The sequence below is a fragment of the Bubalus bubalis genome, chromosome 18, assembly GCF_019923935.1.
Source record: "Bubalus bubalis isolate 160015118507 breed Murrah chromosome 18, NDDB_SH_1, whole genome shotgun sequence".
Lineage (NCBI taxonomy): Eukaryota > Metazoa > Chordata > Mammalia > Artiodactyla > Bovidae > Bubalus > Bubalus bubalis.
Genome location: NC_059174.1, coordinates 64,802,537 through 64,856,000, shown reverse-complemented (window position 1 = coordinate 64,856,000; position 53,464 = coordinate 64,802,537). Strand labels below are relative to the sequence as shown.

The following is a 53,464-nucleotide window of genomic DNA, read 5'->3' as shown; positions in this document are numbered from 1 at the left end:
TTTTTAATTTGTTTTTATTTTTATTGGGCTCTAGGGAATGGGATGGGGAATACCTGTGTTAAGTTATGCCCCACTAGGGTCCATTCTAACTTTCCTGGGATAGCTTTCGGAGCTTTTTCTTTTTCTTGGAGCCGCTGCTCTTGCTGGCAGCAGCCTCTTCAGGTCCACTGCTGAGTGGCTCCTCCTTGGAAGACAATTTCCACTTTTTCTTGGGGACCCTCTTGTTTTCTGACTCATCAGGGTCAGTAACTGGTTCCTCTTTGGGAAAAGATTTCTTCCTCTTGGGAAGACTTCCAGTACCAGCTGTCTCTTCAAGATCACTACTAACTAGCTCTTCCTTGGAAAAAGATTTCTTTTTCTTGGGTTTGAAAAAAGAGACAGAAGGGTCTTCCATTCCGTTCTCCTGAAGAACCTCCTGGGGCTTTTGCTTTTTCTTCTTTTTGGGTATTTCACTTGTCTCCTCACACTCCTCCGGGGCACTGCTATTTTCTGAAGAAGCCAGGGCAATCGCAGCCAGCCTTTTCTTTTCCTTCTTCAAGCGTTTCTTCTCCTGTTTCTCGAGCTTCCTAGTAATCTCAGCAGCTGCTTCCTCTGCCTGAACCATTGCCTCCTTCATGACATCCAGATTCTTTCGGGGAATCTCTCCAGTCTCATAGAAGGACAGCCGCTCCTCAACTTGTTCTCGAAGCTTCTCCCCAAAAACACTGGTGGGCACCTCAGAGAAGCAATCGATTCATGAGGCAATACTGCATTTGTTTGCCAGGTATCGGGAGATGCGACCTATGTTCTTGGCAGCTGCTCGGCCAATGAAGGTAGAGTGGAAAATGAGTCCGTATTTTGGGGTGTTACCCCTTGTCTTTAAGGCTCTGGGAGAAGAATATTCAGCGGAGACTTTTAAGATCAGAAACTTCAATGGTGTTAGCTAAGGCAGTGCCTCCCTTCCCTTTCTCCGCAGTTTCCAGAGTGAGCCTCAGGCCAGGTTGGGTTTCTACCCCACCTCATGCCAACCCACCGCTCCCAGAGGCAGAGGGAAGGCATCCAATGTCGCTGACCTGGAAACTTGGTCCCTTTGCTGGGCCCAGGGAATCACTCAGACACCAGGACTGGCCCACAAACTTTTTTTAATGACATGTTTTATTGCTATATTTGCTGTGATTTTTTAGCATAGTCAGGGTGTTCCTGCTGGACCCCCGCCCCAACCCAGCCCCACCCCTGCAGCCCACGTGAGAGTAAGAGGGAAGCCTTTCTAGGACTCCCTTGGCTATCTCAGATTGGACATGACACAGATGTGGGCTAAGTGAAGCTGCTTCAGGGAAGAATTCAGTCATAGAAAGTGTGTCAGCCTTCAGTTCGAAGGCCCCCAAGCTTTTTTTTCAGTATTTATTTGACTGAACCAGGCCTTAGTTGCAGCACACAAGATCTTTCGTTGCAGCCTGTGAACTCTTAGCTGCAGTATGTGGGATCTAGTTCCCTGACCAGGACTTGAACCTGGGCCTCCTGCACTGGGGGCATGGAGTCTTTAGCCACTTGGCTACCAGAGAAGACCCCTCAAACATTTTTTAAGTTAAAGTCTTACCTTGTACAGATAGTAAACATACCTATTACATAATATAATGAGCCACATATGTTTTATTATGGATTTGCCTTTGAATTTTAAGAATGTTTTAAATCCATTTTAGGTGAAACAAATTTTTAGTTTTTAAAACTGTAACACAAGATCAATTCGTATATATCTAGCTTTCATTTCTGCCCTTCCAGCTTCTACTTCCTATGCATTGCTATGTCATTCAACTTAATATGGGCTTGGGGTTTGTTCTTCCGTGGATTTTTAAAGCAGTTTAATACACATATATGTGAGTGTTCATATTCATTTGGAAGCCTAAGAAAGTTGCAGCATACTATGCCTTCTCTTCCCCATCTCTTCTTTTACTTAAAAACTATATTCTGGAAATAATTTCATATACACGTATAGAGAGGTTCCTCATTCAGTTTTAGAGATGTCAGTATTCTATTGTGTGAATGGTGCATTATTTATTTAAACGTCCTTTTTTAGTTGGATATTTGTTTACAACATGGGACTCTAATTAATAGGCTTTTAATCCATAAACGCATATGAGTGCCCATTTAAAGTCAGAAAAGTGTATTGCTGCTGCTGCTGCTGCTGCTAAGTCGCTTCAGTCGTGTCCTACTCTGTGCGACTCCATAGACGGCAGCCCACCAGGCTCCCCCGTCCCTGGGATTCTCCAGGCAAGAACACTGGAGTGGGTTGCCATTTCCTTCTCCAATGCATGAAAGTGAAAAGTGAAAGTGAAGTCACTCAGTCGTGTCCGACTCTTAGTGACCCCATGGACTGCAGCCCACCAGGCCCCTCCATCCATGGGATTTTCCAGGCAAGAGTACTGGAGTGGGGTGCCATAGTGTATTGCTAAGAGAAGAGAAAAATGTGTTAGGTTTAGGCTGGGCAGATGAAAGTAACACATTGTTGCTTGTTTTTCTACCATTTTGGGACTCAAACTCAGCGTCTCCTAGGTACTGATGTAATGGGCTCTTCCAATTTGAAAATGGGGATTACCTTCCTCACTCAGACTGGAGCTAGGATCCTGGGAAACTCTTCCTGGCTCTGTTTTTATAACTTGACTTTACTCAGCGGAAGCAAGCTGAGACTCACAGACCTGATTCTCCATCAGCTGTTCTTAGCCAACAACTTGGTCCTTTTCTCCAGAGGGATCTCACAAACCATGGCAGATTTGGGGTTAAAATATTTCTTGGATGTGGCTGGATGTAAACTTGTCATCTATGTACAGAGTGGCTAGAAGGGTGTAGCTTAGCACCACCTGCCTCCTCAACGTTTTCCAGGCCATTAAGCTGTGTTCCAGGACCTCAAGGTGGGTGAAGCATAAAGTGAGATCCCAGAAGATCCTTCATTTCTGCTGTGTCCTCTGCTGGCTCCTGTATATCTTGGTAAAGGTCTTTATTCTAAAGACAGTCATCAGACCAATAAACAGCAAAAACATGAGTGCAAAAAAAAAAGTTACAGATATTGTTTGTCACTCAGATCAGAAAGATTTATGGTCACACGACATGCCATCCTAGTTTTTTCCTTTGATGTTACATGTTTGGGTCTCTTTGTATGGACTGGTGGCTCCATGGTCATTGTCCTGATCAGGCACAAGCAGTGGGCTCAGCACATTCACAGCAGCAGACTTTCCCCCAGACCTTCCAACGAGGCCAGAGCCACACGCACCCTCCTGGTCCTGCTAAGCTTCTTTGTTTTCTTTTATTCTCTCTCTTGCATTTCAGCTCTTTCCATTACCCTTACTGTGTCACCAAGCCAGTGGCTGGTGAGCATTTCTGTGTTCCTGGCTTCATGCTTTCCAACATTCAGTCCCTTTTTCCTTATGACCAGTGATAACCAGATCTGTCAACTCTTCTCTGATTTCTGGGCCAAAATTTCATTTATTGCTAATCTGGTTAAACAGCTATAACTATGTTGATTTTTGCAGTTGGATACATAATTAGTTTTGAAAAAATTTAATGAATAAAGGTTATTGTCAGATGCTAAGAATCCTGCTAGGAATCTGGTGAATAAAACCAAATACATTTCTGCTTTCCTAGAATTTCTAGTATTACCAGAAACTGAAATCATATACTCAGTTATACTGAACTTACTTCATTTACTGATGCTTCTTTGTCATGAATGGAGACTCTTGGGAAAGTTTTGAGGAAGTACAAAGGAGCAAATTAGCAAATTTTGTGATAAAGACTGATATTATGTGCTTATTTTTCATATAGTTAACCTGAAAATTTATGAATTTTTTTTGTATCTTTACAAAATGAATTTTTTAAAGCATATTTGTATCCAGTAGTTTCAGATAGAGAAAAATCACCTGAAAAGACCCTTTAACTGCAAGTCACAGTAGCCCTCAGAGATCTCATGAAATCGGCCATGTCTGGTGTTGATACACAGTGAGGAGGACCATGTTGGAATGTGAAACAATAAATATGCATTATGACTGGTTCTGACACATACTATAAAACTAGTCATGAATTCTAATCTTTCTTGTAAAAATAATGACAGTACAATTTAGGTTTAATTAGATGGCCCACATTAGCAGCTCTGATTATTAGAAATCACTTTAGTAAAATATTTGGAAGATCCCCTGGAGAAGGAAAAGGCTACCCACTCCAGTATTCTGGCCTGAAGAATTCCATGGACTATAGCGGGTCTCAGAGTTGGACAAGACTGAGCGACTTTCATTTTCCCTTTAATTCAATTTAATATATCTATCATAAGAGTTACATTTTTACCATCTTTAATTTCAGTTGATATTTTGTCTTAATTGTTCTGAAAAAGTGAATCACTAATTTTTGAAAGATCAAATTTTGTTACTTAGAATCTTTTTTTTATGATTAGGTAATGCAAATTAATGGTAAAATGTTTAGCATAACACATTACATTTCTTCTTTTTTCTAGATTTTCTCTCTCTCTTTTTTTGTTTTTGATTTTGTTTTTTGGCAATGTGGCTTGTAGGATCTTATTTTCCAGACTAGGGATCAAACCCATGCCCCCAGCAGTGGAAGCACAGAGTCTTAACCACCAGATTGCCAGGGAACTCCCTCTTTTTTCTAGTATTAAAGCAAAAAACTATCTTCTTTGCAATTACCTGATTATTATCTGCTTGTTATTTAAGGCAAGTTTTTCTGAGGCTTTTCATATGTCTATGTAAAAACCAAAATGCCTGTGTCATTTTCGTGATAGATCAGATATCTCATATAAGTGTTTTGAAATTAGTTACATAACATCTTGAATTTTATTTCCTGGAAATACACAACCTATAATCTTTTGTACCAACACTGTGAGCTTAAGTCATCTCCTTATTACAGAGCTATCTTATAATTTTTTATTAAATCACAGTGGTCTTCAAAATTGAACATGTATCAGGAAAAAAAGCTTGTGAATGTCTATGAAACCCATATTCTGGGCCCCCAACTCTAGTGTTTCTGGCTGAGTACAGAAGAATTTACATTTCTAATAAGATTTACAGAGCATACTATGATACTAGTCCAAGGAATTATTTTGTGAACCATTAATCTAATTTTTATTAAAGTTCACATAACATCTATGAGTTTTTGTGCCCTAACTTATGCTTTATTACAACAGTGTTTTTTTCATTTTTATCAACCCAGTTCTTTCCAGATTTACCACAAGGAAAGGAGTCCATATCTTTTGAAATCTCTATCCTGCCACTTAAGCAAAGAGTACGCCTATGAAAACTCTCAGAATCAGCTTTCTCAGGAATCTGAAATCTAATTTAAAAACTTACAATCACCAGAGGAGTATTAAATGAACAAAGAAGTTGCCAAATGTTGGAAAATATTGCAGCCTGTTAACTTACCTGCCTACCATCCCCAACTCCCCTACCACCTCATGGGCTTGGTTGTGTATTAGTGGGCCTTATGGACCTTATTCTCAAAGACTTATAGTCTTGAGCTTTAGCATGTCTGATGGTGGCATGGGCGATCAGCTAAGGGACTTGTCTCTGTTCTGTCCACCTCACATTAGTTCCCAGAGCTGCAGTGGCTTTCTGAGGGACATCAGCCAAAAGTACTAAAGATAAATATCTCAGTTGTTTCTTTGAAAAGATAACAAAATTGATAAGCCTCTAACTAGAAAGATAATGGTATCTGGTCCCATCACTTCATGGCAAATAGGTGGGGAAACAATGGAAACATTCTGACTATTTTTCTGGGCTCCAAAATCACTACAGATGGTGACTGCAGCCATCAAATCAAAATATGCTTACTCCTTGGAAGGAAAGTTATGACCAACCTAGACAGCATATTAAAAAGCAGAGACATTACTTTGCCAACAAAGGTCCATCTAGTCAAAGCTTTGGTTTTTCCAGTGGTCATGTATGGATGTGAGTTGGACTATAAAGAAAGCTGAGTGCCAAAGAATTGATGCTTTTGAATTGTGGTGTTGGAGAAGACTCTTGAGAGTCACTTGAACAGCAAGGAGATCCAACCAGTCCATCCTAAAGGAAATCAGTCCTGAATACTCATTGGAAGGACTGATGCTGAAGCTGAAACTCCAATACTTTGGCCACCTGATGCAGAGAACTAACTTATTTGAAAAGACCCTGATTCTGGGAAAGATTGAAGCCAGGAGGAGAAGGGGACGACAGAGGATGAGATGGTTGGATGGTATCACTGACTCAGTTTGAGTAAGCTCTGGGAGTTGGTGATGGACAGGGAGGCCTGGCGTGCTGCAGTCCATGGTTTCGCAAAGAGTCAGACACAACTGAGTGACTGAACTGAGACTGATTAGGAAAAAAAGAGTGCAGGCTCAAATTACTAAAATCACAGATGAAAGAGGGTTGTTATTACTGATCTGGCAGAAATAATCAGGATCAGAAGGCAACACTATGAATAAGTACACTCCAACAAATTAGATAACACAGATTAAATGAACAGATTTCTAGAAACACATAAAATATCAAAGCCAACTCAAGAAGTAGAAAATCTGAATAAATCTGTAACAAAGACACTAAAATAGTAATACAAAAACTACTAACAAAGAAAATCCCAGGGTCAAATGGCTTCTCTGGTGAATTCTAACAAACATTTGAAGAGGAAATAACACTAATCTCTCTCAAATTGTTCAAATAAAAAGAAAAGAGATGGTATACCTGTGGCAGATTCATTTCGATGTTTGGCAAAACTAATACAATATTGTAAAGTTTAAAAATAAAATAAAATTAAAAAAAAAAAGAAAAGAGATGGATAGGACACTTCATAACTCATTCTACAAGGCCAGTAATACCTTATACCAAAAACAAAGACATCACAAGAAAAGAATACTTCAGAACAATATCCTTTATCAATAAAAATACAAAATGCTAATAAACCAAATCCATCAGTGTGGTTCAACTTACAGAAATCAATCAACATAACACATGTTGATAGAATGGAGGGGGAAAAGATCAAAGCAATTGATGCAGAAAAGTTTTGATGAATTCAACATCCTTTCATAATGATAAAAATACTCAACATGCTAGGATTACCTCAGAAAGTGCATTATGAAAACCTCATAGATAACCATACTCAATAATGAAAGACTAAAAGATTTTCCCCTTAACCAAGAATACTACAAGAAGAAACCTAAAACTTTCACCACTTCTATACCACATTGTACTGAAACATCTAACTGGAGCAATTACTTAAGCAAGAAAAAGAAATAAAAGGCAACCAAATTGTATAGGGAGAAGCAAAACTCTCTTTGCAGATGACATAACCTTACAGGTATACAATGTCAAAGAATATACACAATATTAGAACAATAAATGAATTAATGGAATTGTAGGATATAAGACCAATGCACAAATATGTTTCCAGACATCAGAAATCTGAAAAAGAAATTATAAAAACAATTCCACTTACAATAGCTTCAAAAAGAATAAAACACATAGCAATAAGCTTAACCAAAAAGGAGAATCGCAGGGATGGGCAAAATAGGTAAAGGGGACTAAGAGGAACATACTTCCAGTTTTAACATAAGTAAGTCACGGGGATGTAATACACAAAATATGGAATGGAGTCCATAATACTGCAACACCTTTGTATGTGACAGATGGTAACTAGCTGATGGTGATCATCTTGTAATATATATAAACACGGAATCCCTATGATTTATATCTGAACTAAACATCTCGCATGCTGCAACAAAGGTTGAAGATCCCTCATGCCACTATGAAGACTTGGCAGAGCCAAATGAATAAGTAAACATTAAAAAAAAAACCACTCACAGAATACCTCAACAGCTCTGTCACCTCACATAATCTTAGACAAGACCTTCTCTGTATCCACCTTTCTCAGGGAGCAGAGGTATAACATTGCTTTTAGTACTTTTTTGGTTCTGGTGGCAACTTACTCCTCATTTGCAAATTTTACTTTCAAATGAAAATCAGCTGGCACCCCCCATTAGCACCCTCAGCAACTCTTTCACTGTAAAAGTTTTAGCAACCTCTTCTCACATATCCTGGAACTTTCTGAACAACTCGTGATGACTAGAAGTTGCTCAAAGGCTTCTAATGCAAGGAACTGCCCCCTCTTGGTTCCATGCTCTACACCATTAAAAAAAAAAGAAGAAGAAGAAGAAGAAGAAACAACTAATGACTGGTTGATGACTAATGATTGATGCTTTTGAACTGTGGTGTTGGAGAAAACTCTTGAGAGTCCCTTCGACTGCAACGAGATCCAACCAGTCCATCCTAAGGGAAATCAGTCCTGAATATTCATTGGAAGGACTGATGCTGAAGCTGAAACTCCAATACTTTGGCCACCTGATGCAAAGAACGGACTCATTGGAAAAGACCCTGATGCTGAGAAAGATTGAAGGTGGGAGGAGAAGGGACAACAGAGGATGAGCTGGTTGGATGGCATCACCAACTCAATGGACATGGGTTTGAGCAAGCTCCAGTAGCTGGTGATGGACAGGGAAGTCTGGTGTGCTGCAGTCCATGGGGTCGCAAAGAGTCAGACATGCCTGAGTGACTGAACTGACCTGACTGAATGGTTACAGAAATTGTGATCTTGAAAATAGAGGCTCTCATAAACCCTGAGTTCATGACCCTCCATACCGCGGTACCCATTATGCTTTTAGTCAAGGAAATAGCACCCCACCTGCTCAGAATGGCTACCTAGGCCTCTATAAAACAGGGTGAAGACAAGCCTGGGACCCCTAGCAAACTATTACTACCCCTGCAGGAGGAGTGCTTTACCCTGTGCTCAGTCTCTTCCCGGAACTTTGGTGCTGGAGGAGGTCACCACGTTCTCTGGACCCAAGGCTACCTGGAGAGCCCCTTGGGATTTACCAAGTGATAGACAATTCCTAGACTGCGTCAGTGGCACGGCTGACCATCAGTGGACGCTCACTGTTCTCCACCCCTTAGCCAGGATGCCCCTGATAAAGGATGGAACAAAAAGGTCAATACAGCCGATCACACTTTAGGCAGTTATCTCAGCACTGGATGCCCTGGCGCATCTTCACGTTATCAGAAAAAAAATTGTCCCCTTCAAGGTAAAGGACTCTGGGAATCTCCTGACTCACACATATCCAAGCTTACATACATCAAAAAACCACTCATGAGGAATTCCCTGGCAGTTCTGCTGTGGGTGCAGGTTTGACCCCTGGTCAGGGAACAAAGATCCCACAAGCTGCACAGTGTGGCACAAACAAAAACCCACTCATGCCTCTACATATACTAAGCCTTGCCATAATACTCCTTTTATCTTTTGGAGTTACAGACATTATTGATAGTAACCAGGACACACATTTCACATCGCACAATAACACAATGCGGGCTCTTGGGAAAGACATCAATAAAACTTTCATGTTCCTATAGATCCCAAACAGCTGTTTTAATTGACAGACTTAGTGGTCTCCTCAAGCAACCACTTCTAGTCTAAAATTCTAGTCTAGCAAACACACCTCTGAGAGTCTCTACTTTGCTCCAAGCCCTTTGGGTGGCTTACACCTCACACCAATGTTAGCAATTTTTCCATTGTCTTTTCCTACATTTAAAGGGAGGTGTGTCTCACCTTCAAGTACATGAGGCCCTTTAATTATGTCTCTTATAAGTTTTGGTCCTGCCCCCATTCAACAAGGGCTGGAGGTAAGACAGTGGGTGCATCCAATCCTGAGACCCTTTATCCATAGATTATCGCATGGACTCACCAGCTACTCATTTGATAGGGGACCCATTTGAGCTAAACATCTACCACAAAAACAAAATTTTGATGCAGCAATTCCACTTCTGGGTATTTATCTGAAGGAAACAAAACATTTAACTCAAAAAGATATGCACCTCCATGCTCACTGTGGCATTATTTACAACAGTCAAGAAAGCAACCAAAAGGTCCATCTAGATGAGTATTAAAGAAAAGGAAGTGTATACAGTACAGATAAATGGAATATTAGTCATAAAAAGATGAAAATCTGGCCATTTTCAATGTGAACCTTGAGGGCATTATGCTAAGTGACATAAGCCAAAGAAAGAATATAACTTATAATACTGTATTGTATATATGAAAGTTATTAAGTAGATCTTAAAATTTTCATCACAAGAAAAAAATTGTAACTATGTACAGTGATAGAGGTTAACTAGTCACACTGTGACCACTGTACAATATATACAAATATAGAATCATGTACACCTGAAACAAAAATAATATTACATGAATTATGCCTCAGTGTAAAAGAACTCACATATCTTTAAATTTTATAAGTTGAATAGCATTGGTGATTGAAATCCACATGATGAAATTTTGTTTGCAAACAGATAACAGAAAAACCAAGCATGTTTCATTAATTTTATCCAAAGAAGGTGAGGGCTGGGGTGATTATTTCCTGAACTGGTTTGAAAGGACAGTGTGGATAAAAAGTTCTGTGCACAGTTGAGGCAAAAGCCAGCATGTTGGTAAATCACCCAACATGCATTAGTGAGCGGGTTTCCACCTGGAAAACTGCTGCTCAGTCACACTGACAACCCACTATTTGCCATGCAGAACAGGTCCAAATCTTGGAAAGGGGAAATTCTGTAGCGTAGATTGTGATGCTTCTCTGATTTCCTCCCTGCATCTGAAATTGCTGAAATGCAAGTCTGTGTGCCTGCCACACAGTGAGGCCAAATAATATCAAAACTTTGGACTATGGAACAGAGGAAAGTGTACTGCAGAGCCATGCAAGGAGATGGGTGGCTCATACCTTAAAACCCCAAAAGCTCTCCGCAAAGCCCTCTTCTAGGAAAGGTGAGGGAGGGGTGTGGTTAGTTGTTACGGACTTCTTGGCCTCAGCTCCTTTGTTTCTGAGGTTAGGTCATGGTCAGGAAACAATTTTCCTGTAAATCTCTACCAAACGAACGTTATTCTCTATTCTGACAAGAAAAGGCAAGGTCCCAAGGCACAAGTTTCACCCTCCGAGGTCCCAGTCCGGCTAAGAGGAGGCAGGTCGCAGCTGGTGGCTCCCTCATGACAAAGTACCCAGATCCTGCCCAGCTGTTACCACCGAGGGAGCCAGGCACCCAGGACTCAACCAGCCCTCAGGCTTCCCGAGACGCCCTTTGGGGGGGGGGGGGGGGTGCGGCAGGTCCCACAGGCTGCAACTCAGGCAGACAGCCATTGCTATCAGGTCTCAGAGGCGACCCGGGCCCCTCAGCTCTCCAGATGGCCCAAGCCCAGTTGAGCTGGAGGGCCCGGGGTAGAAGGCCAGCGCCCACTTCTTACCTTGCTCCACCAGAGGACCACCATTCCGCTGGCAGTTGGCTCAAAATGGCTCACTAATGGTGGCTCATCGACAGTTGGTTGCTTGTGGGCAAGACCCATGGAGGCATCAACTAACGGCTGAGCAGGACCACTAACAGTCTCCTAGGAACAGCTGCCTGGTATAGGGCGCGGCAATAATGCTGCAGAGCAACTGCCGCAGCTAAAGGGCTGCACTGGGCCGCCCTCTATTATACATTTAGGGAGAACTACTGGGCTGAGCATAACACCCGGTGTGAGGAGAAGCCTATTACCCATCCTCTTTCCTGGACTGTGTCGCACCAAAACTCGAGTCACGGACATCAGGGACAAAATGTAAATTGGCCAACACAGGGGCATTAAAGAAAACGAAACTTAACCTTACCTAACACAGCGGCAGGACTTTACAGTTCTCAGAAATCAGCGGAGAATGTCAGCCAATCTTCAAACACCCTGTTTCCCTTTCTCAGCAGCTAAGTTGCTTCAGTCGTGTCCACCTCTGTGTGACCCCATAGTCGGCAGCCCACCAGGCTCCCCCGTCCCTGGGATTCTCCAGGCAAGAACACTGGAGTGGGTTGCCCTTTCCTTCTCCAATGCATGAAAGTGAAAAGTGAAAGGGAAGTCGCTCAGTCGTGTCCGACTCTTAGCGACCCCATGGACTGCAGCCCACCAGGCTCCTCCGTCCATGGGATTTTCCAGGCAAGAGTGCTGGAGTGGGGTGCCATTGCCTTCTCCTACCCTGGTCCAAATATGAAAGATGACTAGGCAACCAATCAGCTGAAGTTTTAACTCCTGCATTTATCCTGCAAGAATCCCTTAGTCTGTACGCAACTCAGAACTCGTTACTCCGATATCTGTGTTTCCTGACTTGCAGACTGAAACTCAGCAATAAACTTATCTTTCTTCTTTGCTTTACTTACTGTGCAGTCTGGGTTTTTAACAATTATACCCAGGTGCTTTGCTACTGTGAACATTGCTGTACATGTCATCTTGTACACGAGCTTCTTGTTAGAAACATCTGAGGTGGGAATATATCTTTCAGAGTGGTTTTACTAATTATCACACCATCAGTAAGTAACGGCAAGACCCCTGAATATCCACGTCTTCTGCAACACTCGGTGCGACATCCTGTCCGACTTTAATTCGCAAACCTTGGAAAACGTTTATTGGAGTGAGCAAGCAAGACTAGGGGTTAATACAGACCTCTCCCCTCCCACCCCTGCATTGCCAATATGCTTGGAGTTTTCAGGAGAAATAAATTCTTGACAGATTTCCCTGACGCATTAAATGCCTGTCAGATCCTGCTGGACATCATATCCTGTAAAAATCCTAAATATGCAAAGGAAGCGTCAGGCCCCAACCCATCTCCGCATATCCGTGACTACATCCAGAATTCACGGATACAAAGGCTTTCCGGTGAACTTCCTTGTGCAAAAGTCCTTGTGCACGTATTTACAACGCACTTAGCGTGTTAAATTCCCAGGAATGAGAAAGAGAACAGGACAATATGACAACTACCGCCTGCACTCACCGCTGATACAGGAAACGACGCGCTCCGTGACAGCTTGTCTCGCGAGATGACAAGGTCTCGCGGAGGCTGTGAGCCCTCCCACCACGGAACGTAGCGAATCCCGGCCTGAGACGGGTGGGGTGGGGCCTGCGGCTCCCGGAATCCGTTTCTGCCTGGAAACTAAGTTTCCCGCTTGAATGGATTCTCCCTGCATCGCTGGGCCTTACATTAACTACATTCCCATCTCACATCTTCACTTGTAAGATTATATTATATATTGAGGGGACTTCTCTGGCGCTCCAGTGGTTAAGGTTAAATGCGACTCCACGCTCCCAATGCAGGGGGCCCGGTTGGATCCCTGGTTGGGGAAGATCCAATGTCGCATAGCGCGACATCCCCCACACCCTCTAAAAAGGGGGATCTTCATCTCTATTTCAAATTATGACAGGGTTTTTAATTTCCTAAAATTTTGTTTAGGATATTCTGTGTCCATGTTCATGTAGGTGTTGGTCTTCAGTTCTAATTTTGGTATCAAGTTAATCTCCTAAAACTAATTGAGAAGAGTTCCATCCTTTAAAAAAAAAAAAAATGATTTGAGTAGAATTGGAATTACTTCCTCCTTAAATGTCTAGAAGAATTCACTAGTGAAGTCATCTTGGCACAAAATCATAATGGGAAAATTTTAAACTACCAATTTAGTGTCTGTAATAGAGGCCACTTCAGAGTACTCATTTCTTCCTCAGTGAACCTGAGTTGTTGAGTATTTCAAGAAATTTTTTGGTCAGTTTCTAGTTTTTGTAGAGTTGTTGGAAAGAGTTGCTAATGTCGTATACTCCCCGGAGCCCTGCCTGGGCACTGTCTTCCCTGCTAGAACTCAGGCTGGAGGACGCAGCTCCTATAGCAGATTTGAGGTCAGGGCCCAGGGCACAAGGGGCCAGGAGGGGACGTGTCAAAGGGCATGAGAGGCTCTACCCTTCTTTCCTGTGTCCTGTGGACTCACTTTTCTGCGTTACCAACACTGGCCTAAGGTAGGCCACTGTTCATCCCCGGTCAGGGAATTAAGATCCTGGGTGCTGCACGGCAAGTCCGCCCCCCTACGCCCCGCCCCCGCAAAATTAACTAATTTTTGTTGTGATTTCTTTTTCAACCCAAACATAGTTTGTTTTGCCCAACTTTTTATTGGGCCAACCCTGAGAGAGAGGAAACCCACTGCTGTGAGATGACTGAAGTGGCGCGGCTGCTATATAAATCAAGGTTTTGTTTCATTTTAAATAAAAATGGAAATATCACATATAACCTGGACTTCCCTGGTAGTCCATTGGTTAAGACTTTGCACTTCCAGTGCAAGGGACATGGGTTCAATCCCTGGTCAAGGAACTAAGATTTCACACGGGGCAGCCAAAAATCACATTTAATTCTTTTTTGGCCACACCATGCAGCATGGGGAATCTTTATAATTCTTTGAATGTTTTTACTGCATCTAGTGCTACCCCATCTTTCATTCCTTATATTGGTAATTTTTTTTTCCTGATCAATCTACCTAGAGATCCATCGATTATATTGATCCAGTCAAAAGACAGCTTTGGAGTTCACTGATTTTCTATATTTTAATTATTTTATTAATTTCTGTTCTTTATTCTTTCCTCTTGCCTACTTTGGTTTTAATTATGTTTATTTCTAATAGTGTCTTAACTTGGATATTAAATGTTTTAGTTCTTCCCTTACTTTCAAAATACTTAAATCTATACCTTTTCTTCTAATCTCAGCAATAACAAATCTTGATATATTAGGTTTCACTCCACTTGGCTCAAAATATTATCTAATTTCTCAGGGTCTTCCCTGATGGTCCAGTAGTTAAGATCCTGCATTCCCAATGCAAGAGGGCATAGGTTCAATCCCTGGTCAGGGAACTAAAATCTTGCATGGTACATGGCATAGCCAAAAAAAAGAAAAAAATTGTTTTAACTTCCAAATATGTTAAACTAGGGATTTTTTCTAGCAGTGTTCTTTCATGAATTCTAGTTTAATTCTCCTGTGCTTAAAGTATATATCTTAATGGTTTTAATTTTATATTTATTGATATTTTTTATGGCCTAGAATATTGTTTATTTTTGTAAAAATTCTTTGTGGCCCTTAAAGTTCTCTAAATGTTAATAAGGCAAAAGGTGGTAACTAGATTAGTTCCCACAAACTGAGTGGCTTAAACACTATTTTATGCTCTCACAACTGTGGAAGCTAGAGGTCTGAAATTAAGATGTTAGTAAGGCCATGTTTCTTCTGATCTAGAGGATTCCTTGACCTTCCTATCTTCTGGTGGTTGCTGTCTGCTTTTTAAACAAATAGGGAAATGTCTCAGCTCTTCTCCCTTCCTTCTTTTCTTTCTTTCTTGTTATGCTCTCGCTTCTGGCCTTCCAAACACATGTATGCTAGATCATGTGGTATTTTCCTACAAGTCACTATTGCTGTTATTCTTTCACTATGTGATTTATTTTGCATAATTTCTATATCTTTAAATTCACTGATTTTTTTTCCTTCCATATTATCTCATCTGCTTTTCATATTACACAGCATTTTTCTATTTTCTGGCTGTGCCCTGCAGCATGCGAGATGTCAGTTCCACCAGGGACTGCAGTGAAAGCCTGGAATCCTAACCACTGAACACCAGGGAATCACCATAGTCTTTCCTCAGTTCTTTGCTCCTCCCCTTTCTCTGTACCCCTCATCTCTAGCTCCCTCCTCTCCTTACTATGCCACCTGAATCCTAGTCACATTGGCCTCATGTACCCTGAGCTGTGTCTCTAAATGGACAAATCACAGTGCTCTACTCCTGTTTCCCTTCTGGAAAGCCAAGTGTCCCAGGAGCTACTTCTGATTTTCCTAAGACTCACTGAACGGTTGGAAACAAAGACAAAGAAAATGGCCAGAAAACAGGAAACAAATAACAAGGGTCTTTGCCAGGGTGCAAAAAAAAGGAAAGCTAGAGAATGAAACTGTCACATCAGAGCTTTTTTTCTGATGAGAAAACTTCAGCATTTGCCCAAGTATGGGCCTCTTGTTCCTAGGGAATCATTCAAAATGCCCAGAAAAAAAAAAGTCTTCCCTAGAATTCACCCTGAATTAGGTATACATTGGTACTACACACACCTGTCTCTCACAAACACCCCCATATATCACCACCCGAGGATGTCCACAAATTCTAGGTTCAACTGGACTACCTTCTCTCACTCTAGACTTAATATAGCTACACTTATTTCAGTGTTTCCTCTATGACACAGGATGATGGGGTGACTTTGCAGCAGGGCCAGGATTTAAGGCACTGGAGACTTGGGCATAGGGGCCTGCAGAAGCAGGGAGATGCCAGCTGGGGCCCAAGGCAGAGTAGTGGGTGTGAGAAGTAATCTTGGCCACCAGGGGAGAGGGGTCAGAACCCTTGATTCTGCAGGAGAGTTGGGTGTAGGCAGAGGGTGTGGAGCCATTAGGTGAGATGGTGGAAGCAAAGCACTCAAGCCATGCTACTCCAAAATACTTTGCAGATTGTTCCAACAACAGCACCCTCCTCAAGTTAATGTCTGGACCTTCTAATAACTCTGAAATCCAGATAAAATCAGGCCCACAAAGCCCTGAATTTTCACCTATTAAGCTTTTGTCAGCAATGAGAAGTGTTCTTTGCCAACCTGCTGTTCCACTTGAGGCACCCGAAGTTGAAAGCCCCTACAAACACTGTTTACCTCCTCAGTTTGGCAGAGCCTAATAGTTTCCAAACCATTCCAATAAAAAGAACCTCCATGGTTAAAGGTGGTTTAAATAATAAGGTATTTATTATCACACAAACCAGAGCAACATGAGGCAAATAATTATCCAGGTTGGGTGACTTGGAGCTGGAAAAATGTTACAAGTATCACATGAGAGTGAAACCAACAATGTCCATGAAGAAAGTAAACCTTCTCTGTTACCAGAACACAGCTCAGATCCTCTTGGCTAAAGATGGGTCATGCCCACACCTTTGCCAGTCAGAGGGGAGCAAACAAGGACCCCCATTTAACTCAGGTTTCCATTTACTTATTTATGGCCACATGGCTTGTGGGATTTTATTTCCTCAACAAATGATTGAACCCGGGCCCTCAGAAGGAGATAGAGTTCTAACCATTGGACCACCAGGGAATTCTGGAACTCGGGTTTCTTACAATTCCCTCCAGGGACTAGAGAGAGACTACAAAGTTCTGCCTCCCCTGAGGATATTAGGGTAACTAAGCTGGTAGAGTTGAGATGTTTTCAGCCACAGGCATCGATACTAAAAAATTCAGCAAGGAACCCGAGCAGGTCTGAAAGTGCAACATAGCTTCTGAAAGCTTCCCCTGTACATGGGATTCATAAACTATCTCTCAACTGTCAGTGTCTAGATATACACAGTTCAACACATGATTTGACGTCTCCCTCTCTACAGGAAGTCACAGAGCTCTTCCCGTGAGTCCTGCTCTGTGAAAAGCACTCCTAAAGCCTTCCTGCAGCATGAACTTTCTGGTGCCTAATGAGGTGGGAGCTTAAGCTATATGATTTCCCACACTCACTGCATTCATATGGCCTCTCTCCAGTGTGAACTTTTTGGTGCCGAACAAGGTGGGAGGTTCTGATGAAATCTTTCCCACATTTGCTGCACACAAAAGGCCTTTCACCTGTGTGAACTCTCTGGTGTGCAATAAAGTCAGAGCTTCGACTAAAGAATTTCCCACATTCAGTGCACTCGAAAGGCCTTGCCTCAGTATGAATTCTCTGGTGTTTAATGAGGGTGTATTTGTGGCCAAAGGATTTTCCACAGTCACTGCAAACATAAGGATTTTCTCCAGTATGGATACTCTCATGCTGAACAAGTGTGGATTTGTGTCTGAAGACTTTCCCACAATCATTGCACTTGTAAGGCCTTGCTCCATTGTGAACTCTCTGGTGTACAATTAGGTTGGAGTGATGGCTAAAGTATTTGCCACACTCACCACACTTATAAGGCATCTCTCCGGTGTGAACTCTTTTGTGCTGAGTAAGGTTGTCTTTGCGGCTAAAGGCTTTTCCACATTCACTGCACTCGTAAGGCTTTTCTCCTGTATGGATTCTCTGGTGCTGGACAAGGGTGGCTTTGCGGCTGAAAGCTTTCCCACATTCACTGCACTCATAAGGCTTTTCTCCAGTGTGGATTCTCTGGTGCTGAACAAGCGTGTCCTTGCGGCTGAAAGCTTTCCCACATTCGATGCACTTGTAATGCATCTGTCCAATGTGCAAAGCCAGCCCACTCTCAGGACTCCGTGTCTTCCTCTTGCTGTGGGTAGCCTTTTGCTGGTGACTACCCAAACTGGCCTGGAATTTCTTCTGCTCCTCCTGATATGCAAAGGGCTTCTCTGACAGCAGAAGTTCTTCACAAGCTCTATAGTTCGTAACAAATGATGTCTTGCCTTTGTCAGCTCTTAGGAGTTGCTCTACATCGTACAGCTTCCGATGCTGGTCGAAGTTTGCACTGAACCAGAACTGCCTCCCACACGCCCCACATGTGTAAGGTTTCAGTCCATGGCGTGTTTCTTTGTGTTCGTCCAGGTGCAAAACGTCTTTCAAGATTGGGCCACATAGGTTACAAGGATGAGCCATCTGAGTCCATGCATCTGCCTTGGAAGCATGAACGTGTGGCACTGCTGCAGAAACGCTCTGCTCAGAAGCTGCCTCCTCCTTGTCCACTCCATGCCGACAACCTGAAAGCAGAAAATCGCCACTGAACAGCATGTTGACTTCAGTGGGAGTGGACACCCTCATCACAAATGTGTCCCCAGCATAGACAGGACTGAGTCCAGAGTTGTTGCCAGGACAATAGATTTAGGGTCAGGTAAAGAAAGCTGCTGTGCAGTAATGGACACTATGGGTCACAGGATAGGGAAGGCTTCACAACAGCAAAGACATAGGGATGGGTGTGGCTCAGGGAGATGAGGCAGGCAAGATCTCCCACTCACAACAAGCAAATGACTTTCAGAAGGGCCTTGGCACGACTGAGAGGGGACCACTGTCCAGAAATATATGTCTAGGCCCAGAAAATCTGACCTAAAATAAGTAATTGGTATTCAAAAACTATTCTAAGGATATGCTTATGTCTCAAGACACATGAACACTGTCCAAAAGAGAAAAGTATCCCAGAGGAAGCAGTAGAGAACACTGGTGAGTGGGGTGGGCAGCCCTGGGCCACAGATCAGAATAGAAATGACAAGTAAAGTGTCCAGAATGGGGAGGAAAAGAGAAATAAGGTATGGCCTGTAGCCTGGGCACCAAACAGTAGTGGGCACAGGACAGGTTTCTAGTGCTATGTGAACCCATCCTTGAAGTTACATTCCTTCCAGGCTCCCACCCACCAGGACCTGTCCAAGCTCCTTCTGTTGTGACTTGAGTTATTACCTCTCAGAGCTGAGTCACAACCTCTCAGTTCTACAGAGGATCTAGAACACACTAGTCACAGAGGAAAGACAAGGCAAGTGAGAAGGAAAGCACTGGCCAGGGGAGTCCACCCATGGGTGAGAAAAAGAAAACTAAATATTACAAAATGAATGTCTTAAAGCAACAACCCAGTGGGCCCCACAAGCAGTGACTGACTGTACTTCATGACAGAGGTATGCCCAAAGGAATGACAATTAAAGGAAGTGAACATAATCTGGAGCACATGAACGTGAAAGTCGCTCAGTCGCGTCCAACTCTTCGCAACCCCATGGACTATACAATCCGTGGAATTCTCCAAGCCGGAGTAGTGAAATGGATAGCTGTTCCCTTCTCCAAGGGATCTTCCCCACCCAGGGATCGAACCTAGGACTCCCATATTGCAGGTGGATTCTTTACTAGCTGAGCCACCAGGGAAGCACAGAGGTGCCCTAAATGAAAACAGAGCCACCCACCCAGGAAGAAGCCAGGTGGGGTAGTATCCACTAGGTTGACCACAAGACTCTCAACCTTCCCGGCAATTCTGGGGCAACAGAAGCTGGGAAGCAATAGGGAATTCCCTGGCGGTCAAGTGGTTAGAAGTCCACAGTTTCAGTGCCAGAGGGTGCAGGTTAGCACAGGGAATGCAGAAGGCAGTACACACAGTCGAGCCCTGGCACCCAGACGATCTATGTGAGGAGTGCCCCCGGTCCAGTTACAGCAAGGAAATCACAACTTCTAGGGGGAAAAGGGGAAGGGGAGAACATGTCAAACTGGGTGATGCAAGGCCTTACCCAGGAAAACCGTAAGAGCAAAGCACAGAAGGCACTGCACCATGATATGAGTGTCTCAGAGCCTTATCAAGAAGCCCCCATTGCTCCCAGGAAAAATACACAGATCCTCAAAGGTCAAGTGTTCCTGCATGAAGTGGACAACTGAGTAAAAGGGCAGCCTCTCTCCCCAGGGTTCCTGGCCTATCTGCTATTCACTTTCCTCCCAGGCTCCCCAACTCAAAACAAGACAGCAGGCCCTTGGGTGACTGACACCTCCTCTCTCAGTTCCCATCAACCACCCTGTCCAGCCTAGAGCAAGTAAGCAGACAGGCACTGTATAGTCTGGGCCTGGCAAGAAGGGACCAACCCTTCACTGCCAGCTAGTTCCCATGGGATCCAGAGATGATGCCCCTCATACACAAATCTGAGCTTCGCATTCCTTCTAGAGCCCTCAGTACCAAAGCCCCCAGGTCGTGACTTCAGATTGCACCTCAAAGGGCATGTCACTCTTTAGACCACAATTCCATGTTACCTAAGAAGGCTTACAACACAAGTACCTCCCAGACGTAAACCTGCACACAGCATCCAGAGAATGCTTGGTCACTGCATCCAGGATCACCTCTGGCCCCGACTGCCATAGGTATATCCAAACACAGCTTTTAAATTCTTCCTTCCTAAATTCACCGTCAGCAGTCCAGAACCATGTGCAGATTATCAGATAAAGCCAGCCCTTTCCTACCTTGCTACAGCATGTTTGGGATACTATACCCTCATCAATCACAGGGTTCACACTTACACTAAGTTCTCATTCAAAGCCCACACCCACTGGCCTTCCACCGCAAGTACAGTGGCTCTGTCAGCTGACCCAGTTTAGCCCTGAACTAACCAATCAGCTTGACTGAAACTTGCCAGTGCCCACAAAGGTCACAAAAACCTGAGAAGCACAGGGACAGGGGACTAAGCACTGACTTTGGTCTCACTTTCGCCTCATCTCCTTTACTGCTTTACCCCAGCATTCATCTCATGTCCACTTTCTCCCTAGAAAACCTCATCAAGTGCCACATCCTATTTTCCTTACTCACCATGGACACTAGTCTCCCTTTTCTTGCCTTGAAGGTAACTCTTACTTCCACTCCACTGTCCCCACCTCCTTTCCAGACCCTCATGACATAAAGGTTCTCTCTCTAAACCTGATACACGACTACCCTAGTCAGTTACTGGCTGTCATCTTGTGAATGTCTCCAACTTGAATCCCACCTCTGAACTCCATATCCATGGGTCCAGCTGTCCACTTGATACCTCAATTCAGATGTCTTTGGAACATCACAGATTCAACATGATCAAAACCTAACCCCTGATACTACCTCTGAAAGTTACTCTCACCAGCAACTTAACAAATTCAGTTGAGGCTTTTTTCCCCCTTACATCTTCTCAGGCAAAAAAAAATTGTGGAATCATCCGTGACTCTTCCCCTTCTTTCTCATACCCTCCACATCAGAAAATCTGGTTGGTTCTACTTTAAAAAACAAAACCAAACCAAACCAAACCCACCAGAATCCAAGCACTTGTCTCTCATCTCTGTAGTCACCACTCTGGCCCAGCCATCATCAACAGTCCCCTTTCCTATACCCCCATAGTCTTTTCTTCACTGTACAGCCAGAGATATCCTGTTAAGGACAAAATCGGATCACTCTCTTCTCTGTTCCAAACTTTTCATAGCTCCCACCACTTTCAAAATAGAAGCCCAGCTCCAAAGGTTCCCAGTCCAGAGCTGAATCCTGTCCCCTGTTTTCTGATCACCAAACATAATGGAGACCTTAAGTTCCCTGAACACAACCTGTTCAGTCTTAAGTGATGTATCTGCACAGGCTGGTTCCCATGCCTGGGACACTGTTCCACACTTCACCCCATTGCTTGCTGGAAATGGAAACCCTTTCACATAATTCCAGACCAGTTTTCAGAGCACAAGACCTCTGGGGACACAAGGGTCTCCAAACCCAATGGCAGGCAGAAGGGTAGGTTAAAATTCCCAAGACCCCACTATTTGCCATATAGGTCACCAAGAACATGGAGGGGTGGGCTAGGCTGACAGGACTGGCACACTTTGCACTCATTTATGTGGGGGTAATAATCACTTCTGCCACTACAGCGACCTGGTAGGAAGAAGGATCTGGGAATGCTAGTTTACTCCAGTGGGGTCTCACAAACTTAATTGTTTGCCTCATCCCTGCTCTGCCCTTTGGTGACAATGATTTCAGGTTGTCTAACTTTAGATATTCAGACCTTAGTGCTGCCTCCTACCAGCTATGTGACCATAACCCAAGCTCTCTGTATTCTCATGTATAAAGCAGGGATAATGACGATATCCACCTAATAGGGCTGTTTGTATCAGATGTGTTCTTGTTGCTGCTGCTAAGTCGCTTCAGTCATGTCTGACTCTGTGCGACCCAATGGACTGCAGCCTACCAGGCTCCTCCATCCATGGGATTCTCCAGGCAAGAGTACTGGAGTGGGGTGCCATTGCCTTCTCCCTCAGATGTGTTAGTACACACCAATTTAGTAGACATCAACCTTGGAATTAACTTTTACTGCATATGCTTAACAGTTTTGCATATTTTTGGTGCAAATGAAGTAATAGGTTCTGAGTTTTTAAAACCTTTAATTTATCACTGTCTACTTAAGTATACTTGCCAAGTATACACTAGGTCCTCTCACCAAACCAATCTGCCAGGTATACATCGGTGAGCATGCTGTTGGCTCTTCAACTCTTATCACCTGAGGAGCTGGGGAACTGATGTACCAGTGCCCTGAAATAGGGTGAGGCTGATCCACTAGCCTGGCTGACTTCTCCCTTGTGCCACCGAGGGGCATGCTGAGTCCACAGGGTGGCAAATTTATAGCACCTCACACCTTGCTCTCCAACTCAGGTCAGGTCCTAACACCCTATGGCCCTCTCCTTCTGTTTACACCAGCCAGAACCCGTTCCAAGACTTCTCCTTTCTGGAGGAAATCTCAGGGATGCCCCCCTCTTCTTCCCTGTACTCTAATCTCTCACCTCAGGGACCACATAAAGTAACATCCTTAACATTCTCCCCCTAAATCTCATTGCCAGGCTTTGACCTGAGGCCTCATTCCTCAGAGTTCTCCAGCCTAGCTTGCTCTGCATAACTTTGGGCCAGCATAACCAGATGCCCCTGTGACGCCTCCACTGTGAGACACTATGGATTTATCATGTCCATGTTCCTGCCATGTTCTGATCTCCCCCCACGAAAGGTACTCCCTGTTCCAATCTACCCATTTTGATTCTTTCAGATGTTCAGGGGAAAAACAAAACAAAACTTGGGTAGTCTTTCACACTCTTTTTTCACTTAGTCATATTTGACGCAGCAGAGAAATCTTAGTTCTATCTTTAAAATCTCTCCAGAATTTAATGACTTATCCACTCCCAACCCTTCCTGCCACTGTTCTGGAACAGCCTCCACAACATTACTGTAGTTTATAGTCTCCTTACCGGTGTGCCTGCCTCCATCCTCATCACCTCTATCCCACCCTAGTTTGTCTTCCCCTAAGCTTTGGCATACTTTTAAAAACTTCTGATCAGATCACATCCCTGCATGGCTGAGGACGTTGTACTTGTACTCGCCTCACCCTGCCATTCCAGGAACGACTACTACTCACCCCCTCTGCTCCCCGAGGATGTGAACACTCACGTTCCCCGAAAGCTCCCGGCTCAGTCGCAGTCCCAAGCCTTTGCTCCTGCTAGTCCCTGGGCGGGTAACACTCTCCCACGCCCCAACACAAAAGCCGTCAGAAATGGTGGGTCCATCCACAAACGCCCCGGACCCTAGATCACAAAGACTTCGACAAACACCACTCATTCAGGGTCCTACGATTCTGAGGTGGGGGTCGCGACGCGCCAAGATCCGGGGAACGCAGCACCCACCTACACGGGTCCAGTGCTGCCGCCGCCATCAGTCAGGACCACAGAGTCCGGAGGGATCTCACGTCGGAACCGCGCACCGCTGTCGATTGGCTGGTGGGGGAAGCCTCGCGAGAGTTGCCACCGCCGAGCCTCTTTGTAGCGAGAATAGGGTCTCCTCCCGCGCCTTCTCGCTTTCTGTCACCTCTAAACTGGACCACAGATCCCGAGATTCTACTCAAGACAGGTCGACCTAGGATCGATAAGATGTCCGCCCCGAGAAAGATGCCGGAAGTCCCTCCCAGACGACCTCGCACGTACAGAAACACCGTTTAGCTGTGCCGCTCTGTGGCGCAGAGGCATCTGGTTAATGTAGTTTCCGCTGAGACAACCGTTGCAGCAATTCGCAGACGCCCTTGCGGCCTTGGCTAAGGCCGATTGTTATCACAAGGGGCGCTGGGGCGTCGCGGCTCCGAGGATGGGGAGAGGCTTCACTCTTTAGAAGCCTGCACACAGCTACCATGTAGGGATACCTACCATCTGTAGGGATGGAAGAAACGTTTAGAAATGTCTTCTCAGATATTCCCCAAAGCTGTAAATTCAGTTCAGTTCAGTCGCTCAGTCATGTCCGACTCTTTGCGACCCCATGAATCACAGCAGGCCAGACCTCCCTGTCCATCACCACCAACTCCCCGAGTACACTCAAACTCATGTCCATCGAGTTAGTGATGCCATCCAACCATCTCATCCTCTGTCTTCCCCTTCTCCTCTTGCCCCAAATCCCTCCCAGCATTAGGGTCTTTTCCAATGAGTCAACTCGTCGCATGAGGTGGCCAAATTATTGGAGTTTCAGCTTTAGCATCAGTCCTTCCAATGAACACCCAGGACTGACCTCCTTTAGGATGGACTGGTTGGATCTCCTTGCAGTCCAAAGGACTCTCAAAAGTCTTCTCCAACGCCACAGTTCAAAAGCATCCATTCTTCTGCGCTCAGCTTTCTTCACAGTCCAACTCTCACATCCATACATGACCACTGGAAAAACCATAGCCTTGACTAGATGGACCTTTGTTGGCAAAGTAATGTCTCTGCTTTTGAATATGCTATCTAGGTTAGTCATAACTTTCCTTCCAAGGAGTAAGCGTCTTTTAATTTCATGGCCTCAATCACCATCTGCAGTGATTTTGGAGCCCCGAAAAATAAACTCTGACATTTTTTCCATTGCTTCCCCATCTATTTCCCATGAAGTGATGGGACCAGATGCCATGATCTTCGTTTTCTGAATGTTGAGCTTGAAGCCAACTTTTTCACTCTCCTCTTTCACTTTCATCAAGAGGCCCTTTAGTTCCTCTTCACTTTCTGCCATAAGGGTGGTGTCATCTGCATATCTGAGGTTATTGATATTTCTCCCAGCAACCTTGATTCCAGAGTGTACTTCTTGCAGCCCAACGTTTCTCATGATGTACTCTGCATATAAGTTAAATAAGCAGGGTGACAATATACAGCCTTGACGTACTCGTTTCCCAACTTGGAACCAGTCTGTTGTTCCATGTCCAGTTCTAACTGTTGCTTCCTGACCTGCATACAGGTTTCTCAAGAGGCAGGTCAGATGGTCTGGTATTCCCATCTCTTTCAGAATTTTCCACAGTTTATTGTGATCCACACAGTCAAAGGCTTTGGCATAGTCAATAAAGCAGAAATAGATTTTTTCTGGAACTCTCTTGCTTTTTTGATGATCCAGCCAAATGTCACTCTGAGTCCAGTCACACTCCATTCATATTTCCTTTTTTCAAAAACACTTACAGATGGAAGCCTTAAGTGGTTTTTGTGAGTTTCAGCTGTGTTAGGGATAAGAGAGACTTATCACTGAAGGCTCAGATGATGGTTAGCATTTTTTTAAAAAATAAAGTATCTTTTAAATAAAAAGTATGCCAATACTTTAAATAAAGCAGTCCTTTTTTTTTAAATTATTATAGTGCTATTGCACACAATAGGCTACAGTATAAACATAACTTTTATTTTAGCTGGGAGACCAAAAAATTGTGACTTTCTTCCACTTCTCCGAATGTGAGAAATCTTTTAACCAAAGCTCCAGCCTCATTCAACACCGAAGAGTTCACACAGGAGCAAGGCCTTATGAGTGCATGGAATGTGGGAAATCCTTTAGAAAAAGGTTTAGATTCACTCTACATCGGAGAATTCACACTATAGAAAAACCTTATCAATACAGTTGAATGTGGAAAATCATTTAGCCAAAACTACAACCTCATTCAGCACCGTAAACTTCACATTAGATGAAGGCCTCAAGAGTACAGCCAACATGAGAAAGCCTTCAGTTAACAATCTGCTCTGACTGAACACCAAAATCTCAATTCAGACCTTAAGTTTTGAGAATTCTGCTTATGTGGAAAAAAAAGCTTTCTGCATGACAAAATCTACATGAGGTAATGGCCTTTGATCTTCAAGGAATGTGCTCTCTGCTCAGTGTGATAGCTCTAGAGAGCCTCTATGAGGATACATCTGCCATGGGTTCCAGGTATGTGAGGAATCTTCAGGAGCTGTGTTTTATATTTTACCTACTCAGGACCCTTGCCATAATTAAGTCACTGCCAGGTTTTATGGCATAAATCATCTCACCTTTGCCACCAGACAGATCCTCATAGTGTATCAGTCACTACAGCATCCTCAGAGAAGATACATGTCTGTCTATCTACAAAGCCAGCAGTAAAGAGGAAGGGGTAACAGGTGGAGGCAGAAAAGTTGGGTGAAGCCAGGAACTAAAAGTCAGAGTTAAAATGACAAGTTGGCCAAGTATAAACAATGAGGGAAAAGATGTAAACGAGGTGTGGTACCCAACAATGGCTCCAAAACACTAGTCTAAACAGGTTCCTGGTAAGATGTGAACTCTGATGTCATGTTCTCACCCCACCTAGCCCAGGCCTCTGTATTCCATCTTGCCATGGTAGGACTGATATCCATTCTGTGAGACATCCAGGTCTCCCCTGCAACCCATGCTGAGCAACTACATGGAACCTAGAAAACTAAAGTCCTGAGGGAAAGGCAAGACAGGTAAATGGCCAGTACCAGCTCAGAGAAACTTATCACATGACCGATCACAGAAAAGAAAACTAAATGTTACAAAATAACCTCAGATGAGTGCTCGCTTCAGCAGCACATATACTAAAATTGGAACGATACAGAGAAGATTAGCATGGCCCCTGCGCAAGGATGACATGCAAATTCGTGAAGCGTTCCATATTTTCAAATGCTCGTTGGAAACGTGAGAAAAAAAAAAAAAAAAAAGAACCTCAGATGAAGGTATCAGGAAAATAGCTCATTGTGCACCTAAGTAGTGCCCACCTCAGTGATGGCAATTCTCAGCACAGGCAACTATGAAAGAACTGTGAGAAGAAGGGAGCCAAACCAAGCAATCATGCGTCTGCAAAGTGATCCAACCACGGAAAGGACAAACAAGATGGGATCCATTAGGCTTCCTACTAGGCTTCAGGACAGCAGGTATTGACGCTCCAAGGAGAGAAAAGGGTAGAGCAAACAACTCAGCCCTGGCAACAATAGTATCTACCCAAGGAACTAGGGGAAAAAAGTAATCGCCATGGTTTGAATGCAGGAAGGGCAGAGCAGCCTCTAAGGAAAAGCAGAAAGGCAAAGTCTAGCCCAGGTCACAGGGGGTGATTGTGCAGGCCTTACCCAGTGAGGATATAAGTGCAAAGACCTGCAGCATCACGTCACGGTACTGGTGCCTCTGAGCCTCATTAAGGAGGCTCCATTCCTCCCAGGAAAATACACAGCCACGTCCTCCAGAGTCACATTGCCCTCTCATGATGGGGACAGATGAAACTGCCGGTCCTCTCTCCTGAGGATCCACAATCCATCCCACACACATCTACTGCACACCCAGGTTTCTCTTGGGCTCTCCACTTCAGATGAGATACCAGAACCTGAAGCCACCGGTACTGCCCTCCACTCCTGGTTCCACTCATCACTGTGCCCCGCCCTCAACAACTACACACAGGAAGGCAAAGAGATGCAATCAGAGAGATGCTCAGAGACAGAACTGCAGGACTCAATCCCTTCCTGTCAGGGCTTCCCTGGAGGCTCAGCCGGTAAAGAATCCCCCTACAATGCAGGAGACCCAGGTCTGATCCCTGGGTTAGGAACATTGCCTAGATAGGGAAATGGTAACCTTCTCCAATATTCTTGCCTGGAAAATCCCATGGACAGAGGAGCCTGGCAGGCTACAGACCATGGGGTTGCAAAGAGTCAGACATGACTGAGCAACTAAACATCCCTTCCTGCCAGGCAATTCCCATGGGATCTTCCATATCATGCCTCACAACACCCATTACCCTTATATATCCTAGGGCCCAAGAGCCATCAATTCATGCTTCCTACCTCCACATGTACCTCTCTCACATCTCCAGACCCCCACAGCTGCATCCCTGCAGCCACTGCCAACTCCTTGTCCCACACCACAGTCATCTCCCTGGACTCACCCCAGAGAATAGGGCAAAACCAAACAGTATCCAGTTCTACCCATGACCTCTCATGAATCCCAACACCATTTGAAAACCTCTTACCTGTCCCTAATTCTCACTTTAACATTAGTCATACTGAATCATATGTGAATTTTAGATACCGATAACTCTCTACCTAGATAGCATATTCGAAAGCAGAGACATTACTTTGCCAACAAAGGTCCATCTAGTCAAGGCTATGGTTTTTCCAGTAGTCATGTATGGATGTGAGAGTTGGACTGTGAAGAAAGCTGAGCGCCGAAGAATCGATGCTTTTGAACTGTGGTGTTGGAGAAGACTCTTGAGAGTTCCTTGGACTGCAAGGAGACCAAACCAGCCCATTCTGAAGGAGATCAGCCCTGGGATTTCTTTGGAAGGAATGATGCTAAAGCTGAAACTCCAGTACTTTGGCCACCTCATGCCAAGAGTTGACTCACTGGAAAAGACTCTGATGCTGGGAGGGATTGGGGGCAGGAGGAGAAGGGGACGACAGAGGATGAGATGGCTGGATGGCATCACCGACTCGATGGACGTGAATTTGAGTGAACTCCGGGAGTTGGTGATGGACAGGGAGGCCTGGTGTGCTGCAGTTCACGGGGTCGCAAAGAGTCGGACACGACTGAGCGACTGAACTGAACTGAACTCTCTACCAGGCTTACCAGGTGGTTCAGTGGTAAAGAATCCACCTGCCAAGCATGAGACACAGGTTCAATCCTTTGTTGAAGAGACCCTGGAGTAGAAAATAGCAACTGCCCCAGTACACCTGCCTGGAAAATCCATGGACAGAGGAGCCTGGAGGGCATGGGGTTGCAAAGAGTCAGAAGCAATTGAGTTCACACACACATGCTGAACTGCACCCCAGATTCCCAGACTTCTCTGTCCAGCTGCCTACCTGAGGCCACCACTCATTTGTTCTCTGGAAAAAAAAAAAAAATCTCAGAATGGAAACCCAGCCAAAAACAAAAACTCCTCATATCTCCAAGGAAAATCACTCTTACTACTGAACATCTCATCTCAAAGTTAGTGAAGCTTCCAGGCTTTCAGTCACAAGACCAAAGCTTTACCATCAACCCTGACTCTTAGCTTTCTCTCTCTCACCCTCAAAATCAGAAAATCTGGGCAGCCTATCTCAAATAATGAATCCAGAATCCAACCACTTATTCCACCTCCACAGCCACTACTCTGGTCCATGACCATGCATCAAGACTTCTGCAGTAGCCTCCTCCCTGGTCAGCCTTCCTCCTCCCAGTCTGTTTTCCACTCTGTAACCAGATGAAGCCTGGAAGTAAGGTTATCGCCCTCCTCTGTTCCAAATCTGTGTTACTTCCACAGCAGATGCCCAACTTCACAGGCAACCACATTACAAGACTGACTCCTCTCCCCCTGCTCTCTGTTCCTAAAAGAAAGATCTGTGCCCTGTTCCCAGCTGTGGCCACCCAACCAAGCACTTTAACATGCTGGTAGGTGTTCCCGAGATAGTCTTCTACACCTTTTCCCATTGGTGGCAGAAAGAGCAATTCCTCCAGAAAATCCTTTGGCCTGAACTTAGAATGAGTGAGTCTAGATGATTTCTCCCAGGTCCCCAGACCCAAGGGCTTGGAAAATGGCAGGCGAAGAGTCCTAGGACACCACAGTCTCAGGTTCTATGAGTGAGATCCAAACCAGTGAGGGCCTGGGATACCCTCCACTTCTCTGTGTAGGTTCCATTAAGTGATTCTTCAGCCATGGGGATCTGTGAGTAGAAGCAAGCCATAGAGGTGCATTCCAAGGGGTTCAAACCTCCCCTATCTCTCTCACCAACCCTGGAGACCAGATAACCTCGGGTTAAAAGACTAAACTCTGTGCTTCAGTCAGCAGAGCTGCCTCTTTGCAGCTATGCTGGACAAGGACTCACCCTCCCTGCACCTCACTGCCCACATCACTCCCATTTCAGTCTGTTCTCTGAGTAGCTCTTGGAAAACTTGCAAAATCCTAAATCAGACTGTGTCTTTCTTCTCTTCACAACTCTCCATGGCTCAATGGGTTCTCAGAAGTGAAAGTGAAATTGTTAACTGCTCAGTCCTGTACAACTCTTTGTGACCCCATAGACTGTAGCCTGCCAGGCTCCCCCTCCATGGAATTCTCCAGGCAAGAATACTAGAGTGGGTTGCCATTCCCTTATCTGATGAATCTTTCCCACCCAGGGATTGAACCCAGGTCTCCCACATTGCAGGCGGATTCCTTACTGTCTGAGCCCACAAAACTCTCAGCTTGACAGTCTAGGCAAGACTCCACCTCACACTTTCTGCTCTAGGCAGATACAAGACAGATCCCAGTTTTTTCTAATTCTCCCGCCACAGTCCAACCTCCAAGCCTCTGCGCCTGTGGGTCCCTTTCCCACTAGCCATCACAGTCCATCAGACACAGCCCATCAGTCCATCCCATGCCTCATAGTCCGTTAGTCCACACACAACCACCTCACGTCCTGGACCCCACTTCTTGGGCTGCGGGCACATGAGCAGGCGCCTTGGACTAAAGAGGAACTGAAGAGCCTCTTGATGAAAGTGAAAGAGGAGAGTGAAAAAGCTGGCTTAAAACTCAACATTCAAAAAACTAAGATCATGGTATCCAGTCCCATTACTTCATGGCAAACAGATGGGGAAACAATGGAAACAGTGAAAGACTTTACTTTCTTGGGCTCCAAAATCACTGCGGGCAGGGACTGCAGCCATAAAATTAAAAGACCCTTGCTCTCTGGAAGAAAAGCTATGACAAACCTAGACAGCATATTAAAAAGCAGACATTATTTTGCCAAGAAAGGTCCACATAGTCAAAGCTATGGTTTTTCCAATAGTCAGGTATGGATGTGAGTTGCATCACAAAGAAGGCTGAGAGCTGAAGAATGGATGCTTTTGAACTGTGGTGTTGGCGAAGTCTCTTGAGAGTCCCTTGGACTGCAAAATCAAAGCAGTCAATCCTAAAGGAAATCAACCCTGACTATGCATTGCAAAGACTGTTGCTGAAGCTGAAGTGCCAATATTTTGGCCACCTGATGTGAAAAGCCTACTCATTGGAAAAGACCCTGATGCTGGGAAAGATAGAAGGCAGGAGGAGAAGGGGACGACAGAGGATGAGATGGTTGGATGCCATCACTGACTCAATGGATGTAAGTTTGAGCAAGCTCCAGGAGATGGTGAAGGGCAGGGAAGCCTGGCATTGCAGTCCATGGGGTCGCAAAGATTTGGACATGACTGAGTGACTGTACAACAAGAAAACACTAGAAATAACTCAAATATCAATAAAATCGATGAATGAACAGTCAATTATACATGGAAGAGAAAAGTACTGAAAAATAAGAATGTTCCTGTAAGGAACATTTAATGAATTAATGAACAATTAATTTACATTTAATGAACAATTCATTCATTAAATGAACATTTAATGAACGATTAATGAATCACAAAGTAACTATATAGGATCAATGAAATCAGAAAAAGATGTAAACATTTCATGATCAATCATAAAATTCTAAAAATACAATCTATTGTAAAGGAATGTACATAAATGGTTGTCTGTACAGCCAGGGCGAGTCAGGAGACTATAAAACAGCATGAGGAAAATATGCAGGTGACAGGTATACTCATTATCATAATAATGGTTTCACAAGTGCATACAGGTAAAAACTTCTCAAACTGTACACTCTGAATATGTACAAGTTATTCCATACCTTTACAGAGGTTTAAAAACTGGTTCCATAATAAAAATCCAAATAAAAATCTAAATGCCCGATTCTTCAGAAAATGACTCCACTATCTCGATTCTCAAGACTTGAGGTGCCATCTCTTCTCAGTGGCAGGAAATATTGGCAAACAATGAAGGTCATCTCCCACTGAGTCAAGAGGACTGCTGACTGGATCACAAAACCACATGTCTGGACACAGTATGTCTCCACCCTGCTTCTGTTGCCTGTATAGCAATGGCCTTGAGGTGAACAGCTCAGAAAGCCTAGAAGACTCCCCCCAACCCCTTATTTTGTCTGCCAATGACTTCACAACATAAACATACCTGGAGGTCCTGAGATTTCTGGACATACTCATCCTGTTGTCACTCAGTACAACATTTGTGGCTGTATCTTTAGAAGAGGTATCTTCTTCCACACAGCTTGCTGCAGTCTCCTCCCCTCTCTAGTAACCAATGTTTCCATACCAACTGTGGTCTCCCCTGCCCCTGCAGTCTTACAACCATGGACACTAGCCTACAGAATTCTTGGTATCAGGGTACATGGCTCCTTTGTAGGAGAACTGGGGTTAAGATTCCCCTCAGCAGAGCTTGACATTGTGCATTATCCCCTTTAAGTAAGGAAAAACAAATGCATGTTGTCTCCAGTAATAGAATCCACAGACCTCTGGCATCCAGGCAGAAAATTATAATACAAAGTAGCCTTTCCTAGGAGGCCTTGGCAGCAATGCAAACTACTACAAAGCAAGAATGCCATATTCGGCCATCTCGGGCACCTTAAGTTTGGATCTCCACTACAAAAGTAATTTATCCCTCAGGTTGACAGTCCTATTGTGCTTTCAAACTATTCCACACAGTGAAGAGCATTTCCAAGACTAAGGTGCTTAAACAATAAGGCCTTTATTATTATACAGATCAGAGTAACATGCAATAGGCAATTTCTGGTTCAGTGACTTGAAAGCCGGAAAACTCCATCACAAGCACTACCTGAGACCAACTGTGTCCCTATAAAAGCTAGTTCTCTGCAAGGACTCAGATAGCAGTCTTTGAGCCCACACACGGTCAGGTCCAGGCCCTAACTTGTCAGAAAAAAGGGAATGAAGACTCCTTAAGGGCTGACGATAGTCATAATTTCCTCTAACACATGGGAGAGTACAGAGGCCAGTTGCTCTGAACACACCAGGGTGGTGACTGATGCCAACCATCAGGACATGCCAGATGCTAGAGGTGAGATGGTTTCTGGCAAAGAAACTGGCAGTGAACCTGGCAGGTTACACGTGCTTCCCACACAACTGTGAAATTTACAGTGAATCAATCTCCAGTCTGTGGACATCCCAATACGAGATTTAACTTAGGTGGATGGTTCCTCACAGACACTTACCTCCACCACATCTATACTAAGGAAGGAAAAAGCATACATTCAATGTGTATACAAGGCCTTTTCCCAGTGTGAATTCTTTGGTGTTGACTGACATTAGATTTGCAGCTGAAGGATTTCCTACATTCACTGCACATGAGCTCTCCTGTGTCAAAGGAGACTAGAGTGCTGAGTAAAAGATTTCCTACATTCACTGCACTTATAAAGCCTTGCTCCAGTATGCACGGTTTGGTGTCGAATGAGATGGGTTTTGCGGCTAAAGGATTTTCCACATTCACTGCATTCATAAGGCTTTTCTCCAGTGTGAACCCTTTGGTGTTGAATGAGGGCAGATTTCTGACTAAAGAATTTCCCACCTCCACTGCACTCATAAGGCTTTTCTCCAGTGTGAACTCTTTGGTGTTGAACAAGGAGACATTTCTCACTAAAAGATTTTCCACATTCAAGTCATTCATAAGGTCTAACCAGTGTGAACTCTCCAGTGTCAAATGAGATGGGTTTTACAGATAAATGATTTCCCACATTCACCACACTCATAAGGCCTTGCTCCAGTGTGAGCTCTTTTGTGTCGAAGGAGGCCAGAACTTTGGTTAAACATCTTCCCACATTCACTGCATTTATAAGGCCTTTCATTAGTGTGAACTCTCTGGCGTTTAATGAGGATGGATTTCTGGATAGTCCCACATTCACTGCACTCATAGGCCTTTCTCCAGTATGAACTCTTTGGTGTGGAATGAGATGAGATTTCTGGCCAAATGATCTCCCACAGTCACTGCACTCATAAGGCTTTGCTCCGGTGTGAGCTCTCCAGTGTCAAATGAGGTGGGTTTTACGGCTAAAGAATTTCCCACATTCACTGCACTCATTAGGCCTCTCTCCAATGTGACTTTGATGGTGCTGAACAAATTTGTATCTGCACTTGTCACACTCATCAAGACCCTCTCCAGTGCAAACTCTCTGGTGGTGAAGTGTATGAGTGTTGCCGAAAACTTTCTTGTATTCAATCCACTTCAGATGACTTTCCCCATTGTTCAAGGCCTCCTCACACTCAATGCTGCTGGCTGGCTTCTCACCATTGAGAGTAGCCTGGTGCTGAGGAAGGCCCAAGGTAGCTAGGAAGTCCTTTCCACTCTCCTCACTAGGGATGGGCTGCCCTAACACATAGAATATGCAGCTCGTCACAATTGAGGCCCTGTTCATGTCCATTTTAAAGACTTTCTCTCCACTGCCATGCTCTTGGTACTGGTGAAGGTTTGGGTTCAACCAGAAGCCTTTGGACCACCCACCAAAGTATGGTGTCTGCCCAGGATACGCTGCCTGAAACTCAGTCAGCTACAAAATATCTTTCAAGACAGGGATACATTTCTCACAGAGATGAATCTTCCGGGTGGATGGACCTGACTGAGAAGTCCTGACCTGTGACTCTCCTACAGAAAGGCTCTGCTCAGAAGGTATCACCTCATCCTCCTCCATTTCACACCAACAACTTGAAAGCAGAGTAACACTAATAATGTGCATGTGAGCTTCAGTGGGAAATGGAAGTCCCACAAAAAGGCATGTCACACACATACATTCAAGCCAGAGAATGAAGCCATGTAAGTGTTTTCAGGATGAGGTACTGATTTGAAGGGAGGGCTGCTCTGCAGTGACATGCCTCCAAAGATCACAGAAGGGACACTTTCCAGAACAAAGGGCATAAATATGAATGCCACAAGAGGAGGAGAGGCAGGATCAATGACTCACTCCTCTGCCAACAACCTTCAGCAAGATCTTGTCAGCTGAGAACATGTCCATTCTACGAAGAAGGATGGCAGTGTCCAGGCCCATGGAAATACAACTGGAACTGAGCAACTGGGTTCAAGGACTATTTAAGAATATGCACACACCTCATTTTACAGACATACCTCATTATCACCGCACTTTGCTCTATTGCCCTTTGTAGATACATTTTTTTGCCAATTGGAGATCTGTAGCAATGCTAAGTTCAGCAAGTCTGTGGGTGCCAATTTCCCTACAGCATTTGCTCACTTCGTGTCTCTGTGTCATATTCTGGTAATTCTCACAATTTTTCAAACTATTTCAATATTATTATAGTTGTTATGATGCTCTGTGAATCAATGATCTTTGATGTGACAACTATGAGTCACGGAAGGCTCAAACAATGGTTAGGATTTTTTGGATAAAAGTACTTTTTAATTAAGGTAGGTATATTGTTTTTTAGACATAATTTTATTGCACACAATATACTAAAGGATGGTATAACTTCTATATGCACTGGGAAACAAAAAATAATGTGTGATTCACTTTATTGCAGTGATCTGGAAACGAATCCACAATATCTCTGAAATATGTCTATTAAGTGTAAGTCACTGTGGGAGAACTACAGAGGGTGCAGTGGAGACAAAAGTGATGCATGCAGATCAGAAAGGCAGGGACAGTCAGAAACTGAAATGACAAATCAAGAAAGTGTCAAGTATGCAGAAGAAAGTGTTGAGATGATCTGTGTCCAGTGTCACTTGCAACAAAACACTGGTGGACACACAGTAGGTTCCTAGTATGATTTAAACACAATCTCATTTTCATGCCCTCACCTCCTTTGACATTCACTAGGGCCAGGCCTTCTTTGAGATCATCTTGCCCTGTTCATACTGTAAAGCAATCAGGGCTCCCCCAACATTCCCCATTTCTGTAACTACATGAGACCTGAATGAAACATGTCCTTAGGGAAAGACAGGAAATGTCAGCACTGGTCCAGAGCAACTCAAGAAACAAGAGACCACAGGAGAGGAAAGAATATTACAACAAAATCTCAAAACAGGGTCTTTCAAGAAAAACCTCCATATAGATAGTGACCATAACAAGGTCTAGAATTCCTGATATAGACAGTCACAAGGAAGTCTTAAAATTAAAAGTTCTCATCATAAGGGAAAAAAAAAAAATGCAAATCTGTATGGTGATGGATGTTAACCAGACTTGCTGTTGAGAGCGTTCTGCAGTATATACAAACATCAAATCTTTATGTAATATACCTGAAACTAATATGCCCTATGTCAGTTGTATCTTAATTTAAAAAAAAAAAGGAAAAGAGAAGAATCTGGGTCACAGGGTGTCATAGATATGGATAGTCATCCAGCCAAGGGGAAGGCAGGAAATGCGAGCTCTATTAGGCTGACTGCCAGACTGACTACCAGACACTTCCCTGCATGCCTCGGGGTAGCAGATGTTGGGGCTGCTTCAGGAGCACAGTGCTTGGGGCAGTGCACACAGCTCAGCACTGGCACCCACAGCACATATGCCAGGAAGGGGGGAAGGTAGCAGAGACCATGGTCCAGCTGTGGAATGGACAGAGCTGTCTCCTGGAGAGAGGGAAAGATGGGAAAAGACAGAGGTCAGTTGAGGACACTGGGAGGAATATGAAGGCCTTACCCAGGGACGTTGTAAGTGCAAAGTTCTCCAGCATCACATCACAATACAGGAACCTCTGTGTCTCATTAAGGAGCCTCCACTCATCCTGGGAGAAGTAAATGGCCACATCTTCAAAGGTCACACAGGCCTGCCATGATGGGGACAATTCGTTCCATGATCAGCTTCTTTCACAGGACCCCAAGTTCATCCACCCACCAATCAAACCCTGCTCACCCACCTCCCTATTTCCCCATCTCAGAGGAGATACCAGGCCTGGTGGCTCTGATGTGCACATTCTTCTCATGGTCCCTTTGATTACTTTGTCCACCCACAGCAACAGGCAGGTGGGCAGACAGATGATCCCTAAGCTCTGGGCCTGGCATGCAGGGACTTCTCAGCTTCCAGAAATGAAAGTATTTTAACTCCAAACTTCCCACTAACAGGTGGGGTCCCTCCACCTGTCACCCTCTCCCAGGAGCCATCAGTCAGTCACAAGATCCCACCCACTGCCACCTCACCGTTCTGGCCCCCGGCGCCTGAGCTGCCGGCACGTGAACACTTGGGGCTTTAGTGTCTGGTGGGATGAGGGCGGTGCGGGCCCCGAGTACCAGCGTTTACCTGAGGCGGGCCTCTCGGCGCCGCCGCCGCCATCGGACTCTGTGGGCGGAGCGGGACCAGGAGCGACAGGAGAGGCGGGGGGACGCGGGAAGAGCGGTTCCTCTCCTGGGCCTCGGGTGGCAAGAGTCTGCCCTCGGACTGTCTCGATCTGCACTCGCCGCTCCGGAACCTGAGACTGGGCGATAGCACCCAAGAGCCTACAAAACGACCGCCACCTGGAAAGTGCCGGAAGTCCCGCCCCAACGCGATGCTCACGTAGGAAGTGCACTTCTCCTGAGTTCTGATTGGCTTAACGCCGAAGGCGCTCGGGGCAGAATGCTCTGGGCAATGTAGTTCTCCCGGCTCTATGCCTGACCTAGGAGCGCAGCTTACCAGGACCTCCAGGTAAACTCTCAAGGTGACGGCCATAAGTGCAAAGAAGATTCCAGAACCCTGAGATAAAGGTTTGGGACATCAGCCTTTCTCTTTAAACAGTCTTGAAGCTGTGGAGTCCTGCTGGGAAAAAGACTTCTGAAAGGCACATATATCTGGAAGGCTGTGATCCAAGGCCGTTTTTGCTAAATATAAATAAGCCCAGTGTCCGGAACCAGAGGGAGCACACAGCTCTTCTTTAAAATATGTGCTTGAAATGAATTCTAAATAGGCAAAAGATGTGCTCATGTGTACAGAGCAAAGAACAACAACGCAACACCTGATGGAAAACAACAAAACCAGAGTAATCTGGGGGAAAATATCTCGTGTTCACAGAGACAGTGGTATGATTTGTTCCAAATTCCTAAGCAACCTTCTTGCTAACACCAGTGGACATAGAATCTGTGTGATACTATACGCCTCAAGGATTTAAATCTATTCAAACTTAAATAAATAAAAGTGTGGAAAGAACAACCAAAAAAAAAAAAAAAAAAATTGGGGTCATCAGAATCTGATCTCTTTGATGAGAAGTGATTACTGTCATGGTGTGGTTTGGAAAAGAATTTCCAAACAGGAGACAGAATGAGCGGGAAATAAAGTTGATTAGAATGTGAGACTGTTAAAACAGCGGGCCAGCTCAAGGGAAAACTGACGTTGAACAGGGGTTCTTAGCCCACTTTTATGTCCAGGGTACAAGGAGTGGGATAGGGGTCTTGCAGGTCATTTGCTGATTGGGTGAGGCGTGTATATGTGGGGGAAGAATAGGGCAAATACCTTCTCTTTATGGGGTAGGAGGTGAGACAGGTTATACTGTTCTGTTAACAGTTACAACATGGGGGAGGGAAGGACGATAAGGGTCTGGTTTTTCCATTCCTGCAATCCAAGACCCTCCTTGGTTTTATCTCCTCTTTCGTTCTTGGGTCAAAACAATTATCATTCCTACTGTTACTGCAAAGATTGCATCTGCATGGGGAGTGGAGATGATTCCAGAAAACGTTGTGAAATACAAGTCACTGAAAGCTGTTAATGTAGTTTTTTCCAAAATAGTGGCTGGATAGCTCTGGCAACATATCTGCAGAGGATTAAAAAACAAAAGTTAAGATCTCAAAGAAAACTGAACAGGACAAGAATAGACAGTTATCTGAGCAGAGGCTATGTGGAAATTTTTGCCACTCAGGATTTTGTCTTAGAAATTTGATTATTTTTTCATTCTTTAAAACATTAATACTTTGAAGTACAGTTTTAAGACCTTTAAAGTAGCCTTTAAACAGTAAAAACTTAAAATGGATAGGAATCTGGGGTCATGTTCATTCGATTCTTTAAAAAAGAAGTAAACGTTTAATAAAAAATTAAATGTTCAATGAGTATCTACTGATTTTCAAGCTCTATTGTAGTTTTGTATTTACAAAAAGGTTTTGCCACATTCCACACAGCCGTAAAGCCTTTCTCCAGTGTGAACTCCCAAGTGGTCTCTGAGATGGGAGTTTGGCTAACAGATTTACCCTATTCACTACCCTACAAATAAGGTCTTTCCCAGTGTGTACTGCCTAGAGCTGAACACCTGAGCACTTGCTGTAAAAGCTTCCTTACATTTGCTAGACTTGTAAAGCCTTTTCCCCGTGCAGACTCTAATATGATGATAAAGAACGTCTTTGTGGCCAGAAAGAAGTGACCTGATTAGGCGCTTCTTATTCTTAGGACACAGATGGGGGTGAGGTAGGGTGAGGACATGGAGAACCCTGAATTACATGAAGAGGGTCTCTCAACACGGTGACTGCCATCCCAGGTGTGCATTGAGTGGGATCCTTAAGGGGAGGAGGAAAAGTACAGGATCCAAGCACGTTTGTTATTCACCATCGTTGACCTTCAGACATATTGCGGTCAAGTTGAGGTGGGATGACATTTGCGTTTGAGCCTTCCTGGGGCCAGACACCACATTCTTGAAGCTGTGATGGAGTGTACAGACCCAGCAACAGACAATGACCGCCATCTGTGTGATGCCGGACGTTCTGCCCCAAGCCTATGGTCCAGACACTCCGGATTACCCAGAGTTCCCACTGCTCTATAGGCTTTGGCAAGGGGCGCGCTGCGTCAGTCACAGGGAACAAGTGTAAACCGGCCCCACTACGGACAATGGGCATGAGTTTGAGAAACTCCGGGAGACAGTGAAGGACAGGGAAACCTGGCGTGCTGCAGTCGGTGGGGATGCAAAGAGTCAGACACCACTGAGCGATGACAATAGGGACAATGGGAAGTGGCGCTGCCAACTTCCGGGAGCAGAGGAAGAACTTCAGTTCAGTTCAGTCGCTCAGTCGTGTCCGACTGTTTGCAACCCCATGAATCACAGCAAGCCAGGCCTCCCTGTCCATCACCAACTCCCAGAGTTCACTCAGACTCATGTCCATCGAGTTGGTGATGCCATCCAGCCATCTCATCCTCTGTCATCCCCTTCTCCTCCTGCCCCCAATCCCTCCTAGCATCAGGGTCTTTTCCAATGAGTCAACTCTTCGCATGAGGTGGCCAAAGTATTGGAGCTTCAGCATCAGTCCTTCCAATGAACACCCAGGACTCATCTCCTTTAGGAGGAAGAACTTAACTCCTTTTAAAAGAGGCCAAAGGCTGATTTCTGGGAATCTTGTCTGTAGATCACCAGAATGTTGAGAAAGAAATCACTTCAGCCTCCATCAAGTGCAGCTACTTCTGTTTGGGACTAAAAATAACTGCTTGCCTGCACAGGTAGGGTAAGCCTCACAGAGCAGGAAGGGCACAGCCCTTAGCAGGTAGCTGTTGCTGTGCTTCATTACTCTGCGCCCTGCTACTAGGCAACAGGTCTTGCTCAGCCATTGCCCAGTGCCTCAGTGGGCCCCGCCCACAAGCAACCAACTGTCAATGAGCAACCTGGTAGTTGTCCTGCTCAGCTATTGGTCAGCACCTCAGTGGGCCCTGCCCACAGGTAACTGTCAATGAGGGACCACTGGGGAAATGATTCAGTCAAAGGTCCATGATGTGGTGGTCATTAAGTGGAGAGTGAGGTAAGAAGCAGATTCAGACCTTCTCCTGGAGGCCCTCCAGCTCACCCACCTTGGGCCAGTGGGTGAGCTGGAGAGCCCAGGGAACAGACTGAGCTCTACATCCTGAGAGCACCAGAGCCCTTACTAAGGCCCTCCACTAGCCGTGGCCCAGCCCTTGAAGCAGCGGTGAGCCTCTCCCCCATCCCTTTCTCTGTGGCCTAATAGCAGTGACTGTCTGTGTGAGTTGCCGTCTGTGAGACCTGGTCTTCCACTTTGGGCAGCCTGAGGAGACAGAGAGCCAGTTGGGTTGGATGCCTGTCTACCTCAGGGATGACAGCTGGGCAGGATATGGAAACCTGGTGCTGAAGGAGCTGCCAACTGAGATCTGCCTCCTCTTAGCTAGGACTGGGACATTGGAGGATGAAAGTTGTGCCTTGGGACTTTGCCAGGACAGATAATAACATCCATTTGGTAGAGACTTACAGGAACATCGTTACCTGACCATGACCGAACCTCAAGAACAAAGGATCTGACACTGAGAAGTCTGCAACAGCCAACCATGCCCGTCCCTCACTCCTTGCTTTTAAAGGAACTTGCTGAAAGCTTTTAGTAACTTTGGGGTTTTTAGGGCATGAGCCACCCATCTCTGTATGAATCTGTAATAAACCTTTCTCTGTTTCAGACTCTAATGTTTAGTATTGATGGGCCTCACTCTGTGTCAGGCACACGGACTTGCTATTTCGGTAATAATTTATGGCACCCCAGATAAGACCTCTGTGCCCATGGTAGATTGATCCTGACCAGGGACAGCCCCTTCCCAAGTTCCCAGAAATTGCTCCAGGGAGTTTTCATTTTGCTCCAGGGAACTGGGAGGGATTCTCCCTGCCAGGTGCCAGCCACTCAAGGGATGAGAAACAGCTCCAAATCTGCTGTTTGGAGCAGAGAAATGTCCAGAGCTATGGATCACATTTCGTGTCACCTGGGGTAAGTCACTCAAGGTTGCACAGGCTGGGAATTCTCTCAAGTCCAAAAAACCCAATTGCCACTTAAAAAAAATTTTTTTTATGAAGTCCAGTTTATTTTTTCTATTGTTGTTTTTGCTTTTGGTGTCTTATCTAAAATACCATGACCTAATCCAAGGTCATGAACATTTATTTATTTTCTTTTAAGAGCTTTAGAGTTAAGCTTTTACATTTAGGTCTTTGATCCATTTCAAGTTAATTTTTGTATCTGGTGTTAGGTTGGGGGTCCAATTTCATTCTTTCGCATTTGGATTTTTTACTTGTTTTTTACTAATTTGACTGTGCTGAATCTTCATTGCTCCATGGGCTTTTCCCACAGTGGCAGTGACTGGGGGCCACTCTAGCTTCGGTGCACGATTTCTAATTGTGATTGCCTCTCCCGCTGTGGAGCATAGCCTCTAGAGCATTCAGGCTTCAGTAGTTTCAGCACGCCAGTCCAGTAGTTGCAGTTCCAGGGCTTATACTACAGGCTGAATAGTTGTGGCACAGGGACTTTGTTGCCCTGCAGCATGTGGGATCTTCCTGTATCAGGAGTCCAACCTGTGTCTCCTGCATCGGCAGGCTCATTTTCCACCACTGAACCACCAGAGAAGTCCCCAACTGCCACTTTTGAAGAGCCTGGAGCAAAAGCAGAGGGTCAGGAGCAAAAGTAGGGTGCTGAGCCCCGCCTTGGGGAGCAAGCAAACAAGGGAATCTATTATTTGTTTTCGCTCCCCTCTGCTGCAGCACGGACCTCAAAAAAGCCTTACCTGAATTTCTTTTCTGGCCTCTGATCCGTTTCTGTTGATTAAGAAAGGAGGCCAAGAACCCTGGCTGGTAACAAAGCCATTTTATTGAGCTTCAGGGGAAGGTCGAGGCCTGGGAGGGCAATAAGATCTGATGTCCTCAGCGGGACCCAGATCTCCCCAGATTCAGTTACTGAAAAGCTGAAGCCCACAAGATAAAGGGTGTGGACAGAGAACAGGGTAGCAAGCAGCAGTGGTCCTCAGTGGCCCACTATGAGCTGGTGATCGTGTGTTCTGGCATGGGAACTCACTGTCTTCTCATGTGGGGCTAAATTTTAAAAATAACACCAATCTTAAAGATAAATTCATGTACTAAACAGATATTTACTAGTTGTTTGAAATGTGTCAGCTATTTCAAATCACCTGAGATGTTAGTGAAAAAAACTGAGAAAATACTTGTCTTCCTTAAACTTACATCCGGGTGGTGTGAGGCAATGGGAATAACATGAGAAAATTATAAAGTATATTCTAAATGGAGAAATACTATGGAAATATACCTATTCACATGCATATTTATGTCCATTACTTTGGGACCGTAACCAAGGAAGCTTAATTTAGTGTGGAGCCCTTTTGAGGGTAGTTTTCTGGTGAAACCTGAGATGGCGGTGGTAGGTGGAGGACTGGCGGAAGCGTCTCTGGCAGAGGAAACACTCATAGGGCTTCTCTCCCGTGTGGGTTCTCTCATGAGCCCGAAGGTTGGTTTTGTGGGTGAACGCCATTTCACATGTGCTGCACACAAAGGGCTTCTCTCCTGTGTGAATCCTCTGATGCACATGGAGGTCTGATGCCTGGAAGAAGCCTTTGCCACACTCGGCACAAATATATGTTCTCTCATTATTGTGTCTTTTCTGGTGAACTCTGAACCGAGAGGAATACCTGAAGGTCTTGGGACATCTCTCACATCTGTATACTTCTGGGGCTCTAAGGGATCTTTCCTGGTGTTCCCCACGTGCAGAAGACCCCTCAGAGCTCTGGACAGTAGAAACAGGCTCAGGGGTGACCTGGTCTCGTTCCACTTCCACAAGGACATCTTGAGAGGAGGGTCCTTTCAGGGATCCATCCTGAGGCCTGGAGGGGCCTGGACTTGCTCCTCTTCTGGAGTTTCGTGGATTCTCCAGAGAAACACCTCCTTCTTCCAGCCTCAGACGGTTGTCTTCTTGGACAATGATTAGGGCAGGTATTTGATTGCTTGGACGAGTAATACTGTCATTTACTTGATGAGTTTTCACAGAAATGTTACCATCATTTTCTTTATCTTCATTTCCTGTAGGAGGCAAAAAAGTGACTCAGTGAAGTTGCACCCAAGAAACAGCCCACATGGGCCACCCCTCTGGGACCTGGGCTCTGCCCACTCACTTTGTCCTGTTTCCAGGGACGTATCTTGCACAGTCCAGGATGGAGTTCCCATGTTCACCCCTCCTGTTGACAACTGATTGGTTAGATGAAAGATGATTTCTTTTAAGGACATATTTTCTGAAAAGAGGGCTTCCTGCCCCTGCATGTGGACATGGACCTATTAAAAAAAAAAAAAAAGGCATGATTATTTATCTACTATGTGATAAAACCAGTTTTGGAAAACCCACCTCAGTCAGGCTTTCCCAATATCTTTGTACTGTGGGCTCCCATACCTCTTTGTCCTGCTCTTATTTCTGCTTGTATCAAATTTCATGGTAATTTCTTTTTTATTGTGTCTTCCATGATGAAAAACGATAAATACTGCGAGTCCCTTGGACTTCAAGGAGAAAGGAGATCAAACTAGTCAATCCTAAAGGAAATCCACCCTGAATATTCACTGGAAAGATTAAAGCTGAAGCTGAAACTCCAGTACCTTGGCCACTTGATGTGAAGAGCTAACTCATTAGGAAAGACCTTGATGCTGGAGAAGATTGAGGGCAAAAGGAAAAGGGGGTGACAGAGGATGAGATGGTTGGATGGCATCACCGACTCAGTGGACACAGATTTGAGCAAACTCCAGGGAATAGTGGAGGGAGGGAAGCCTGGCGTGCTGCAGCCCATGGGGTCACAAAGAGTCGGACACAACTCAGTGAACAATAACAAGGCTTTCTGAAGGAAGAACCAGCTCTTGTCAAGGCATTTCTTAACCTAAGGTTTCTGCCCAATTGACATTTTCTCAGTGGGGTCCTCTTAGCACTTCACCTATGAAAATCAATTACACTAATTAATATGTTGGTTCTTATATGCCTCACTGAATAAACACATAAAATGTTGATTCTTGCTTACTTGGAATAGTAAATATTTCTCTGGGTAAGGAAGAGTGATCTGACTAATAACTTGGTCTACAGTAACCCTTCTTTCTCTTCTTCCAGGCATCAACAACTGAATGTATTATTTATTCCTTACTCCTTTCTGCCCCTCATCCCAGAGGTCAGAACACTCTACATACCAAGTCAGGTAGCTTTATGCAGTCATCATGCAGGTCTTCTGTGAATTTCTCCAGGTCTCCACCACTTGCTTTCCATTTCTCTTTCAAAGTAGACTTTTCACTGAAGTGCTTATTGATCATAAATTGTTCCAGGGCAAGTTGAAAAATAATTTCATTCTTGCTGTGTTTTTCTGGCTGCAGCCATAAATGAAATGACTTATAGAGTCTTTGCAGTTCCTGCCTTGCACGTGAGTTATTGCCATTTTGCAATAAGCCGGGCTGAGTGTTCTGCAACTTAGAGATATCCTCTGCTGTTTGCAGAGTGGGCCCTCGACTGGGGATAAAGTCTGTATTTGCTGACTTTGGGTCCTCCTTGGATGGTTCATGCTGAAATGATGCTCTGAAACCTAAATCCATTCTTGGCAATGTTTCTTATAGATTCAGCTGCCAGGATTTAGTTCTTGACATCTTTTGTTTCTGGAGATCTGCTTTAAAACAATATCAGGACATTTATAAATAATATTTTATAAGTTTTCTTATTTCTTATTTTCTTATCTCACTATTTAGGTAACAATCAAATGTTGCATAAATGCTGCATATGTTGATACTGTTGGATGCTTAAAGATCATACAATAGAAACAGGAGATTTGTATCTAATTATATATATCACCAGTATAATTAAAAAAGAAAGAGAGAGCATACATTTCAGGCTCAGATAACTTCATAGGTAAATTTTGAGACACTTAAGAAAGTAATAACTCTAATAATACACAAATTCTCACAGAGCATAGGGAAAGAGGAGACATTCCTATTTTAATTAATGACCCTTCCTGATCACGAAACTTTACAAATGCATTAAAGTAAGGGTGGCTGCTGTCTAGTAACTCATATGAGTATAGATGTAAAAATCCTCAACTAAATGTCTGCAAATGAAACCAAGTCGTGCATAAAGAAAGTATATTACATGTGGATGAATGCTATGTTCTGCATGCATTTTGGGTTAAATTTCAAAAAGCCACATAATTTGCCACATTAATAGAACTAAAAGAACATACTACCACATAAGCAGATACATCGAATATGTTTAATAAAAGTCAGTACTCAATCCTAAGAAAGACACTTGCTAAGCTAGGAATAGAAGGAAACTTTCATTGTGATAAAATAATTACAAAATAACTACAACAAAAATTACTCTTAAAAGTACAACAAAAATTGTTCTTAAAAGTTTTATTCTTGGGATTGAGAGATGGAAGTCCATTGTCAACTCTATACAACATATGGCTGGTACCCAGCCAGTTAAATAAGATCAGAAAATGTATCAAGGACTTCCCTGGTGGTCCAGTGGCTAGGACTCTGTGCTTTCACTGCAGGGACATGGACTCCATCCCTGGTCAGAGAGCTAAGATTGCATATGCCGCATGGCATGGCTGAAAACAGTTTAAAAATTTAAAAATGTAAAAAAGAAAATGTATCAAGTATTATTTATAGACAGCAGGATTTTGTTTGGGAAAAAACCCTAAATATCTACAAATATTAGACTAGATGAATTTAACAAGGTGCCTTTTACAAGGTCAATATTCCAAAAGCAATTTTTATAAGAGAAACAAAATTAAAGTAATAACTTTATCATAATTTCCAACATTAAATACCTATGAACAAATCTAATGTAAGATATGCAAGTTATCTGTAGATAACTACAAGATAATAAATGTATGAAGAGAAAAGCCATGTTTATGAATTGATTGAAAGGCTCAATATTATTGGAAATGGAAGTTCTCTCTGGATGGATTGTATAGTCAATGCATTTTCAAGGAAAATCCAGAAGATGTGTGTGTGAGAGAGAGAGAGAGAAAATTGACAGAGCAATTCTAAATGACATGTGGCAAAAGGCCAAATAATAGACAGGGTATTTCTGAAGAATAAGTTTGGAGGGAGACTTCCCTGGTGGTCCTGTGGCCAAGACTCTGAGCTCCCAATGTAGGGGGCCTGGGTTCAATCCCTGGTCAGGAAACTTAGATCCCACATGCTGCAAATAAGACCCAGTGCAGCCAAACAAATAATAAATAAATAAAAATAAATATTAAAAAATAAGCTTGGAGGATTTACACAATCAGATAGTAAAATGCTATTGAAATTATAATAATTAAGATGGTGTCATAGCTCCACAAAAATAGAAAATAGAGCAACATAACAGAATAGTGTCCCAATACAGAGTGACATATATTCAGTCACTTGATTTATGGAAGACATAAGACCGGCTCAATATAATTAAAGTGTTAGTTGCTCAGTCCTATCTGACTCTTTGCAACTCCATGGACTGTAACCAGTCAGGCTCCTCTGTCCATGGAATTCTCCAGGCAAGAACACTAGAGTGGGTAGCCATTTCCTTGTCCAGAGGATCTTCCCAGAGGATTGAAACTGGTCTCCTGAATTGTATGCAGATTCTTAACCATCTGAGCCACCAGTTAAAAAAGGCAATGATCTGTATAAAGTATGTTCTTTTAATTACTGTAGGAAGGTAAAATATTAGAAAAAAATAGAGAAAAGTGAACCAAATAGAAGCAATAGGATGGAATCCATACACTTTATTTCTCTGTGCTGAAAACTACATCATGCACAGACATCTGTCTGGCTACCCCAGCTACATCACTGCGACACAGTTCAATGATACAGCACTTAGGGAAATTTCCCTCATCACATTTCCTGTTTTGTTTTTCCCTCTGAAGTTACTCTTCCTGGTGAACAGCATTTGTCTCTGCTTCACTGTGTTTATCAAAGTTACAACTTTATTATGGTCTATCTGTGTTTCTAATCCCTGCCCTTTCCCACTTGTGTGTGGAAGCAAGTACAGATGGCACTATAGTTAATAATACAGAATTACATATTTGAAAGTTGCTAAGAAAGTAAATATTTGTAATTTTTAATTTTTTGAGAGTAAATCTTAAATGTTCTCATCATAAGAAAAATTTTCACAACTATATATGGTAATGATATTAATGACTTAATTTAGTGATTTTAATTAGCCATGAAAATAAGCTTTTTATTTAAAAAGTCATGAAATTAAAAGATGCTTGCCCCTTGGAAGAAAAGCTATGACCAACCTAGACAGCATATTAAAAAGCAGAGACATTACTTTGCCAACAAAGGTCCATCTAGTCAAGGCTATGGTTTTTCCAGTAGCCACATATGGATTTGAGAGTTGAACCATAAAGAAAGCTGAGCACCAAATAATTGATGCTTTTGAACTGTGGTGTTGGAGAAGACTCTTGGAGAGTCCCTTGGACTGCAAGGAGATTCAACCAATCAATCCTAAAGGAAATCAGTTCTGAATATTCATTGGAAGGACTGATGCTGAAGCTGAAGCTTCAATACTTTGGCCACTTAATGTGAACTGACTTATTGAAAAGACCCTGATGCTGGAAAAAGTTGAAGGCAGGAGGATAAGGGGACGACAGAAGATGAGATGGTTGGATGGCATCACTGACTTGATGGACATGAGTTTGAGCAAACTCTTGGAACTGGTGATGGATCGGGAAGTCTGGCATCCTATAGTCTATGGGTTGCAGAGTAGGACACAGCTGAGCAACTGAACTGAACTGAACTGATTTTAGTGATTATTTCACAATATTATAAATATCAAATCATTATATTTTACATCTGAAAGTTTGTTTGTTTGATGTTTTGCTTGTATTTTTTTTGCACTGCTGGACCCTTGGAAGTAAAATCGTGGGGTCCTAACCCCTGAACTTCCAGGGAATTCCCCATTTGAAACTAATATAATGTCATATGTCAATTATACCTCACTAAAAAATGATTAAGTCCATCTTGTATATAATTTGCCTATTTTTGTGTCCTTTTCAATTTTCTATATGGTCAGTAATTCAAGGATTCATATATATATATATATATATATATATTTTCAATTTTATACCATAAAACAAAAGGGCTTGGTGGGAGTATGATAGCTAAGTCGCTTCAGTCATGTCCAACTCTGTGTGACCCTATGGACGGCAGCCCACCAGGCTCCCCCATCCCTGGGATTCTCCAGGCAAGAACACTGGAGTGGGTTGCCATTTCCTTCTCCAATGCATGAAAGTGAAAAGTGAAAGTGAAGTCGCTCAGTCATGTCCGACCCTCAGCGACCCCATGGACTGCAGCCTACCAGGCTCCTCTGTTCATGGGATTTTCCAGGTGAGAATACTGGAATGGGTTGCCATTTCCTCCTCCAGGGCATCTTCCCCACCCAGGGATCAAATCTCTTACATCTCTGCACTGGCAGGCAGATTCTTTGCCACTAATGCCACCTGGGAAACCCTGGTTTCTGTTAGTTGATGATATTTCACATTTGGTGTCAACCTCATCAAGCAGTCTGATCAGATCAACTGCCTTGATCTCATCAATAAAAAAGCAAAGATAAATCCAGAAGGACCCCATAGGAGAAAATTTAATACATTCTCTCCTTTTCTTAATGCATTTATTACATACTGGCAGATGGCCCTATATAATGCTAATCCTCTAAGGACACCCCGTTTTACCGTTCTTTTCCCTCAGGGAAAAATATCAAATCCTTCCTAGCAGCACAGGGCCTCGCTGGAGCATGCATGCCCCTGACCCACATCTTAGGTGCTCTGGGTGGTTCTCCATATCCAAGTACACTGGCCTTTTATTATTTTTATGTAGATCCCATGGTCTCTCCATCTGGGCCTCCCCACAAGTTCTTCCAGGACAACCCCAGGCACATACGGACCATCTGGTCACACTTGCAGACATGCACTCAATCCCACAGGGGCACTGTGGGGCATTGAGGTTAAGACCTTGGAATTTGGGACTTCTCTGGTGGTCCAGTTAAGAATCTGCCTTGCAATGAAGGGGACACAGGATCAATCCCTGCTCCAGGAAGTAAGATCCTGCATGCCCCAAAGTGTGCCAGAGTGGGGAAGGGAAGAAAAAGAAAGAAAGAAGTGGCTTCAATCAGGCTAGGTCTTTAAACAGAGTTCATAACATTAAACCCTCTGGGGCCAGAGAAGTTGTCAAAAAAAAAAAAAAAAAATCCTCTAAGCTTGGAAAAGTGGGCTTCCCATGTGGCTCAGTGGTAAAGAATCTGCTGGCCAATGCAGGAACTACAGGCAATGCAGGTTCCACCCCAGGGTGAGGAAGATCCCCTGGAGGAGGAAATGGCCACCCACTCCAGTATTCTTGCCTGGAGAATTCCATAGTCAGGAGAGCCTGGCTGCAGTCCATGGGGTCACAAAGAGCTGTACACGACTAAGCGCCTGTACCTGAAAGCTTGGAAAAGCCGGTACCTATGAATTTTCCCCACATACGAACGCACTGAGCTTTGGCTCGAGTACAAAGTTTAAAGTTTTCCCTTTTTCCAGGAAACTCACCTCCTCCAGAACACTGAACCTCAAACTGGGTGATCCTGGGCTGACAGCTGAGGACTCTTTGCCGTGTGACTTGCTCTCTGAACTGGGTTCATCTGGTCTGCCCTCCCAAAGCTCCTCCCTTTTATAGAGCCTGGGACAGTAATGCATTCAAAGATATGATTGGATAAAACGTGCCTGTTGATGCAATCTTTGGAATTTTCATCCAGCTCCAGCTTTCTACAGTTAAACCAACTAATATTTCTGCAGTGAAGTCTAACAACACGCACACTAATTGGAGGTATAAAGCTTAGTCTCATGTTCTGATCAAGTTTTCTTTTTTTAGTATAGAATATTTCATAAATATGCCTGTAGTCCTTACTCAGGGGCCATGCTAACCATCTCTGTATCATTCCAATTTTAGTACCTGTGTTGCCTCAGTGAGTACTGATCAGGTTTTGTTCTAAGTGAGTGCAATAGAAACTTTTTTTTAAAATGCATTTATTTATTTTTGGCTATGCTGGGTCTTTATTGCGATGCCCTGGCTTCTCATTGTGGTGGCTTTTCTTGTGCTCCACAGACCTCAGTAGTTGCAGCACACGGGCTTAGTTGCTCCATGGCATGTGGGATCTTCCCGGACCAGGGAGCAAACGGGTGTCTCCAGCATTGGCAGGTGTGCTACCCTTTGTACCACCAGGGAAACCCCTTTGGTACCACGTGCTAATTTTTCAGGGCTTGTGGATCGTGAGCGAGCCAGAGAACAAGGTTAATATTCTTTCCTCCTGTGCTAGTCTGGGGCTTGTGAGTCAGAGGGTTGCCCCAGGACCCAACAGGAGAGGTTCCTAGTCCACCAAAGTTGCAGGGGCTGATACTAAGATCATTTCAGTGGGAAGAGAGAGAGTGTTGATTATTTAACATTGACAAAGTACATCATTTAAGAGACTGAATGTGAGGACTGAGTGTGAAGTTGGAGTTTTAATGTTTTAAGGCTCCTGGTTTAAAAACTGGCTGTTGGCAGGGTTGTGTACTGAGTAGGAAGAAAGGGCTCCCCCAGGTACCACGTGCTTCAACCAAGAGTTCTCATGCTGCAACTAAAGATCCCATGCACCTCAATGAAGACTGAAGATCTCATGTGACATGACCATGACCTGGTCAGCCAAATAAATAGCCTTTAAAAAAGAAAGAAAAGAAAGGCAACAGGAGGAGATTCTTTGGAACTCCCCACCTCCATTTCCCAACTCAGGTGGAGTGAGTGACCACCCCATATAAGATGAGGGAGAGTAGGAGTATGGAAAACAAAACAAAAGGATTGTGTTTGACAAGAAAGGGACCAGTGCAGCAGCCTGGTCATTATCTGTTCTCTTCTTTCAATTTGCTCCAGGATCAAACCACTTTTCAGCCTTCCACTGCCAGGACCTTCAATCCTGTCAACTAAAATTCAATTAACAATCAAGAAGACAGTGGAAACTTTTATTCAAGTCAAACTGAAGGTTATAACCCAGAAGACAGGCTTTCAGAATCTCTGAGAACTGTTGCACCTGTTAGAAGTAGAAGGCACAGTCATATACATCTTTGAGACAAATGACCGTACATCAAAGTGACATACAGACATTCTACATAAACTCCACTAACGCTACAGGGTCCAGGTCAGCACATGTACAAGGCAAGCAACGAGTCCCTAAGACTCCTGCAGAGTTGGGAAGCAACGCTGATCCTTTAAGATGGGAGTCCCCAGGATCCAGGATCTAATGCTTGGTGATATGAGGTGGAGCTGATGTAATAATAATAGAAATAAAGTGCACAATAAATATAATGTACTTGAATCATCCTGCAACCATCCCCTGTACCCCATTCCATGGAAAAAATAGTTTTCCACAAAACTTGTCCCTGGAGGACTTCCCTGGTATTCCAGTGGCTAAGACTCTGTGCTCCCAATGCAGGGGGCCCAGGTTCAATCCCTGGCTGGAGAATTAAGATCCCATATGCTGTGCAACGTGGACAAAAAAAAAAAAAAAAAAAAAAACTTGTCCCTGGTGCCAGAAAGGTTGTGGACTGATGTTTAAGAAATAACTGTGGGGACTTCCCTGGTGGTCCAGTGACTGGGACTTTATGCTCAAAATGCAGGGGGGGGGGGGGTCTAGGTTCAATTCCTGGTCAGGGAACTAGATCCCACATCCCACAACTAAAACTCAGCACAACCAAATAAATAATATATATATATATATATATATATATATATATATATATATATATATATAGTTGTTTTTTTTTTTTTTTTAATTTTTTTAAAGACATTACATTGTGCAACTTCCTTGGCCATCTGGTGGTTAAGACACTGAGCTTCCGCTGCAGAGGGCATGAGTTTGATCTCTGGTCAGGGATCTAAGAGCCCATAGGCCGCGTGGCCAAACCAAAAAAAGGTTATGTCGCTAGTGTCAGAAGAAAGAAAAAAAAAATCTTTTTATGGTTCACCAGGACTTCCCTCCTGTAAGGGAATCTGGTTAATGAATAACACAGATGCTCACAAAAGGGGGAGAGGCGAGGCCCAAACAAACACACAGAGAATTTTATGCTTAAGTTGCCTCGTCTTACCTTCAAATATAAATTTTGTGTCATCACTCCATCCTCTGTCTCTTGGCTTGCTGAAGTCAGCTCCTGACTGGCCTCTCCTCTTTTCTCCAGGCTTCAGTCTAGTCTTAAAGTGGCCACTAGAGGGAGTCTGTTTTACAGTCCTCTTGTCCTGGTGCGGCTCCACCTTGACTTAGCAGAACTTCCCAAACTGGGAGGGCAAGGACCTGCCACCCACATCCCACCCCAACCCTCCTTCCCGTCTGCCTGAACACACTTTCTTCTTCTTCTTCTTTTTCTTTAAAGGGTAAGTAATCTCAGATAATCATTGAG

The 53,464-nt window shown here is 44.0% G+C and overlaps 2 protein-coding genes, 2 non-coding genes and 1 pseudogene across 6 annotated transcripts; 1 reads left to right on the top strand and 4 right to left on the bottom strand.

Annotated features, from left to right (window-relative positions):
• Positions 1 to 16,597: 16,597 nt before the first annotated feature.
• On the bottom strand, positions 16,598 to 38,455 carry ZNF134 (zinc finger protein 134). Of its 2 annotated transcripts, XM_025270377.3 has the most exons (3): positions 37,589 to 38,455; positions 36,992 to 37,118; positions 16,598 to 18,540 (listed from the first exon to the last, which is right to left on the bottom strand). In XM_025270377.3, the coding sequence occupies exons 1-3, from the start codon at positions 37,994 to 37,996 to the stop codon at positions 17,300 to 17,302; spliced, it is 1,776 nt and encodes a 591-aa protein (XP_025126162.3). In that variant the 5' UTR covers positions 37,997 to 38,455; the 3' UTR covers positions 16,598 to 17,299. The 2 variants fall into 2 exon arrangements, 1 of the variants encoding a protein (XP_025126162.3); XR_003104845.3 differs by lacking the exons at positions 36,992 to 37,118; positions 37,589 to 38,455 and adding an exon at positions 23,963 to 24,658 and having other exon boundaries at positions 18,403 to 18,540.
• LOC112580505 lies at positions 27,092 to 27,198 on the top strand. Its single transcript, XR_003104900.2, has one exon. It is a non-coding gene; the product is annotated as a U6 spliceosomal RNA (small nuclear RNA).
• On the bottom strand, positions 31,594 to 36,985 carry LOC112580463 (annotated as a pseudogene).
• A 4,391-nt stretch (positions 38,456 to 42,846) lies between the features above and the next one.
• On the bottom strand, positions 42,847 to 50,690 carry LOC102412151 (zinc finger and SCAN domain-containing protein 4-like). Of its 2 annotated transcripts, none has more exons than XM_044931779.2 (4): positions 50,588 to 50,690; positions 45,222 to 45,688; positions 44,174 to 44,330; positions 42,847 to 44,081 (listed from the first exon to the last, which is right to left on the bottom strand). In XM_044931779.2, exons 2-4 carry the CDS (start codon positions 45,615 to 45,617, stop codon positions 43,372 to 43,374), a joined length of 1,263 nt encoding a protein of 420 aa, XP_044787714.2. In that variant the 5' UTR covers positions 45,618 to 45,688; positions 50,588 to 50,690; the 3' UTR covers positions 42,847 to 43,371. The 2 variants fall into 2 exon arrangements, with proteins under 2 accessions (XP_044787714.2, XP_006078474.2); XM_006078412.4 differs by having other exon boundaries at positions 45,222 to 45,685; positions 50,588 to 50,689.
• A 214-nt stretch (positions 50,691 to 50,904) lies between these two features.
• On the bottom strand, positions 50,905 to 51,011 carry LOC112580529. The gene has a single exon (XR_003104923.3). It is a non-coding gene; the product is annotated as a U6 spliceosomal RNA (small nuclear RNA).
• Positions 51,012 to 53,464: the final 2,453 nt, after the last annotated feature.

What these genes read in the sequence shown, in the direction of transcription:
- LOC102412151 (XM_044931779.2), bottom strand. Translation starts at nt 45,617, where the DNA reads ATGGATTTAGGTTTCAGAGCATCATTTCAGCATGAACCATCCAAGGAG. An exon ending in GCATAAAGCTACCTGACTTG is followed by an intron (nt 44,331 to 45,221) that starts GTATGTAGAGTG and finishes TTTTTTTAATAG; the next exon opens with GTCCATGTCCACATGCAGGG. An exon ending in GTCCCTGGAAACAGGACAAA is followed by an intron (nt 44,082 to 44,173) that starts GTGAGTGGGCAG and finishes TGCCTCCTACAG; the next exon opens with GAAATGAAGATAAAGAAAAT.
- ZNF134 (XM_025270377.3), bottom strand. Translation starts at nt 37,996, where the DNA reads ATGGCCGTCACCTTGAGAGTTTACCTGGAGGTCCTGGTAAGCTGCGCT. An exon ending in CGCCGAGAGGCCCGCCTCAG is followed by an intron (nt 37,119 to 37,588) that starts GTAAACGCTGGT and finishes CCATCATGGCAG; the next exon opens with GCCTGTGTGACCTTTGAAGA. An exon ending in TGCACTTACAACGTCCCTGG is followed by an intron (nt 18,541 to 36,991) that starts GTAAGGCCTTCA and finishes TTCTGCTTTCAG; the next exon opens with GTTGTCGGCATGGAGTGGAC.